Source organism: Coffea arabica, chromosome 1c (assembly GCF_036785885.1).
Source record: "Coffea arabica cultivar ET-39 chromosome 1c, Coffea Arabica ET-39 HiFi, whole genome shotgun sequence".
In the NCBI taxonomy this organism is placed as follows: domain Eukaryota; kingdom Viridiplantae; phylum Streptophyta; class Magnoliopsida; order Gentianales; family Rubiaceae; genus Coffea; species Coffea arabica.
This window is the reverse complement of record NC_092310.1, coordinates 3,508,710-3,562,581: the sequence shown is the minus strand read 5'-3', so window position 1 is coordinate 3,562,581 and position 53,872 is coordinate 3,508,710. Positions and strand designations below refer to the sequence as shown.

The 53,872-nt window shown below is 35.6% G+C and overlaps 3 protein-coding genes across 5 annotated transcripts; 1 reads left to right on the top strand and 2 right to left on the bottom strand.

Annotated features, from left to right (window-relative positions):
- The first annotated feature begins 2,060 nt into the window (after nucleotides 1-2,060).
- Nucleotides 2,061-8,350, top strand: LOC113700200 (SUMO-activating enzyme subunit 1B-1). Of its 3 annotated transcripts, none has more exons than XM_027220750.2 (11): nucleotides 2,061-2,178; nucleotides 2,276-2,414; nucleotides 2,511-2,562; nucleotides 2,960-3,155; nucleotides 3,547-3,626; nucleotides 3,758-3,874; nucleotides 4,194-4,244; nucleotides 6,748-6,814; nucleotides 7,371-7,474; nucleotides 7,565-7,669; nucleotides 7,758-8,350. In XM_027220750.2, the coding sequence occupies exons 2-11, from the start codon at nucleotides 2,332-2,334 to the stop codon at nucleotides 7,917-7,919; spliced, it is 1,017 nt and encodes a 338-aa protein (XP_027076551.1). In that variant the 5' UTR covers nucleotides 2,061-2,178; nucleotides 2,276-2,331; the 3' UTR covers nucleotides 7,920-8,350. The 3 variants fall into 3 exon arrangements, with proteins under 3 accessions (XP_027076551.1, XP_071902864.1, XP_027076560.1); XM_072046763.1 differs by having other exon boundaries at nucleotides 2,075-2,178; nucleotides 2,309-2,414; XM_027220759.2 differs by having other exon boundaries at nucleotides 2,116-2,414; nucleotides 7,371-7,468.
- Nucleotides 8,351-26,272: 17,922 nt separating this feature from the next.
- Nucleotides 26,273-32,308, bottom strand: LOC113700078 (F-box/LRR-repeat protein At5g63520-like). Its single transcript, XM_027220564.2, has 10 exons — nucleotides 31,912-32,308; nucleotides 31,721-31,828; nucleotides 31,240-31,332; nucleotides 31,005-31,142; nucleotides 30,459-30,554; nucleotides 30,023-30,062; nucleotides 29,357-29,509; nucleotides 28,566-28,747; nucleotides 27,467-27,585; nucleotides 26,273-26,940 (listed from the first exon to the last, which is right to left on the bottom strand). The coding sequence occupies exons 1-10, from the start codon at nucleotides 32,146-32,148 to the stop codon at nucleotides 26,487-26,489; spliced, it is 1,620 nt and encodes a 539-aa protein (XP_027076365.2). The 5' UTR covers nucleotides 32,149-32,308; the 3' UTR covers nucleotides 26,273-26,486.
- A 6,985-nt stretch (nucleotides 32,309-39,293) lies between these two features.
- LOC113736376 (putative disease resistance protein RGA3) lies at nucleotides 39,294-47,219 on the bottom strand. The gene is made up of 6 exons (XM_072046674.1): nucleotides 47,133-47,219; nucleotides 42,696-46,221; nucleotides 41,922-42,008; nucleotides 41,306-41,560; nucleotides 40,526-40,626; nucleotides 39,294-40,194 (listed from the first exon to the last, which is right to left on the bottom strand). The coding sequence occupies exons 2-3, from the start codon at nucleotides 46,179-46,181 to the stop codon at nucleotides 42,003-42,005; spliced, it is 3,492 nt and encodes a 1,163-aa protein (XP_071902775.1). The 5' UTR covers nucleotides 46,182-46,221; nucleotides 47,133-47,219; the 3' UTR covers nucleotides 39,294-40,194; nucleotides 40,526-40,626; nucleotides 41,306-41,560; nucleotides 41,922-42,002.
- Nucleotides 47,220-53,872: the final 6,653 nt, after the last annotated feature.

Here is a 53,872-nt window from a genome sequence, read left to right as displayed (position 1 = left end):
TAAATTTGGAGCAGGAATCCAACTGTTCAAAATATGAGCTATTATTCTTTTTACAAGTCATGCCTTACACAATCAAAGTTTAAGTAATTTATCTTGTTAGATGAATGGATTAAATATCTACATTGTCCAAAAGATTATGTTGTTGAATTTTTATGAGAATTGGTGTAAATAGCATTTTTAAATCTGAAAGATAAATATCTACAAAAAAAAAAAAAGCGACTACCATGCGTCAAAATATAACAATTGAAACTATAAGTTATGTAACTTTGTTCTTTACGTTGTTTGAGTAAATTTTATATATACTGACAGTGTATACACTATCCCCGTTTGATTCATAACATATGTGCAAAAGTTGAATTTCAAATTTAAATTTTGTATCGTTGTAATTCATCCAATACTGATAGTATATACACTGTCAGTGTAAGAAAGATTAATCCTATTTGTTATTATTTCAGGAATGCAACTAAGAATGACTCCAAACACGAGTCTCAAAATATTTGAAGCCTCAAAGAAGAAAAATTATGTTTGGATGGAGAATTGAGCTAGATTTTATAGTATTTATAAACAATTGGCATCTTAAATTGAAGGTGGCATAACATCTTGACAGCGTATTAGAGTGCTCAACCATTATGATAATATACTCTGCAAGTAGCCTTATACGCCAAAAGGTGTTTTTCGTAAAATTGCATTTGGAGAGCTATTTATTTATTTTTGGGAGTTTTGTTTAAGAAAGTATTACTACTACAGTATTGTTTTTTTTTTTTTCTTCATAAATCTGTTTCTACATAATAGGTGCTTGATGAAACATAATTATGATTTAAGCACAGGTGCTAACAGAGGTGGGGTAGGCCTGTCGACGAATTGGGTCGGGGTCGAAATTCATTATTTCGGACCCGGATGGGCACGGACCAACGGGTCTCGGATCCGGATCGGATCTACTTGAAAAAATCTATCAAAACTTATAATTTCTAATAAAAATGAGAAAAAAATATATTTGTAAACTAATTTCTAATTAATACAAAAAGAAAACCAAATAAGAAAAGAAATCAAATTGACTTTACTCAAATACATCACCCTAATCAAATTATATTGATAAATATATATTTTAAATTATTAATCTATTTATATCCGGATTCGGGTCTAATATGGGTCGGAATACTATATTCCGTATCCGACCCGTTTTTGTTTGACAAAATGGATTCGAATCCGGGTCCGGGTAACGGAATTAAATTCCTACCTGTACCCGCAACAATTTGATGGATTCAATGCGGGTTCGGATCAAGACCCGGACAGTTGACAGGCCTAAGGTGGGGCCATTGTAATTGTGCTTTAATCCGCTTCAATCCAGTTGTTTATACCTGTTATTACAGTACGATAACATAACATGGCAGTGTCAGAGAACAAAGTTAGTTTGTATAAACAAAATATTCTATACAATTCAATTTTAACGATATAGTGTAATCATCATTCAAAACATGGTCAATAGTGTAACGAGTGCAATACCCAAACGGTGCCACACGAAGCTCAGCAGTACTCGTCCAAGGTACAAATGCTAATGTTTATTATTATTATTATTTTTGGTAAGAAAAAAGTTTGAGTGAATTTGGCTTTGGTCACCATCGCGAGTCAGGACATGCCTCTAGGATCATAGATCATGTACAAGAGTTCTTACAAATTGTTCATCAATATAATTCTCACATTGACAATAAAATTCAAATACATGATCTTTTGGAAGTAAGTGATCAATTCTTGTCATGTTAAATGACGTTTATAAATGTCACTAGACTTGTAACATTCATAACTTATAAACGTCCAAGATATTGTAATACAAGGTAAGCACACTAAATATTGATGCCGAAACAGAATTCGAATACACAATCTTTTGTGAAGAAATGACTCCATCCTTTTCATGCCAAATGATGTTTATAAATATTATTAGACTTGTAGTAACATTTATAACCTATAAAAGTCCAAAGTAGTGTAATAGGGGTGCTACAGTGCAAGTACGCTAAATATTGGAGCCCAAATATGTGAAAACTAGAAACATAAGGGACTCAAGAGCTAAATATTGGTGCCCAACCGTGTGAAAACCAGAAACATAGGGAACTCAAGTCCATTGCAGTCCATTGCTTCGGATTAAACTATGATTCTCCCCAGAATGTCTTGACCAATTTTAGGGTTTTCTGATTTCTCCTCGCTCTCTTCAATTCTGTAAATTGATTGTTATACTGGAAAATTCGACTAAATAATTATAGTTCAGTGCTGACGCTTGCAGCGGCAGCGGGGTTTTGTTTCGTGATTATTTCAGGTTTGAAATAAAAGCTCAGGAAAATGAACGGTGAGGAGTTGACGGAGCAAGAAACCGCTCTTTATGACCGCCAAATTCGAGTTTGGGGCGTTGATGCTCAGCGAAGGTACCTTGCCAGTGGTTTTTTCTAATTTGTCTTTTATTTTTTTCGGAATTTGAAGAATTAATTCTGTTACTTTCATTCTTTTTTCATCTTTTTCAGGCTGAGTAAATCCCATATACTTGTCAGTGGACTTACAGGCACTGTTGTTGAGGTAAATTTTGTGTGTATTAGAGAGTATTTATTTGTGTTCTTGTATGTTTCTCAGACTAGAATGTTTGTGCACTGTGCTCTGATAGTTGTATTCTGTTTTTGCCTTTTGATGTCCTGGTTTTGAGTGACTGGTTAGTTTTAGGTTCTATTGTTAGTGCTTGCGTCTGTAATGTACATTTTTGTGCAATTTCTGTGTACTTTTGGGTTTTACATAAAATACCATCTTAAATTTGATTTTTTGGCCTAAAAGAAAATTTTGGTTTTTTGGTTGGTATTATTCAATGGTGTCATGCAATGTAGTTGTGAAATAAATGAGATTCTTTTTGCCCTTACATTTTGGTAGTGAAATGGTAGACTTGAAGAAGAAGAATGATTTAGTTATTGCTGTACTATTGCAGTTCTGCAAGAACATTGTCCTTGCTGGAGTTGGTAGTTTGACATTGAATGATGATCGTCCAGTTACCACTGAGCTGTTGTCAGCCAATTTCTTAATTCCTCCTGATGAGAGTGTGTACCGTGAGAAACCTCTGGCTGAGCTTTGTTGTGATTCTTTGAAAGATTTCAATCCTATGGTTCGTGTTTCAGTACAAAAAGGTGACAGTTTTTGCCCCTTGCTTAGTTTTTTGTACATTATTCTTTGAAGTCTCAGACATGATGCTCATTTAACACCTACGTATGCTTGGCAATTTTGACTAAAAGGACTAGAATAATTTGTATGTCATAGTGCTATTCTGATGCACTGAACAGCTTCCTAAAAATTATTGCTTTACTAGCCAACTATAAAATCTTATATTGATAGGGTCCTATGTCTCGCTACCTTTCTGATACCCTGAATAACTTCCTAAAATTTATTTCTTTACGAACAAATTAGGAAAATTTATATTGAGCTGAACTTTGATACGTATTATGTGTTGCCTTGACGTGATGGTTTATCTTATCTACAAAAGCTTGGCATTTTAAGAGTGCTTGTGTTTTATCCTTGCAGGTGATTTGTCAAGCTTTGATGTTCATTTCTTTGACAAGTTTGATGCTGTAGTTGTCAGTTCTTGCTCCCTAAACACAAAAGTATAAACCATTCTCTCTTGCTAGCATAGGATTAGTTTTAACATTTCTTACTACATATTGTTTTTTGCAATTGAAGTCATGTTTTATGGTATTACAACTTGTTGTTTCTTCTGTTTCTCTTTCTGCTGCAGAAGTCAGTTAATGAGAAGTGTCGCAAGTCATCAAAACGTGTGGCATTTTATTCAGTTGATTGCAGGGATTCCTGTGGTGAATTATTTGTTGATTTGCAAGACTACACTTATTCCAAGGTTCTGGTTTTCAGTTTGTGTTCCTTTCTTTGCTGTCTCGCTTATAGAATTTCCACTTCTACTGCAATATACTACTGTAACTGGTGTTTATTTAGCTGTTTAGTCATTGTATTTCTCGTAGATGTAAGATTTGATGTTTGCTTCATCATTATTGTGTTAAATTTCATGCTAAGTTTAATGAGATATTTTGGCCAAAGACATTTTTTTGCAGGTTTAATTCTCAAAGATTAATTATTGGATTGTTGATTTACTTGTAGAGTTAATTGTCCACTTAATGATTGGCCCATGAAATATTTCATCTTGCTTGTCGTTCTAACAGAAAAAGATCGATGAGATGACAGAATGCAGACTGCAGTTTCCTAGCTTTGAGGTACAACTCCATCAGACCTGAATATCTCTGGCACATTTTATATTTAAACATGATTTTGTTTCGAGCTAGGACTTTGCTAACTATGTGCATGGTTGTCTTCCTGTCCCATTCGTCCTGGGTGTTTGGCACAATTTTGCTTCTGTTTGCTGCTTATTCATAATTGAGAAAACTACCAAGCTGATGAAAACTATTAAACTAAGCTTAACAGTGGAATGCTGGCCATGACAAAAAATTTTCTTGCTGGCACCTAGTGACTTAGATATTCTATTTTGGTTGATACTTGATTTTCACATTACAATAGAAACTTTGTGCTTACTCATGCATCTTTTGAACATTTAATGTATTTGCCATGCAGATGATGAAAGTTAATTATGGATTAAAGTGAATAGGAGAACTTATGGGCAACATAGAATTACCTTAGTTTTCATTAAACTACAAACTCAAGTGGCTAGCAGCCTTAGCCCTTTCATAATTGACTAGTAACTTGATTTTATTGCCCTGGCTTAGTTCTGGGTTTTATTAACTAAGAAAACTTGATCGGCTTTGTTTTTTACTTTGATTAATGTTGCAAAACATAATTATTTTCCTCCTGCTCGAATGCCTAACACCTGTTTTACAAGCATTGTATTTTATTTTTTGAGATTCATTTACTGATCTAGGTGTTCTATTTTCTCATAGATTCTATAAAAGGGATGCAATTTCAATTGCAAAGCATATTTTTAATTTCAATTGCTAGGAGAGTTGTTCCCTTAGAGATTTTAATTTGGGCATTTACATGTCATGGAACGGATATATGAATCAACTGCATCTTATGTAAGATCTGCATACATGAGTTTGAGTAACAGACAATGTCTCAAGCCAAGGGAAGTTATATGCCGATGAAGCGACAGATGTAGCAAAAACTTCAGAAACTTTTGCTGAGCTCAGCAAAGTTACTCTGAAGCAGTGGTTCTTCTTGTATTTAATGGTTCAGGATGTAAAAGTCAAATCTGAATCTGACAATTGCGAGGGACAAGGAAATAGAGTTATGAAGACCCAGGAGTAATACGTAGGATTGCTAGGAAACATACGCATATAAAAGTCAAGAGATTACTCCTTAGAAACTGGTATTGCAGAAAATCTGCAATGGAAATGTTATTTCTGCCAATGTCTTTTTTACAGAGTTATATCTCTTTTTATGGAGGTGGTGTGATTATATATCACAATTAGTTAAATTGAGTTTATAGATTAGGTGGTTAATTTTAACATTAGTTAATTTTTCCAGGTCAAATCAGCTTGGCTGTTTAAATAAAAGTGCTTCACTCTATGCATATGAGAAGAGGTGTCTGAATGATTAGTCCTTTTCTTGTGACAAACCAATACAGGAAAAAACTTGAAGCATCCAATTTAAACAAGTAATTGAAAAGCTAGCCTAGGTTGAAGTTGCAAAATAAATAAAGTGGTTACTAGCTCTAAAATTAAAGAGCATTGGTTCAATTGAAATTCAAACAAGATCTCTAGATTCTGCATCAAATTCAGCTTCTTGAGATGTAGAGATGAGCTTGAGATTTATCAAAAATGTACCCTGGAAGTGTTGGTATTAGTTAGTCTTTGGGCCATATTGTGCCCTGCAAGTGTCAGATTTGGTTTTTCTGTTCATAAGTGGCACATGACATGTACAAGCGATCATTTCAGATTTGTATTCTGGCAACTTTATTCTTTGTGGAAGTTCAGGAGTTAAGCTCTAGATATTTTTAGGTGGATCTCCTGGTGTCTTGTCTTTTCTATGGTGTGTAGCACAATCTTCCTTAAATGAAATGTTTTGATTGCAAAGTATCTCTTTTCTTCAAAAGGCAGTCCAGTTCTTTAGTCTCTTGTCCTTGGACCTGCTCGGATGAAATTCTGTATTAACTTGTTTGGTACAGAGTGCAATATGGAAACTTTCATTTTGGTTTACCTAGAGAAAAGGTAAACTAGCATTTTGGATGAGCCTCCCTTTTGTGGTGGTTCGTTGAGCATGTCTACCGATTGCGGAAGAAGAACGTTTTACTAAAGATATTGCTTTGCAGAAACTGCAATTGGAGATATATGAAATTAGACATTGTGTTATGAAATTTGACCTTTTTATTGACTAAATATATGTGCAAAACTATTTAGCTGGGTCATAATGAAGCTGATAGATGCATAAAATTTGACAATGCTGGTAGATGTCATGAAATTTGACCATCTATCACATTACTGTATGTGCAAAACTATTTTAGCGGGTTCATAATAAAAGTGATACTGTCACAGTTGATGTAGGATGAGAACAGAATGATCTTGGTAGTTAACGGACTTAGCCAATTCTGCTTTTGTAGCTTTCTTCCTGTTGCTTGGAAGAATGAACCGGTGGGTTTTTTGTTTTTGGACTGTTTTGTACTGGTCATGAAACTATAATATGACCAAATGTGCACTGCTTTTGAAATTGATGAGTTAAAAGCTGAAGTTTGAGATATGCTGATGTACTCTGCACAACTTTTTGCAGGAGGCTATTGCTGTGCCATGGAGATCTCTCCCTGGGAGATTGTCAAAGTTATACTTTGCAATGAGAGGTATTAAAGCTTTATGTTGCTTTCTGCACTTTTTACTTGGCCATATTGCATCTGCTTGTCGATGGGAAAAAGCTATTCAATTAAGTTTTATGCTGCTTGAGGAAGTAAAATGTGCATGTTGTTTTCCACTGAAAATTCTTTGATGTAAATCCACAGTGAATACTAGTGATTATCTGTGGAATTAACACTTAATCTCATTACTATTCCTTATTTTGCCTTAAAAGTACAAGTTTGATGTAAAGTCCATGACCGAAAGTATAGGTGATTAGTTAGTATAATTAAACAAAAAATTTAATGGGCGTTCTTGTGATCTGCCTATTCAATTATTCTGGGATAGGCTATGAGGATAATGGTTAATATGTACATGTAAATGCGAAGCATGCTTTTTGTTTATTTGTTTATACTGAAGCTAACCACAGTGCTTACCTTGCCTCTTTTCATTTAATAAAGTTTGAATTTGGATGTCAAAAGTTATCTAATACTGGTTTGAAACATGTTCTAGCCAATAATGTTTGTCACAATACGTTTCTCTCACACATGAATCCGACAATTGCAGTGATAGAAAGGTTTGAAGAGCTTGAAGGCAGGAAGCCTGGCCAAACTTCAGCTGCTGACCTTCCTAATGTTCTGAACTTGAGGAAGGAACTTTGTGAGGCACATGTATTATATGGCTTTTCTATTGAGAGTTTACATTGAAACCTTATATATGTCCTTAAGCACATCTGAGGTTGACACTATTCCCATTTGCAGTCGCTGAGTGAATCTCAGATGCCGGATGCTCTCATTGGGAGATTGTTAGCTGGTACAAGAGAGTTTCCTCCAGTTTGTGCCATTGTTGGGGGAATCCTTGGACAGGTGATTACATAAAGAATCTCTCATATATTACATTTGCTTTTACATGTCTTTGGGTTCTGTAATCATGTGAAGGAGATTTTCTCCACAGGAAGTCATTAAAGCAATATGTGGCAAAGGCGATCCAATAAAGAATTTCTTCTTTTTCGACGCCATGGATGGTAAAGGCATAATAGAGGATATAGCAAAGAGAGATAATGAGGCCGAGCAGTTCCAAATTGGATGTTTAGAAGGTTGTCTAGAAGTGGACTAATTCTAGGGTAACCTGACCTTTTTAACCTATTTTTTTGGGGACCGGACTATACGCTGATCATTGAATGACAAGATTTCCGATCGAGGCATGGCGTTATCCCAGCTTTTACTTGTGATCATGTACGATGGTGTAAAAAATTTCAGATTTTCTAAAATGTGGCAGAAGACTGAGTAGTTGAACTTCGATTTCATGGAGGATTGTAAAGGACATAAAAAATGTCTGGGCTTTGTTGCCTGTTTATCTTGAAGGTTCCTTCTGGATGCAGCAAAGCATTGTGGTTTTTGAGAAATTACTGCAGTAAAGGTAATAGGCAGGGTTTGAGAAATCTCTGTCAAATGTTGTTCAGCCATGGTTAAAAGCCATGTTTGTTTTAACCTTAATGTGGATACCCTCATTTCAAAGTAATATTGAAAGATTATCTTGTGGTTTTACTTGTTCCTTTGTGCATTAGGCTTTCAAGCTAACAGAAACCAACTAAAGCTACTATTTCCTTTTCTTCCTAACGAAACAGTCAAATGCATGTGTACAAGGAAAAAACAATTAGCACCCTTCTACTGAAATCTGTTAGTCTATTCATATTGACAATATCTAATTCTTTTAATACTATGACCATAGGTACATAGGAACTTAAGAACTAGACGTGTCAAAATGGGTGATTCGGGTGAATTTGGATGGATTATAACTGATAATGAGTATAATTTGATCAATCCATTTCTATCTATTTAAATAAATGAGTATAAATGGGTACAAATTTATACCCATTTAATAAATGGGTATGGGTATATTCAATTACTCATTTATGAGTCATTCAAAATTTTACAGCAAATGGGTAGTTTATACAGCAAATGAAATGCCAAATCCATTAATTATTTAGTGGGTAATGTGTATAGATCAAGCAATATCATAGGTACAAAGCAAAGTAGTACCAGTACTATTTTTCTCCCAAAAAATTATATATGTATATATATCTATATTTCTCCCTAGCAAAGCTAGCCAAGTTATTCATTATTTGTCTCATAGCAAGTTCCCCAAAAGAGCTATCTAGCATAGCATGAAGAATTGTTCAAAACAACATTAAAACCTAACCAAAGTGTGGTCGTTTAATGTCTTTCAACAATCAAGATAAACTGCATTTTCTTTTTTTCTTCTTTTTTTTTTTTGCTAAATTATAAACTAATAATTATGCTGTAAATTAAGAAGCTCCATGATTCATGTTAATTGGCTTTTGTCGCGCCCCATTTTTTGATAAATAAATAAAATGGTTTAAAAATGTATTTTGATTTAATTTATGATTGAAAAATGAATTGTGATTTAAAAGAAAAATGGGTCTAAATGGGGGTTTGAAAATGCGACGATTTGACCCAAAATTATAGTTTAAAAAGGGTTTTTTAAAAAAAATGGGAGTCGCCACTTGGTAATGAGTTAAGGTGTACCAAGTCACCTAAAAATGAATTTTTTAGGAAAAAGTTGCAAGAAACCCCTTTTAAACGACTCCTAATCCACGTAAACCAAAAAAAAGGTTCGGGAGTCCATTTGACGAAGGGGAAGGCAAGGATAAAAATCCAAGGCACCCCTTCGACCTAGCCAAGGCTAGTTGCGTGATTTAATCAAAGTTTTTCTTATTTTAACCAAAGAATTTATTACATTTGGATGCACTACATGAATGCAAAAGGAAAGAAAAAATGCAAACCTAAATTCTAAAATGTCTCTTGTAAGGTTTTTGGTCCCAACCACATGAATTGTGACGGCCAATAAAGGAAAACCTTATAGAGGTCGATTAATGCAAATGATGGCTAAAGTGCAAGTGTGCAAGTGTATAAAAAGGTGCACGTGTGAAATTGTATGAAAAGTCCAAGTGTTTGTGTGCAAGTGTATGAAATATAGTGATAAGTGCATATAGGTGTAATTAAGTGCAATTTTGTGAAGTAGAAATCAAAATGAACAATAAGGAAAGGAAAAGTGATGAGGAAATGTGAATTGAAAAAAATGAGTAAGTGATAAATGAGAATGAATGAACCTAAAGGAATGCATCAGGTCGGGTGTGGGAATGACTCCTAACTTTTTCGACTTCGATTTTCCCTTTGATTAGAAGGCAAAACTAGCGTGCTAAGGCTATCGAGTAGCCACACTCGCTCGTTTCCCTTATCGGAAGGGGACACTAAAGCAAAATGAGCCCTATAGCTAGTATGGGATGCAAAACCTAAAATGAGAGGAAAAGGGGTTTGAGGATCATGACAAATGATAAAACTAAGGAAAATGCGTGATATGTGGTGAACAAGCAAATGATGTACTATCGAGGGAAAATCCCTAAGGGTCTAGCGTTGGACTAACCCATTCTATGAATTCCGACTAGCGTTGGACTAGTGGAAACGATAAAAGAAGCCACAACTAGCGTTGGACTAGTGTGATGACGTACATTCATCCATTCCATTCATCCACACTATAAAAAGCGAGTAGACATGCGAATCACTTATAAACACGTAGCACATAACACTTAGCATGCTTGACTAGATGCAAGGACCTAATAAAGCGATTAAACACTTAACACGTAGGCATGCAACCAAACTAATGAACCTATTACATTCACTAACTAAAACAAAAGGGGAAGGGGAAAATAGACCAAATTGCTCGCCACAGCCCTATCTATTACAAGCCAAGAGGTGTACACATACCCCATTAAAAGAATAACTTAATGAAAACAAAAAGTAAATGACATAAGTAAAAGGAATTAAAGAAAAACTAGAAAAGCAAAGTAGACATGCAATTCACTTAGCACGTTGAGTCACATGAGAGAAACAAAAAAAGATAAAAGAAGTTATACCTCCCTTAAGTTGATGCCTTAAATGGAGTGAAATCACTTATTCATCCTCCAAAATAAAAGAAATATCAAGGTACCACTTTAAATAAAAGATAATCACAAAAGATAAAAATAAACAGGAAATTGAATCAATTAAATCATATAATCAACCCACATTCAAGAAGTCAAAAGAAAAAGAGACTTGATTGCAAACATTACCAAAGTTTTGGGGTCAAAATTAAAGAAAAATAAAGTACAGGGGCCTATTCGCAATTAAATTAGGGACCCAATTGAAAAAGATTGAAAATGTCCAGGGCCACAGTACAGTTAAGGAGAAATTCAGGGACTGATTTGCAACTTTGGTTTCTGATTGCTAATGGGTCAGGCCAGTAGGCCAGTTTTGCATCTTATTTGGGCCAGAACCTTCCCTAGCCCAATCGAAATTCAGACCAAAAGGAATGGACCAATCTATCATTTAAGACCCCAAAATTAAGTAACAAGACCGGTGGGCTTTTACCCTTTAGCCCAAACCAAAACCCAAAATAATAAACTAAAACCATTTTTAAAGCCCAATCAAAAACAACTTCTTAGCCCAAATCCCCTATTTCACTAAAACCCAACATGATAAAATCTACAAAAAAATTATTAAGCCACCATTATGACCTAAAAATCAAGCATTAATCTATCCAAAAAGTCTCATAGAATTATGCAAACGCAAGATTAAACTTAAAAGGATGAAATCAGTCTAATTTTTCCAGATTTAGGCCATATCAGAATAAGGGGGAAATTTGGGGTTCAATCACAACAAAATAGGGACTTAATTGAATAAAATTTGGAAGTCATGCAGGCTTTAATGTGATTTCACCAAAGGTCCAGGGCCAATTGCAAAATTTTCAGAAACTTATTCATTCAGGCTTCACAGAAACATTTCTTCTTCTTATGCAAATGAACGTGAGAACGTTTCTGCAACTTCTGATGCTTCAAAATCCATTAATTTCACGCGGCAAAACACACTACATCATCCGACACCAAAAACATTGAAAATGACAAGAATTGATTCCAAAATTCCTTTATTTCTTTTCCTTTCCCCAATTAACAAACGGGCAGATTCTAGCTAACTTTGGACCGGCTGGCATTCCTCTCTCACGGATATAGAAGAACACCCAAAATCTTTCCTTTTTTGATTCAAGACTTTGGTTTGGGCATTTTAGCAAACAATACATGAGCATAAAAATTTTTAGCAAATCTGTGAGCAATCAAGATAGCAACCAACCCCAAAATTATTTAAGAACAAAGAACTTCAACTCCAATCATCATACGCAGTATGTATATTCAAAAAATTGAGGCCAAGTAGCAGAAAAATTACACTAGAGCAAGCCACGGCGGTTACATTTAAAAAAACTGGACAAGAACTTGAGAAATTTGGAGAGAAACGAAACTTACAGTGCCTCTATTCAGTGAAAATTCGCGGATGGAGATGGGAAATTCTGGAGCTAATGGCCAGTGGCGATTCCTTTCCTCCTCCCCTGCTTTTCCTTCAGCCGTAGCCATCACTCTCGCTCCCTCATTTTGCCTGCAGCTTCCGTCCGAGGCTCCCTCTTTTCCTTCTAACTCAGCTTTTTTTCAGTTTTTCCGTAGCTATCTCATGCCGCCGCCCCTCTATTTCTCTTTCCCTCTTGCTCTTGGTTGGTTTGCCGAATGCAGCTCACTCTCTCCTATCTCAGTCGATGATCACGAGGTAAAAGATTTGGTTGTGGTTAGGAATCTGATAGTGGAATCAATGAAGTAGGTGCCGTGGTTATGGAGATGTTTGAATGTAGAGGTCGGTTGAGTGTTGAGTTGGTATTGAATTTTGATTGGCTGCATTGTGCGGTGCTGAAGCTGCTGTCCCGGGAGTTATTTGTGCAGAGCAGAAAGGAAGTTTCGGTTTATGGTTTGTGCAGAGCAGAAAGGAAGTTGCGGTTTTTTTTTTTTTTTTAAAAAAAAAATTTAATTAATTAGTTAATTAAACAACAAAAATGATAATAATAAAACAATAATAATTAATGATGAAAATAACTTAATTAACATTAGATAAAAATAAATTAAAAACAACAACAAAAAAAAAACAAATTTCCATTTTTCATTTTCATTTTTTCCTTTTCTTTTGTTTTTCGAAATAACCTAACCAAAAAAATAAATAAAGTCAAAAGATTGAATTTAAAAAGAAATAAACATATTTTGTGAACAATTTTCTTCCCTTTCCTTTTTTTTTCCAAGACAAAAATTGAATTTTAAAACAACTAAAACATATTTTCTTTTTTTCTTTTTTTTTTTTTTTGAAATTCTACATTAAAAAGACTAAAAAAAATAAAACAAGTAAACGACTAAAGAAAATAAAAAGAATAACTAAGATAAACTAGCATGAACAAAAATAAATAAATCGTACCAAAATTTGGTGTCTACAGTTTGCCCCTCTTTGTCTGAGTTTTGGAAAAACTTGAGACAAAGAAGTAGACACCAAACACTTACCTGTGTCATTCGGTCACGAACGACTCGAACGACTGCCATTTTTTGAAAATGAGGACTGACCTCTTTTGAAAGAAAAATTTAACAAGGAATTGACTGAGACAAAAAATTTAAAGCGGGACTGACCCGAACAAGAATTTAAACGGGACTGACCCGAACAGAAATTTAAACGGGACTGACCCGGACAGGAAATTAAAATTGGGACTGACTAGAGAAGGAAATTTAAATCATGGGACTGGCCCGAACAAGCTTTAATCGCGGGACTGACCCGAATAAGTTTTGAATCGCGGGACTGACCCGAACAGGCTTTGAATTGTGGGACTGACCCGCATAAGCTTTGAATCGTGGGACTGACCCGAATAAGCTTTTGATCATGGGACTGACCCGTATAAGCTTTTGATCGTGGGACTGACCCGAAAATGCTTTTGATCATGGGACTGACCCGAATAAGCTCTTGATCGTGGGACTGACCCGAATAAGATTTTGATCATGGGACTGACCCGAAAATGCTTTTGATCATGGGACTGACCCGAAAATGCTTTTGATCGTGGGACTGACCCGAAAATGCTTTTGATCGGGACTGACCCGAAAATGCTTTTGATCGTGGGACTGACCCGAATAAGATTTTGATCATGGGACTGACCCGAATAAGTTTTTGATCATGGGACTGACCCGAAAATGCTTTTGATCATGGGACTGACCCGAAAATGCTCTTGATCGTGGGACTGACCCGAATAAGATTTTGATCATGGGACTGACCCGAAAATGCTTTTGATCGTGGGACTGACCCGAAAATGCTTTTGATCATGGGACTGACCCGAAAATGCTTTTGATCGCGGGACTGACCCGAATAAGCTTTTGATCGTGGGACTGACCCGAAAATGCTTTTGATCGTGGGACTGACCCGAATAAGCTTTTGATCATGGGACTGACCCGAATAAGCTTTTTGATCCCGAAAATGGGACTGACCCGAAAATGCTTTTGACAATCGGTCAGTGGGATTAAACTCGAGCCTGCCGTGATAAAATTTGTGTTGATTTTTGATTGATGATTTTTTCCTTTGCTCTTCTTTTGACTTTTGAAAATCTTTCCAAAAAATTAATTTGCCCCAGTATGATGAATTTTTTGCAATGTGAGTCCAGAGTTGATTCTGTATCGCCATGCTGTTGCATTTTTTGATGAAATTTGCTTGCGACATTTTCAATCTGCCTTTGTTCACCGGAGGACTCTTTCCGACACCGATTCCAGTGCGAGGTGTGCTTACTTTCATCTGTGTATGCAATTTCCTGCAAAAGAGAGAAAAAACAAAGAAATTGCCACCATCATTTGATCCGTTTTCCTTTGAGAATCGTGTAAACATGAGTCTTTCAAGGCCTTTATCAACTTTTGCTGCGGCAGTCGATTGAGTTGGATTTTTCACCCTAAGGCCTTTCCAATTTACAAACTGATCAGGTATATGCTTTGCCATATTGTGAAGTCTGCGTAACTGACTTTGTTGAACCTTAACCCTTTTCAAGAGATGACTGAACCCAAGTATGCTTCGAATAAACCACGGAGATTGTTATTCACCAAAATTCAAAGATAAAGAATGAAGTATGCAAGAAAATTCACATGTCATGTAAGAATAAATATGCACAAGAATGCACACATAACCATTTGTGCTTAAATTCTACAAAAATGCCATGAATGCAAGTAATTTGGAAAAATGAGCTTCCTAAGAATGTATTTGCAAAAGAATGTTTTACAAAATGACACAGTTTTGGCCAACAAATGTCATATTCAATTCTCTGGATATCTTTGTTCTGGAATTAAAAATTGACAGAAGTATGACAAAATGAGAAGAAATCCAAATGAACCAAATCACCAGCTGTTCTTCCTCGTGCTCGCTTGCTGCAAAATCCTACCTTGGTGCCCTTTCGGGTTTTTACCAAGGTTGCCCCCCCTTTTTTGTTTCGTTTTGTCTTTTCTCTTTTCTTTTTTCTTCTTTTCTTTCTTTTTTTCTTTTTTTTTTTTTCTCTTTTTTTCTTTTGAGGTGCCCTTTCGGGTTTTTTCCTAAGGAAGCAATGGAAGAGCTCAACCATAATCGCCTCAGGAGTATGAGTTAAAGATTTCTGGCATCAGTAGAATGTACTTCCCTTGTGAGATTAGGCGAAGACATTATAGACATCACCTGCCAGTTGATTAACAAATTTCCTAATAGAAATGCAGCAAGTGACGAAAACCAGGACTTTGGGCTTTTATAATGAGGTCCGGTGGGGTGTTTTTCAAGAAAGGTTGAGGCTTGAAAGCAGATTTGATACGAGGGGTGCAATAACGTGAGATTGCACCCTTTTGAAAACAACTCCGAAACTGAGGAAAATTTGCCCCAGTTTGATCAGATTTTCTCTCTTTGCATTTTTCATTGTATTTTCCTCACTTTTTGCATTTTTCTTTGAAAACTAAATTTGCCCCAGTGTAGGGTTTTCTTTTTTTCTTTTTTCTTTTTTTTTTTTTCGAAACAAATTTGCCCCAGTGTGGGGTTTGCAATTCTCAAGGGTTATCAAACGAAATTTGTCAATTCTAATGGCTCAAAGGGATGACTAGGGATGAAATGTTTTGATTGGAAAAGAAGATGGCCTGACTTTTGTTTCGCCCCTTGCATAATTTCCAAAAGAAATTTGCATAACCAAGATAAAGAATTTCTTACACATGTCTGAGTTGATAGGTTGAGAGAATATCTGTCTATCCATGAATGCCCCGCCAGGTAATACCTTTTGAACACCCAATGAGCTTTGCTAATTTGAAGCAATTTTTGCCTTTGGCTTCATCTTTCGTTAGCAAAATCACTTTAGCACTTTGTTCCCTCCTTCAAAGGATCGGTGGCGGACCTTTTTGTTATGAACACAGGCCATGGGTCTTGGCAACATTTGGCCATGGCACATAGCATTCAACTATTTCTCATCAAATCAATCGTTGATGACGCTGCTTTAACTCATCAGCTTCCAACCTGGCAGGAAAGGGATTTTTCAATGAAGAATTTCTCAATGAAGGGTTTTCTCAATGAAGGCTTTCTCAATGAAGGTTTTCTCAATGAAGGTTTTCTCTCAAAGAAGAGGTTTTTCAATGAAGGGCTTCATCAGATTCCAGAACAGTGATATTCAAAGGATCAAATAATTTCATCTTTGGCCATCTAAAAGAATTAAAAAAACTTCATGACAATGATCAAATAAACAAATAAAACCAATTGTGCATTTCATGAAACTCCAAATCAAAGCGAAAACAAGACAAAACTCAATTTGCAAAAGGCGCTTTCATTAAGCTATTCACACATGCAAGAAAAAGTCTTTGTAAACTTTAGCAAATGACAACCCCTAGATTTATCGAAATTATCTTCGAGGGGGAAGATAGTCAGCCATCCAACTTGTGCAAAGCTCCTTTAGGATTTTCAAATTTCGTCATTGGAAGTGGATGCCTCAAAGGTGTCCTTGTGTTTAGGAAAGGGATTTGTACTTATACTTGGTCCTTGTCCACCCTTTCCCTTTAGCACTATTTCCTCAGCCTCGATCATGTCTTGGACTTTGTGCTTAAGTGCCCTGCAATCGGCGGTTGAGTGGCCAGGTACTCCCGAATGATAGGCACAAATAGCATGTGGATTGTACCCAGCAGGCATGCCATGAAGGTAAGTTGGAGGGGGAATCACGCCTATTTTGTTGGCAGCCTTCAATTGCTCATACAATTGGTCCAAATGCCTGCCTAGGTTGGCGAAGGTTCGGGTACGGCTTTGATTGTAGGTTTCAGTGGGTCGGGGATAGTTGTAGGTGGGTCTATTTGGTAGGGAAAATCTTTGGTGGTAAGGAGGCCGAGGACGAGCTTGTTGAAAGCTTGGTTGAGATATTTGGAAAAGGGTTGTAGGTGGGTTGGCATAATTTGGGCGAGGTCGAGGATGAGTGATATTGGTGTGGTAAACAGGACGAGGATTTGAGTAGTAGGGGTAAGGGTTTGAGTAGGTAGGGTATTGTCGAGATCTGGGTCTTGGGACAGGGTTTTGACTCCAGGTGAAGGTAGTTTCCCCCTCTTGCCTTTTGAATTGTTGCTTCTTCCCATTACCTCCTTGGCTTTGCAAAGCTTCCACTTGAGTTTTTAGGGCAGACACATTAACAATTTTTCCAGTCTTCACGAAATCATCAAATTCCTCAAGCTTATTAACAATTGCGGCAAATGAGCATCCAGTCATGCGAAAAATTTCTTCAAAGTACGGCGGATCATGTGCCTTAATGAAAGTACGTATGATTTCGTCTTCCGTCATTGGTGGCTCGACTTTTGCAGCTATTTTCCTCCACCTCTTGGCATAAGTCTTGTGATCTTCAGATGGCTTCCTCTTTGTCCCTTCCAACGTGGTTCGTGTTGGAGCCAGCTCACAATTATACTCGTACTGCCTTACAAAAGCGTTGGACAAGTCCAGCCAGGTCTTTGCTTCTTCGGGTTTCAGCTTGGAATACCAGTCGAGTGCATCCCCCTCCAGACTTTCTGGGAATAGCCTCAAAGGCAGATTTTCATCATCTGTTGGCCTACCCAACTTGTTGGCGAACAGTCGGAGGTGTGTCTTGGGATTGCCCGTCCCATCATACTTGTTAAACTTCGGAGTTTTGAACCCCTCAGGCAATTGCACATTCGGGAAAAGGCAAATCTCATCGTAATCCAGGACTCCTTGCTTGTTCAGCCCCTGACTCTTCTTTATAAATTCATCAAAACGATCAAGGCGCTTAAGCAACTTCATATCAACGGGAGCGGAAGATTCCCCCATTTCTGGCTTGGTTTGAAAAGTATGGTCCGGCAGGAATGGCTCAGCAGCAGGGTAATAAAAGGTATGTGGCTCAGGTGGTATATTTGAAGTGATTTGGGGTTGTGGACCTCGCATGTAAGTAAGAAAAGATGAAGGATGAGAAGGGTAAGTGTATGACAAATTTGTGGTGGGATAGGTGAAAGTTTCTTCGGGTGCAATAGGAAATGATGGAATAACAGTGACATGGGCCGAAGGTAGGACAAATGGCTCTTGCTCAGGCTGTCTGGCGGGTACAGGTTCGGGTTGAACTCCGCTGCTAATTAGTTCATCATTCAACTTCCTTTGGGCGGCCATCTCAGACGCCATCTCTCCAAACTTGGTAAGCATCTCAGTCAACTGAATCCCCAAACTTGCAGTCTCGGGTTGAGCGGTAGTAGCAGACCTATCTGACTGTTCTGGTTGTGAACTCATGTTTACACGATTCCTTTGGACTTGACTACGGGATCGCGTTATGATGGGGTTTCGACGAGAAGTTATGTTTAAATATTACCTGAGAATTTTGAAAAGATTGCTTTTAGATTTAACCCTCGCTTAGTTATTACAAAAGAAATAAAGAAAAAGAAAAGAAAAAGGCAAGAGTTAGTAAATATCCAGAAAATTCGGATGCATGTCCTATGGGGGAACCCTTTTTGCGCCAAGGGTAGGCCTAGAATGAGGATGCAACCCTCTAGAGTAGGCACTATACCATACCTGATGGATCCAATCAGCTTATGGAGTGAAAAATAATTTGAAAATTTTGGCCAATTGGAGTGACGAGAGACACTTTGTCAAAATGAGGTCAACGTCCGAATGGATTGATCACTTTTGATCGATACAAGAATTTGTAAAAACGCACAGGTTTGACCTTGACAAACTTCCTATCGAAGAGACCGGAATTCGTTTGACAAAATTTCCTCAGTAAAGCGCGGGTCAAAACCCCAACTGATCAAATGGCTGGATGCAGTGGACGGTTTTCTTAAAACCGACTAGGTTTCCCAATTTGAAATTGAAACCCTGATTAGTCAAATGGGTTGAATGAAATTGACCATTTATTTAAAATCGATCGGATTACCCTAAAAAGGGAAACGGGTCAAATGAATTGAATGAAATTTAACTTATCCAAAATTAATCAGATCACCCTAAAAAGGGTAAATTGGTCAAATGAATTGACAATTTATTCAAAATCGACCAAGTGACCCTAAAAAGGGTAAATTGGTCAAATGACTCTAAAAAAGGTAAATTGGTCAAATGAATTGACGATTTATTCAAAATCGACCAAGTGACCCTAAAAAGGGTAAATTGGTCAAATGACTCTAAAAAAGGTAAATTGGTCAAATGAATTGACGATTTATTCAAAATCGATCAGGTGACCCTAAAAAGGGTAAATTGGTCAAATGACCCTAAAAAAGGGCAAATTGGTCAAATTGATAATTTATCGAATGAATCGGTAAAATGGATTGGTTGAATTGTCCGGCCATTGGTTATTTCAAAATTATTGAAGTGCATTAGTCTATGACCTTCTAAAAATCAAATTTTGGCCTCAATTTATTTATCGTCTCAATAGGAGAAATCATTTGTGAATTTCTTCAAATTAATGTCCTTCACGCAAGGGATTTTTACCAATTTTTGATAAAATGGCCAAAAAGTGATTATTAGATGCTCATATTCCAAAGATCACTCTATGAAAAATGATCGGATCCTACCTTACCTTGTGCACTACCCCTTTGGATGGTACAAAATGTAAACGTGCAAGTCTCACTGGATTAAGTATCCGAGACACAAGGTGGCTTATTCCTAACACGGGATCCCCTAAGTGGCATTCCCTTTCTAGGGTTTATGCATGATGCCATTTATTAAAGCGGTAAAATGTGCAATTCGAAATGAAACGTGACCTAAGGAACCCTTTATCTGCCAGGGTAGGCTTATAATGCTATGCAATTATTAATCTATGAATGCAATATACAAAAATCTTTAAATGTGCAATAATCTATCTACAAGGGTAGGTTCTAAAAGAAGGTCATGCCAGACCTCTTATTTGCTAGGGTTTGTGAATGCAATGGGGACACAAAACCAAGAAAAAGTTAGTTCAGTCGAATAAATACACATAACACATTGTAACAACGAAATCAATACAAAGAAATAAAACAATAAAAGGGAGAAAGGGGTTGGACCCCTCCCCTCGTGAACAGTGTCCCTAGCTCAGGATAAGGCCGACTTCTACCCTAGGCAATTTTAATATGGATGCATGAGGTTGGGATTCGCTAATGCATCTAGACTCGATAGGTCATAGGTCCCCGAGCCTTCAGACTTAGAAACCAAGGGTCATCAATCCCAAGGTTCTTCGTCGGTGGCTCGAGCGATTCCCCAAACACCGCTACGCACACATCGTGTCACGGCTACGTGTTTGAGTGAATCTATCAAAATCCCCAACCTTCGACTAAAAGCTAAAGGCTATCAACCAATAGCTTTAAGCGGAAGATTGAGTGACCCATTGGAACATGCTACACACACATCGTGTCGTGATCACATGTCCAAGTGAGTCACCTAAAATCCTAATAGGGTGGAGTGGCGTGACGAGCCACTAAAATAAAAATAAACGAGGGGTGAAAAGTTAAAGCGTATGCACGTATGCTAGTGCTCGTTTGGAGGGGAGGGATCAAGAACCAACGCGAGACTCTAGGGTATGTCCCCCACCCAAATGCAATGCAAAGCGCGAGATAAATAAGTAAACATATATCCAATCAACCAATCATACATACGTGAGTGAGGGAGTAGTTTGATACACGCGAAATGCAAAAATCCTAAGAAAAGGAAAAATGCAACCCTAAAACACCCAAATGTAATATATGAAAAAGTTAAAAGAAGAAAAAGATTGATTAAATCAAATTTGCTCGGACTCTCGAATGTCCCCAGTGGAGTCGCCAACTGTCGCGCCCCATTTTTTGATAAATAAATAAAATGGTTTAAAAATGTATTTTGATTTTATTTATTTATCAAAAAATGGGGCGCGACAGCTTTTATTTTGACAAGATCAAGCGTTTCTTTCCTTCAGGAGTATGTCCGAAAAAATTGTCCATGTACTCTTGAAATATAACTTCTCGGTAGAGAGCTCCACCACCGAGCTCTGCCAAATGAGGCAGCGGACCTAACTTCTCGGTCGGCCTTGGAGCAGTGAAAACTGGAATAGAAACTCTTGATTGTTTGCTTGAGGTACGCACTCTGTGCTCAGCACTTTTGTACCTTCTATTGCTTAGGATCTAAGGTGCAGCAAAAAATAAGAAGGTAAAAAGGAGGAAATAAACAACTAAGGCAAATTAAGCAAATAAATAAATTATGGGTCTGGTTTTGATCAAGCAAATAAATAAATAACTAAGGCGCCGTTTCGATTGAAGGAAAAGGAAGGAAAGAAAAGGACGGGACTCTAGTGAAAAAGAAAAAAAAGAAAAGAAGAAGAAATTTAAATTCATCCATCTTTTTTGCATTACAAAAGTAAATTGTCAATGGGATTAGATCAATCCAAACTCAGCCCATTTGGCCGTTGGTCTGGCACAAAAAAAGCTCATTGAGCCTAATCTTTAATTGTGTCAGGCAAAGGTTGGGCCTAAATATTAGGCTCAAAATAAATGTGCGTCGAGTTTGGACCATATTAGGTTCAGACCCGATTAAAATTTGGCCTATATACGCATAAGTATATATAATATAATAATATATATAATTTATAATTATACATATTACGATATAAAATGTTAATGATTTATATATATTTGTGTTAATTCATAACTATAAAATATATATTATATATAATTATTATTTATTTAATTATGAGTTTGGGGCTAATATAGTAGTATGAATTGATATTGAATCTTTTCAATATAAGCTTGAAACTCAAAAACCCGAATCTTAAAAAGCCATATAATTTGTGAGTCGAGTTTGAATGTGTTAAAATCAATGTATTGAAACTTGAACCGTTAATTGAACCAGTATGGTGTTTGGGTCGTGGTTCAACTGGTCAGATCGGTTCAACCCTGGTTCAATGAATTTTTTAAAAATAATTTATATAAATATATATGCACAAAATAAGACATACAATGGAATAATTTAAGACTATATATGATGAAAAGTTTAATATTTTCAAAGAATTTGGATTTTCACAAATAAAAATTATAAATTATAAATTGAAACAAATAAATTTCATCTCATTCTCAATTGTATCTACCAAAAAAAATCTTAAATCCAACACAAAAATACCATACAAAATTCACGTCCATGGGAATTAGATATTGTGAGTTTAAATTTTTAATTCATATTTTTGGGATTTAAAGATTGCACCTTAAAAAAAAAAGAAGTTTGAAGTTTGGAGAAAGTCAAGAAAATAGAAAATATAGATGCAAACTTGATAAGAGGCAAAAAATAAGAAGAAAGTAAGTGGATGTGGCATTTAATAATTAGTCTTTAGGGTTAAAAAAAACCTATTCTTTTTTTTTTCAATTTAATAGACAAACAAAAAAAAAACCCCTAGTTCAACGATTCATCTGGTTCGTATGGTTCACGGTTTTTAAGTCCAATCAACTCGAGATATGAATCGGACCGAAACTATGACCGGTTCAAGGTCTGACCGATCGAACTGACCGGTCCGGTTCAATTTTAAAAAATATTGGCTAAAATCTGATTCGAAAAACCCACTTTACACCTCTATTTAAAAAGTCTAATTTGTAAACACATAATAGGTTTTTTAGGAATATTTAAAATTTTCATAAATCTTGGTATCATTTCCCTCCGTTTCCACCCACTTTTGAATGAAAAGCAGAATGACAAAAAATAACTAAACTTTATCCCTCATTTTCCTCTCAATCCTTTCCTTTCCCTCCTCAAAAATCAATCCAAACATCAAAGACCTTATTCCTCCATTTTCTTTCCCTTCCCTTCCCTCCCCTCCAACTCCCTAAAAACAAGCAGTGCCTAAATAAAAATTTCAGTTTTTTACATTTTAATGAAATTTATATCATAATAACAAGCAAACATAAGAGTAATACTAAAATAGTTAATTGTGCAAACATACGTGTTCAGTTGATCCAGGCAAACAGCCAACTTAACCTAATGCAAACATATGAGTAATAAAATAGTTCATTGTGATAGCATATCTGATCAGTTGATCCAGACAAACAGCCAACTTAACCTAATTAGGTAATTGGGCAACAGAACTTTTTGTGAATTGTATTAACTTCACTCGCTCAAAGAAACAATAAATATGGTCATTGAGTACGAACTAACCTCTAATGAATCCCCAACATTAATAACTAAAGCACTTGGGATTGGTGGAATCTCTATCCACTCTTCTTTTCTGCTATCAAGTTTATATTCTTCAACCTTTATATATAAATCCCCAGCATTATCTTGCAAAAGCACAGTCAAGGTGCCCATATCAGAGTGGCGCTGGATTTCCGCTGGATTTCCGAGTCTTGAGTCATCAAGGGTCACTCTAAGATTTGCAATTAAGATTTCCAACAGCCTTCTCACCATCTTAGAGGATAGCTTCAAGTAAGCAAGTGCCTCTTCCCTGAGGAAATAATGCTAAGGCAAAAAGACAAGCATCCTTAACGGGTGATAGGGAATTAAAGATTGAGTATGGATAAAAAATGTGTATGGTTAATCATTTTTTTGGACCTCTTTTAGTAACTAAAATCACTCTGATATTACTAAAATTGGTAGCATGTAAAATCCATGATTATATTGACTATACACAGATCTGATTAGTACGTGAGTCCTAGCATTTTAATTTATCTAAGATCAATTCAAAGTGGATCTATCATTGACACGCGACTTCTTAACAATAGTGTTTCGACTGGTAGTTTACAGCAAGGTTTTCAGTATCGATTAAAATCGCACCCAAGACTATTTTGAGGTTTATGAGAGTGGAGCATAATATCATAAGCTCCTACCATAAATACAAAAAATTAGCCATATAAACAAGTGCATTCAAAATAATTGAGCCAACTAAGGCCAATAATGTGATATATGAAGTGTGAAACTTAAAATTGAAGTGGCAGTATAATGAACTTGTGAATTGGCAACCATTTCAGCCTTTCTCATCCCAGATTCCTTGGCATCCTTCTTCCTTTAGGCAACGTTTTCATAGATACTTCCACCAAAAAGGGTTAGCTCTTGGCTGACCAGTGCAGTATGTGTCCTCAAGGTCCCCAAATTGAAGTCTTTTTTAAGTTCAGCAATATTTTGTGTGTTTGGTAATTAGTATTTTGATTTGGTTCCTTTTGAATTTTCCAAGGCAACTTTTCTTAGATCAATGCTCGAGCCGTTTGATCATATTGAATAATTCTAAAAGGACAGCCACATCTACATTGTATCTTTTATTTTGTGAAATTCAAAACTAAAAGTGTTTTTTGCGCTCAACCAAATGTGTTGATGAAATTGAAGAAAAATGATTAATGGCAGGTAGGACTTCTCTTCCAAATTCTCAACTCTCAAGGAATAAAATTATAGTCATTGCGAGTGTGCTTATTCACTTATCATGTGATCACACATTGGACTTTGATACTTATTGGCTTCTTCCTTGGAAATTAATGTATCTTGACTAAGGCATTAATTAATTATCACTTTACCCCCTTAAACCGTATTACTGCTATAAAATAAAAGGATATGTTTGTCCAAATTTGTTGACATGTTGAGTTGAATTATCGATGGGAGTGAAGTGACTAAAAGATAATGTTAAGGGTACAATTGATAATAGTGATATTAAGAATCTTCTCCTGTAATTAAGAAATAAAAAAAATGAAAGCAATTGATCATATCTTCATCTCATATAGAAATATAGAAATTAATGTACCTCGATGACTCTTCGCTTGGCTAATTTTTTTTTTTCTTTTTGGTGCCTAATAAAATTTCTATTAGACTTTCCAATAAATTAGCCTGGGATTCTGAAGTGAGTTTGAATTTGATTGAGAAGATGCCTGCTGATAGTCCACATTATAAACTTATGATTGATCACAGGACTCATGCGAACTTCGATGGAACTACAGACTGAAATGTCTGTGTTTTCCTAACACTGTATAAACACAGATGCATATTGCTTTTGGAAGACTTTTTCCTCCTTAAGAGGACAATATTTCACCATATCAACAAGTTATAAGCACAGATTCGTACAATTTGGCTCAAGAATCTATTGTTTCCTGCAGTTTCCAACATAGAGTATGAGGCTCTCCTTGTCTACAATGTTGATACAGACATTTCAATAAATATTTGACAATGAGCAAAAAAAAATTCATAACAATAGAAAAAAAAGGTGATTCTCTCTCCATAATCACCACCAACGTGCGTGTTCTTACCTTTGCTAAACTACTGCTTCCTCCCATATTCTCTGATACAGAACATGAGTCGTTTGTATCTCGAGAAATTATTTAGGGTTCTGATTTAGGATAAATTTTATAGTTTTATCCATAGTTTTATTCATAGTTTTAATTGATAATTTTATTATTGTTGTTGGTTGTAATTGAAACACGCGACCTGGTGGCAAAAGAAAAATGTTCGAAGGCCTGTTTACCGGGGATCTGGAGACGGATCCTTCGGTAAAGCCTCACGGATCTGCCTGCAGGTCTAGTCCTGAGGTTGGTTCCAATGAAATCTGATGCCAGACTTTAAGCTGGACTTTAGGCCGGACTTCTGTCTGATCTTTTGCGATTGCTTGGCGCAAGTTTAGTTTATCTAGGATTTTTTTCTTGTGTTTTTATTTCCTTTCCAGTGTAGGACTGTTTAGCCTATAAATATGAATATCAAGGGTTTTTTTTTTTTTTTTATAATTAGTCTTTATCAATTATTATACCAAACTTGGTTGGTTTTTATCAATTGTTGAGAGTTTTTTTTCTCATTTTTTTGAATCTTTAATTTGTGCCTTAGGGTTTGATCATGAATCAACCCTTATTATTTTGTATGGTATGAACTTAGCTCTTAAATAAATCCTATTTTCACGCTTCCGCTACAGCATCATTCTCTGATCCCTCATCATCATCATTCCTTCCCCTCCATAAACTTGAAGCTATGGGAATTGTCAGTGATCTCAATCCAAGTGACGCTTTGCATAACCTGATTTTTAGACGCAAGTGGATCGTGCTTTAGCTCTGCTGATTTGAGCTGTCCATGTCCGTGTGTGCCATCTTGAGAATTTCTATTTTCTACTCCATTCGTGTCCTTCATGCTGCTGCATTTGTATTCTTCGTAGGTTGCAATTGAGAAGAATTTCAATGATAACCCATAAACCTATATATTTTGTTCACCACATCGAAACATGTCCAATGTACAACAGATAAGTTCTTTTAGCACTCCTCCTCATCCAAACATTTCCTCGACAGCTCTTTTAAGCATCAATGGAAGATAGTGAGAAAGGAACTGGTCAAGGCAGCCGAGCGTATTTGCCCTATCTCAGGCTTACACAATAATACCAATCCTGAAGCTATGCAGGAATGTAGGACAAAACTAGGTATGTAGTACTGAAAAAATGGAGTGTGCAGCGCACATAACCCTGATCTTCAGATTCTTGTTCTTGTCCATATATGCTCTTATTCGCAAGTTTGATCTCCCCAGAGCAAAAAGTTCCTCCAAGAGTAGCCCCAGGAAAATTCTCCAAGAAAGGTGCGCTATCCACATTACAACGTCCAAAAAATGATGTACCACGACCACAGCAAGCAAATATCAAACCACCAAAGACTGACTTCTTATTGGTATTAGCAACACTTCCACTGTCTTGTTGATTGGACATGTGGTCGTATTCATGCTTCAGACGTCTGAAGTACTCAGTAACATTGGTATTTGAACTCAAGGTAGCATCAGAATCTGAAACATAGAAGCGGAAGGAGTCTCCGGTTCTGATACCCAAGTCATTGACATACAGGTACTCTTCATCCCCACTGCAAAAAGAGAGCCATTGTTCATACCTCCAATAAACCATAAAAAGGGAGAGAGTGCAAATGACAAAGTGAGCTTAAACACAAGTCATTAGCATTCCTAACAAGACGAGAAACACAAAATGAACAAGCACAAGTAGCCTATATCCCAAGAAATCCATACTATTAATACCACAAGGCACTCATTAGAAATAATTTGTACCACTAGATGCATAATTAATAAAATATCCCATTCCCGGCTCATCCCACCCAACCTTTCTCTACACTGACAGCCCAGCCTAACCCAATAAACTACCCACTACCCAAATTTCACACAGCCATTCAACATACAACTAGACAAATAAATAACACAAATAAAATATTAAAATGGAGTTCAAGCATCTAACTCTCATAACATTGCAAAGTTAAACAGATTAAATTTCAAAGCATCGTAATCCAACAGTATTCAACACTACTGTCAACATTCTCTGAGGCAATCAATGCATCCACGGGAAATGAGCAAAATCAACCAACAAGAAGCATAACTCACCCTATTACTTCATGAAACTCAAGAAACATCATCCATCTTGCTTTCTTCAATCCAATGGAGCATTTTCGTCTTTTGTTAACCCCAATGTAGAGAGCTAGATGTTGGATACGATCTCCAATCTGCTAGAAAGGATTTGGTTTAGGGAAAGCAGATTCCATATTTCAACTCCTACCAAGCTATATCCTGTTAGGCTGAACAAAGTAAATTAAGATGCAGGAAAAGTCTTCTGCTGACTCCTGAGTCAAGAGAAAACCAGAATCATAGCATCCACCTAGATGCTATGTTAAGCATTAAAAGAATGATCAATAAAGATTGCAAACTTAGCTTTTCAACAATAGAGTAACTATTGAATCAGAACTTCAAAGATTTCAACAATAAAGAATATTATCTGAGAAGTGAAACCAATACAGTCATTGCTTCAGCCAAACATATTTAGGAAGTATCGAATGCGAAGAGTTAGGATCCTGCTTATGGACCCAAAAGCCAAAAATTATATCAATGAACACTATGAAGAAATCCAAAAACTTGAAACCATCTTCATGCTGCTTCTACCAAGAAATAACCAGCAAAGTTAAACTTGATAAAGGCATCTTTTGAAACTAAAAGGACTTGGCGATCACCACCCATCTTTCTCTCCAATGTAGAATGATGCCCTTACTTAAACAGAACTGACCACATCTTTCGTAATTATGTGGTATGCTACCTCATCATCCTTACCCTAAGTACAATCACTAATTCTGTCAAATAGATTAAATCCCACTATGGATTGTAAAACAAATAAACATGCCAAAGAGACATCAGTTTAGCATGGTAATCTTCTTTCTAGGTTCTGTTTCAAAGGCCAAAACATTGCTCAATAGCTTAGAAACAAATTCAAAACAATGCAATGGCAGCATCATTACAGGTCTAAGGATTTTGGAGCATCAACAATATTTGTCACTGAAATATATGTACAACGTTAACAATCTGATATAACTGGGAGCACCAATATGTCCATTACTAAACCCTACAACCTTCAAAAATTTAAAACATCTGTATCTTAAACGACTACTGAAAAAAACCTGAGTGATCATCAGTAATGTGAGGTAGGCTAGCATACCTCATTGTACACGTTATCTAAAATAGATTGGCCATCAAGATGCACGCTAGTTGCTTCTCTTCTTGCAGTCAACCACGTCGAACGCTCATTCTTTTCTTCTCTAACCGAAGCCGCCTTGTAAACTGCGCCAACAGGATGTAAGCCGGTTGATAATGTAGCATGAAACTTAGTTTCCCCAATGCCTGCTCACACAATTCAAATCAAAAGCGATTTTAATAGCAACAATCTTGACTCATAATGAACTGATAGGCTTTTAAACAATCAATATCATGTAAGAATGAAGTAAACCATCACAAACAGAAAAGGCAATGGTATCCCTACTAACACAGATATTAAATTTCCACAAGGACACTCCTAGATCTAACAGACAAAGAAATGCACAAACAATAAAAAGAAATGACTAAGAAATAGCTTAAAGCCCACTGGAAACAGATGAACACAGGACAAAAAATATTGGAAAAAGCATGCAATACTGCAAACTGTCATGCTTACAAGCTTCCTTCAAAAGTCAACCAGCATAACTTGATAGACATCTACTATCATTTTGCCATACCACAGAGCCACCTTCTCAAATGTTTCGTAATCATATTCTGTCAGACCTATAGTACATGGATCAATGTCTAATTAACTGCAGCTTTTATATCCAGATAAGTATTCAGCAGACATATTTGCATTTTCATTTTCTAATGGATACTCTGAGAAACTTTATCTGTTGCACAGAAGAGTGTAATCCATGTCAAATATAGATTAGAAAACATTCCATACGAGGATCAGATGAAAAAATTAAGTACCAGGGGGCTTATGTCTATCCTTGACGAACAGAAGAGCCACGACAGCAGGATTACCATCTTGCTTCATGGTGGTGTTTTTATCCCAATCACTCCTGTAGAAGTATCGGCCGCCCCCTTCCCCAACAACTACAGTCTCAAAGGAAAATGTATAATCTACAAATAGAAGACCAAAATTAGACACAAAATGTAGAAAGCAAATTTGAATTTCTGAAGCAAAATAAGAACATGCAGCAAGTTAGGAACTAATATATTAAGAATGCATCTTCCTTAAGCTCCATAACATAAAGAGGTTGAAGAAAGTAAAACCCACTAGCTTAGTTAGTTGCAATTTCAAGAGAACCTCAATTAGTGAAGCCACTTGTTCTCTTTTTCTTTTTCTTCATTTTTCCCCCATTTTAAGAAAATAAAATCTCAAGAGAGGACATGGAGAGGGCCGGGGGGTCAGTCATGGTGGTGGTGGTTATCTAGTGTATGGAACATCAGTAGCATTTCCAATCTATTTTGTCATTTCAGGAAAGTAGAAACTTCATTGGTATGTCCTCTCAACCAAGCAATTTTTTGAATATGAATAATAACCTTCCTCAAACATTTTTTTACTAAAGCAAAGGAGAACATGTTAGATTGTACGAAAGTCATGATTTACAGTTCAGTGCATTCAGTACTCACCAAACTTTTGAAGAACAGGTCTCATGTCAGTTTTGAGATCCTAGCAAACCATGCATTTTCCCATGTTAGATATACAGTCAAGAGGAAAAAACAATTCAATAAAGCACAAAATAGCCAAATGGCCCAATATACTTTTCCAGAAATTTCCTAAATGCCCTTGACCACCATACGTTTCACTCACTCCTTAAACTACACTAGGATGTATAACATTACCTAGATGTACAAATCCATCTATATCTCATGTTCCATGTCCCCAAATAGAATATGTCAAAGAAGAATGTCAGTGATGCAATAGATAAAGGACTTTATTGACAAATAATATGTCCCAAGTGGCCAGTTGGAAACCTGAGAAAGCTCTAAGAAACACATTTAATTTCTCAAAGTGATTGCAATGAATCAAAATTGAACACAATAATGCAACATCAAAATGACTTACAGAAAACAATATGATTGCAGCAGGGGATGTAGATCCAGAAACAAGAGATGCATACTCCCTTATATCCATCACAAATTCATCAATCATGAGGGGTTCCTAATTCATCATCAGAAAAAAAATTAATATCACTTCATGCAAAGGACACTAAATTAGCAGAAGAGTCCCAGTCTACTGCCCAACTAATCATAACTTAACATAAATAAAGGAATTAATGCAAGATCTTTATCAATTATGTCACCAGGAAACACTTAATCAAGCTTTATATACTATCAAATTGTGATCATGGTATTAAAACGACCCATATGTGCTATTACTATGCCAAAATACACCATACACTTCTAGAAAACTATTACCATCTGCAGTTCCTAATTCTATTGATTGTGCAGTCTAGAGAAGCTTACTCCCCAGCATACCGCATTTTACAAGGTAAAAAATCAAAAGACAATGTCTAGCTCATAGAATTTATTTGTGTTTAACATAAATAAATGTGGTTCAATGTCCCAAGAAACTTATTAACCCCATCATGCACCAAGCTTTACATTTTACCTCATCTTGGGATAATAATGGAATCATAGTGGCTCTCATATCCGGTAAATGACCAACAGTTAGCACAATTCCTTGATTTGGTAAAAGATTTCCATGACCATCAAGATCTTCATCATCCTCCATTAGTTCCCATTGAACCTGCTCCAACATTTTTAACACCACAAATATGAGAAAACCTCAGCCATAGCATCATCTGTCAAGCATAAAAAAAGCAGAAAATAGTTCATATACTTACCTCTTTAAACTCACTGGTGAGTGCATCTCTCCCAATAATTCCATCAGAAAGGGATGTAATTACAGGAACTCCTGAACCAAACCTCGCAGTGATCTGCAAAACAATACAACCTTAGTTTGCCATACCGAGTACATTTGTACTTCCAGCAAGAAAACAATAGACAAACCGAACAACAAGGCTTTTAAACAAATTTACCATTAGCCATAGACAATAATCCCAGCCAAATAGGTGGCGAAGTACTAAAGCACATTTTTTCTTTTATCCATTCAATTTTTGCTTCGGCCCTTTTCACTAATGAAATCCGAGCATCGTTCAGATACATCCACTTGATACCAAGTAACAAGAAATCATCGTTCAAATGTGCATGAAATGGTGCAAGGAAATGAAGTACCGCAAGCAAACATGCTTGTACATTGCCTTAATCAATAACAATAAAAAAAAATCCCCAAATCATAGAAGGAGAAACAGTTACTCCACATACGAGTTGGTGGGCACGAGGCAAGGTAAACGAAGGGCCAATTGATGCAATCACAAATTGCGGCCGAATCGGCACCGACAACACTTTCTCCACCACCTCATTCACAGCCTCCTGCAAAACTTAAACCAACTTAAATACGAACAAATTAACCCATAACAGTAAATACAAAATTGAAAATTTTCTCTGTAAATTACCTCAAGAGAAGGATTGAGAGAGATGGCGGAGGAGAGTTTAGGGTAAGAGAGAATTCTTGAGCAGATAGAATTCCAGGAGCGATTAACGCAGGCGGCGGAGGCGAAGGACGTAGCCGGAAGCCGGGAGATGATGTTGTGGAGAAGGTCTATTCCGATAGCATCGTCGATATTGCTTCCGCCGGCGCCAGCGGCGGTGCTGCTGCCTCCACGGTGGTGTTGTAGATGTTGAGTGGCCATTTAGGATCTTGGAAATGGCTGTAAAGTTTTGAATTTTAGTTTATATATATATTTATAGTGGTAGTGAACTGAAATTAACTTCAAAATAATTGATCTCCTCTGCTAACGACTTTTGAATTATTCATTATTAATAGCGCTGCAAATGGGCAGACTCGTGACTCCCGTTTGGACCTCCATTTGTGCTTGACTTAAATTTGTCCAAATCCAATTGGCGGATGAACTTAGTCCACCACTTATATACATACATACATATATGAATTAATTTTGTATACACTAAAAGTGTATATATTTTTATTTTTGAATATATGAAATATAATCTAAATTTTAATTTAAAAATCAAATTTTACATATGTCTCGTGTATCCAACCGTAATAATGTATACACTATTAGTACATAAAAAAAACTTACTCTACAAATATATACATATATATGTGTATAATACATGTATGCATGTATAATGTTCTTATAAAAGTTCTATTATAGATAGGGCTGCAAACGAGTCGAGTCGAGTCGAGTCGAGTTTTGGGTTAATCGAGTCGAGTCTCGACTAAATTTTATCAAGTTCGAACTCGAGCTTAAACTCGACGAGTCGGCAATTTAAAGCTCGAGCTCAAAAAAAAAAATAATTATTTTATTTTTTAAAAATAAATAAAATAATATTTTTTTCTTAATAAATAATAAAATATTAAGGATATATATATAATTTTACTATTAAAATAAGAAAATAAAAATATATATATACTTAAAATAAAAAATATATACTTAAAATTAAAAAATAAAAAATATTATATATATATACTCGAACTCGCGAGTTGGGAGTTTAATATTTTGGGTTCGAGTTCAAACTCGATTTCGACTCGAGCTTGACTCGAGCCACTTGCGAGCGCGACTCGATTCGTTTGCAGTCCTAATTATGGACCGTGGTTGTCAGCGTAACAATTTAAACTCAATTGTCTATATAATGATGTAAAGTAATACCCAGTCTACACGAGAAGGTTTTTGGGGTTAATTCCATTTTATCCCATGTACACTGAAATTCCACTTCAGTTCTTAAGTTTCGAAATGGAACATTTAAACTCCTAAATTATAAAATTCGTCCCACTTTACTCTGGTTTTTGACTGAATGCACAATACCTAACAGAATGGTTGCCAATTCCGTTAGCTTATTACTGCAATTAATGTAAACCAAATCTAATAGGGATATAAATGAAATTTCATGAGATCCAAAAGAAAAACCTTAAAAATTTGTACTTAAGCAAAATATTTCTTTTCTTCTCCTTTTTTTTTTTTTCCCTTTTATTTCTTCTGTCCTCTTCCTCCTTCGTTTCCTTCTTCCCCCAGAAGCACGTCATCAAAAGTTAAAGAAACTCGTGTTCTTCTTTCCTCTTTCCTAGGAGCACAACACTAGATTCTTCTTCAGATTTTTCTCAACGGTCATAGCGTAGATGGTGCTATTCCCTTCTCCGCGATCTTCCCAAACCATGAAAGCCATTAGATGCTGCCATCACTATTGCTAACCATGGTTGTGTCCAACTAGATTCCATCACTATTGCTAACTATGGTTAGCGGGTGGAGCCATGGACGGAATTTCACAAAAAATAGTCGCAATTCTCAGTTGGAATTAAGTTCTTGCTCGTCTGCTACTTCCACTTCTAGTTCCAAATCTCTCTCATAATCTAGACTACTCCCATCTTAAGATCTTTGGGTAATAATAATATACTACTCCTAGTTGTTTAGCAATATAGTACACGAAATAACTATTAATACTAGTATGATATTGATGGCCGTAGTGGCGGCGCTGTTGGAGGAGTGCACGGTATTGGTGGAAAAGTTGAGGACGGAGATATTGGCCGGAAAAGTTGAGGGAGGAGATATTAGGGAAGAAGAAGAATTAGAAAAGAAAGGAGAAAGGAGAAAGGATGAAGGAGAGGGGAATAAAATGGTGAAATTACCTTTATGTCCCTTTTTAAATTTATAATAATTACACAACCACACTAATGGAGCGTGGTGTCCACGCTCCCAAAACATTTTTGTTACTTTTCAAGATTCCGTCACCAACGGAACTTAAGTTGGACGTATTTTATAGTTTAAAAATTTAAGTGTTTAATTTTAAAGAGATTGAAGTGAGATTTCGTGTATAGTTTAAAGAGATAAAATGGAATTAATCCTATATAACAAGTTCAACACAATTTTATTGATTTTGAGTAGACTATTATTATTCTTGAGTTTCATTTGAAAATTCATAAAGCTACTCGAATTCAGCTCGAGTTAAGCAACTGCGGAATTGAATCCGTTGTAAATAAGTCGGTCTTGGTCATCAAGGGAAAAGGGTATTTGCAATTTCAGTCCACGAAGGATTTCATACGTTTGAATCTAGTGTTATTGCTGTTTCTTTCATATGGTCATTTCTTTTACTAGTATAATTTTTGTTTTCTTTGTCAAAGAAATGGGTCGAACACGGACTATACATACTTCACGAAAACTAGAAGTTAACTGATTATATGTAATATTGTGATTTTTGTAGGCTTGGAAAGGTATGATTTTCAAAATGCAATATAGCCTGGATGATGAATCTCTTGGTAGGATATTGTTGCGAAAGTTTCTTTGATAATTACTTTGAGGTTCAACAACATAGGAATCAATATGTCTGACCTTTAAATATTTTATGATCCAAATTCAAGAGAACAATAGTTTTCTATAATTATTTAAATGCTTTAGTGAAATTTATTTTACCTGAAAGAAGTGCTTCACTAAAAGCCTAAAACGTATAAGTTCAACAGAAGAATGAAGACTAAAGTCTCATGTCTCATTTCTCTCAGCAAACATGAGAAAAGAATTTCGTAGTCCAAATAATCAATAAAGAATTATAGCATTGTAGCACTTTTAATGGTATGATACATGTAAGATAAAAAGATGGTTAAAAATTCTATATGAAATTAAACAATATTTATTTTTTTTCGCAAATATCGTAGCCTAACAGACTCATTGGATTTAAGTTGAAACCTGTCCTTTTTTTTTGTTGACCAGATAATTTCTATTCTATATCTATTTCTACTTTATTTTAGGGCGAAAGCGTGGATCCAAAATGATTAGTGGGGTAGTCAAAGGGGACTGAATTGCCACCAGACTAGACGGGTGCCTCTATACCCATGGATGAAAATTTTGAGAAATCTTGGAGAAGAATACCAATCAAAGAATTTGATCTCTTGACCTACAATCAAGGAGAAATTAAATTCTATCTCTGGTGGCCAACTAGTCTAGTAGTAGTTGGTTGAGTTGAAACCCTGTCCAACTCAAAGAAAAGTCTATTGTTCTCCTATATCGAAGAAGAATGCTGTGGGTAAGTCATCTCTCCCCACTTTGCTTGAAAGAAAGAAAAAGAAAGAGCCTAATAAAAGTCCCAAAAATAAAAAAGAAAAAAACTATGATACCTTTTCTAAAGAACAAAATATACATACATACATATATACATACATATACACACATATATATGTACATACATCCATATATATATGCATGTATGTATGTGTGTATGGATGTGGGGGTGTGTGTATGTATATATATGTATATATATATGTATTTATGTATGTATGTATAACATTCTTATAAAGGTTGTATTATGGACCACAATTGCCAGCATCACAATCCAGACTCAATTGTTAGTGTAACGATGTACAAGTTATATACGGTCTCCAAGAGGAGGTCCTATATATTATAAAAAGTTCAACATAGCTTTAATGATTTTGAGAAAGGTTTTGAACGTTAATTGACCTAGAAAAATGAATGGGTCAAACAAATATTTGTAGAATCTTAAGTGATATTGTTAAGTGTAATCACTTCAATTCTCATTCTATTATTCTAAGTAGCATTATTTGTTTGAGACTCAAATATTGCTTTTATTAGTTAAGGATTTTAAATAGTATTATTTCATGTATTTTTAATTTTCCTAAATTATATGAGTACTAGTTTATTTCATAAAAATTGAAACACTTAAAAGGCATTAACAAATAAATGAAATGTATTCAAGATTTTAAAAAACTAATATAGTCAATTTATGTTATAAATGTTAAATAAGAGTTAATATGTAATTATGGAGGAGAGAGAGAAATGAGTAGAATAAGGCAATAATTGTTATTGTGTAATTAATTGGAGATAATTACGCATGGTTAATTGGTAAATTATTAAATTTGGAATGTTATTAATGAGATTAGTTGACCAAATTCAAAATTGTTGACTTAATTAAGATTGGATATTGAACCGGGTGGTTCTCACAAAACTGGATGGTTCAACTGGTTTAACTACATATATAACAGTTGAAGTTGGCCAAAAAAAAAAAAAAAAAACTGGTTTAACTATAAATTGATACTAATTGGTTTTTTAACCAAAACAATACCAAAAAGAAGGCAGACCGGCCAATTTGGATTGGGTTTTATAATATTGATTTTGAGTAGACCATTATTATTCTTGAGTTTGATTTGAAAATTCATAAAGCTACTCAAATTCAGCTTGAGTTAAGTAATTGCGGAATTGAATCCTTTGTAAATAAGGAAGTATTTGTCTGTCAAGGGAAATGGGTATTTGCAATTTAGTCCACGAAGGATTTCATACGTTTGAATCTAGCATTATTACTGTTTTGACCATATGGTCATTTCTTTTACTAGTAACATTTTTGTTTTTTTTTATTTTTGTCAAAGAAATGGGTCGAACACAGACTATATGTACTTCATGAAGACTAGATATTAACTGATTATATGTACTATAGTATTGTGATTTTGGTAGGATTGGGAAGGTATGATTTCCAAAATGCAATATAGCATGGATTATGAATCTTTTGGTATGATATTATTGCAAAAAGGTTCTTTGATAATCACTTTGAGGTTCAACAACATAGGAATCAATATATTTGACCTTTAAATATTTTATGATCCAAATTCAAGAGAACAATAATCAATTTTCTCTGGAGGAGTTGGCCACCACATGAATTGTACGTTGGAAGGTCAAGAATTCAAATCTTACCTTCCATCAATGTGCAACTATATGTGATTTCTTCTAAATTCATACAAATGCATGGTGCACCCATCTGATTGGATGGTGGTTCAGTCCTCGTCGGTTCTTTCGGTTCAGTTGGGCCACTCCTGCCCCCTCGTAGAGTAGGACTAGAAGGAGGACTAGATTAGGTAAGGTTAAAAAAAAAAAATTCAAGAGAACAATAGTTTTCTATAATTAATTAAATGCTTTAGTGAAATTTATTTTACCTGAAAGAAATGCTTCACTAAAAGTCTAAAACGTCTAAGTTCAACTGAAGAATGAAGACTAAAGGCTCATGTCTCATATTGACCTTTAAATATTTTATGATCCAAATTCAAGTGAACAATAGTTTTCTATAATTATTTAAATGCTTTAGTGAAATTTATTTTACCTAAAAGAAATGCTTCACTAAAAGTCTAAAACGTTGAAGTTCATATGACTAAAGTCTCATGTCCCATATTGACCTTTAAATATTTTATGATCCAAATTAAAGAGAACAGTAGTTTTCTATAATTATTTAAATGCTTTAGTGAAATTTATTTTACCTGAAAGAAATGCTTCACTGAAAGTCTAAAACGTCTAAGTTCAACTGAAGAATGAAGACTAAAGTCTCATGTCTCATTTCTGAGCAAACATGAGAAAAGAATTTCGTAGTCCAAAGAATCAATAACGAATTATAGCATTGTGTCACTTTTAATAGTATGATATACGTAAGATCAAAAAATGATTAAAAGTTATATTTATGAAGTTAAATAATATCTTTTTTGCAAATATTGTAGCCTAATGGAATTATAGCATTGTAGCACTTTTAATGGTATGATATACATAAGATAAAAAGATGGTTAAAAGTTATATTTATGAAATTAAACAATATTTATTTATTTATTTTTGCAAATATTGTAGCCTAATGAACTCATTGGTATTTAGTTGAAACTTGTCCATTTTTTTTTGTTGACTGGACAATTCTTATTCTATACTTATTCCTACTTCACATTAGAGCGATGAGGTGGACTCAAAACGATCAATGGAGCACCAGAGGGGACTGAACTGTCACGGAACTAGACAGGTGCTTATGTATCGGTTGATGAAATTTTCAAGAAATCCTGGAGAAGACAATTCTTATTCTATACCTATTCCTACTTTACATTAGGGCGATTGGATGGACCCAAAACGATCAATGGAGCAGTCAGAGAGGACTGAACTATCGGTTGATGAATTTTTCAAGAAATCTTGGAGAAGAATGTAAATCAAGAAATTTGATCTCTTGACCAACAACCAAGGAGAGTTTTAAGCCTATCTTTGGTGGCCAAATATTCTAGTAGTAGTTGATTCAGTTGAAATCCTGTCCAACTTAAAAATAAACTGAGGGATAATTCATTCCTCGCTTAAAAAAAAATGTCTAAAACACATGAACTAATTATCACACTGCTGTCTTCTTTAACCAAGCAAAAGCAAAAGAGTACAATCGAAACAATTCACTTTAAGCTTAATGTCTCGTGTTCTCCTGTATCGAAGAAGAATGGTATGGATTGGTCATCTCTCCCTACTTTGCTTGAAAGAAAGTGACGAAAATAAAAGCTTTTGTTCAAATACTTAATTTAACAGCTTTAGTAAGTTTTACCAAGTCAATAGTCAGTACCAAGTTCAATTGTTGACAGCTCTAGTTGTTAGAATTGTATGACATTTTTGTTAAAAACTTCAATGGCAGCGCAGGAGAATTAGAGAGGAGAAAATTTATAATACGACCTAATATTGGATATTGCATTTTAATTAAAAAATTTGGAAAGAGGATGACTAATTTACTCAACACTGATGAAAATTTCACAAAATATACTCCTATGAATTGGGCAAATTGCCTTGTACTTGGCTGGCTCCTTCCATGCCCAAAACTTTCTTGATTCCTTGTTATATAAATATTTGATGGCCATGCACATCTCACGAATCTAGAATTAGTACAAATAATGTTAGATGTTGTTTCATTTGTATTAAGTATCTATTTTTATATAAAAGCCTTTAACAATAAGATCATCATTTAGATTTTACTGTTATGATTTGTTTATGACCCAAAGCATGGGTGGCTAATTAACAAACAACTGGATTAAGCAATTTCGCAGAGATACCAAAAAATGATTACTTGAAGAGGAAAAGTAACAAGAGTTCTAGGTTCTCTCTATCAAATGTCTAACTAAAAAAGGGTAGGAAATCTTACAAATATGGTCTCTAGACATACTTTTACTCCCTGTAAAAGATGACGAAAACGTACTATCTTTTAAAGTATGAAATGCCAAAATTATGAAATGCCATCTTTTAAAGAGTGTTAATTCTTCACAAAATATGCACACATCTACTGAAAAGAACGTTTTCCCTCCTCTTCCTTGGACCTTTGTGCAATTCAAGACTTCTTGCATCTGCATTTCTCGACTTCTTGCATCTGCATTTCTCTCACTGCTCCAAATTGATTGTTTATACTGTCACAAACATCCAACTCTTTTACCAAGAAGTCCATCGGTCCAGTCTGACCAAAATCAGCTGCGCACCTCGGATGATACAGGTCTCCAGTATCAGCTTCCATGCTAGGATGATGCTCCCCCCTCTTTCTTCTTCATCCATATCACACTCTACAAGCCTGCTACTAGCCATTTTCAGTTCAGAAATCAACAAAAAGAAAAAAGTTTTGGTAATTGATTTACTAAATACATATCAAGAAAGTAGATCAGAAACTATTAAAACTGCCCTGAAGACATACATGCTAAATCATTACCTTCCTTTCTGCAATCTGACCAGGAGAAACCGAAAAACTTATGTTTGAGAAACCTGGGGAGAACCAACTATTTGTGAAACATCCATCAAAGCTAATGCTATCTAATGAGCTAAATTAACGTCATTGATAACTGCCTTCATCTTCAAAGCCTGTTTGGTTAATGAAAATAACTTCTGTCCCTTGGCATTCTAGTCAGAAATGCAACGGCAAACGGTGGTCTCCTCTGTCCAATAACATGAGGTCTGCCTCCTAAGACTCTGGAATAAACATCATAATATTACATTTCAGAATAGATTCAATCATGACAAACTATGAAAGCAAAAAAAAGGTATTGACAGGTAACTAGTGCAAGAAAATTAAAAACCAGATTCTTTCACAATCACAACACATGTTAAGCACCAAATAAACATAAAAATCTTCAAGAGCAAAAGATAAGTTATGTGGCACAGGGTAAACATTCAACAACAAATAAAAGTGCAGAAAAACACCCTGTTTTCTTGCCAATTACATGACTTAAGCATATCAGAATGCAAACTTATAGTTCTTGGGGAGAGAAGTGCTGCATTATCACTTTTGTGCACGACATACCTCCTGAGCTCTTCTTCTTCAACAGCAATGGGAAACAACATGAAGCTGATGTTTTCCTTGCGTTGTTCATCTGCAAGGTTACAATACAGTAATCCAGCTCACTGAACAGAAAATCAAGGCAATTGTGACTTATAAACTTTCCAAACATGTGAAAGATGATAAACAATTATCCAACATTATTGTCATTGAAAAGAAAAAAACATTATTGTCATTGATATGAAGCATGCAGCGTCAATTATAAGGGGTGAATGTTCACAGCACTCTAGTTCCTCCACATACATATTTGAAGTTCAATTAGACTGATCTAATTTTATGGCAATAAGTACACAGAGTTCCAAAGAACAGCAAATTGTATCATGAATTTTCTTTGAAAATCATTTCTCAACTAGCTTTAATGTTATCCATTGAGACTGGCAATATCAGTGACAGAAAAATGAAGAATGTGTCCATGTACATCTAGCATTGCAAATCAAATGAAACATTTTGTACCACATTCAAACGAAGAGGCTAATTGGGTGTGAACCATTGCTAATAAATTTGTGCTTGGCCAAATAGAAGGTAACAAGTTGAAGTTAAAGAGATTTAAGATGTTCCAATCTTTCAGTAGTTCAGAGAGGTAGAGAAAACACAGAATTTTGGTCTCTTTCAATTTGTTCAGCAATCAGCATGTTACACCAAAGGGAAAAAAAAAGTTTTGGTAATTGATTTACGAAATACATATCAAGAATGCAGATAAAAACTATCAAAACTGCCTTGAAGATGAACAAGCTAAATTATTACCTTTCTTTCTGCAGCCCGAGCAGGAGATGAGCAAAAAATTATGTTTGGGAAATGTGGGGAGAACCACCTATTGGCGAAGCCTCCATCAAAGCTAGCGCTCTCTGATGTGCAAAATTCTCGTCATTGATTACTAACTTCATCTTCAAACCTGTCTAGTGAGGGAAAATAACTTCCGCCCCCTGGCAATCTTGTAAGAAATGCAACAGCAAAGGGTGGTGTCTTTGTCCAACAACATGAGGTCTGCTTTCTAAGACTCTGGAAAATACCATCGTAATGTTACATTTCAGTATGAATTCAGTTATGACAGCTAAGGAACGCAAAGAAAAGGTATGGTCTAGTAACCAGTACAAGAAAATGGAATAAACCAGCTTCTTTCACAATCAAATGACATGTTAAGCACCTAGTAAATGTACAATCTTAAAGATTAAAAACTAAGCTATATAGCACAGGACAAATGTTCAAAAGTACAAAAAAAACACCCTGTTTTCTGGCAAATTGCATGACTCAAGCATACTTTGATAAAAACTTGCACTAGTTTCCTTGTATTTTTAATAAATTGGGCGGAGGTTAAAAAGAGTTCTTGGGGAGAGAAGCTGATGTTTGAGAACCATCATACCTTCTGGTTTCTCCTTCTTCAGCAAGGATGGGAATCAACATGAAACTAATGTTTGAGCACCATTATTGCCTTCTTGTTCGGTCACTGCTAGACAAGGTAACAATATAGTAATTCAGCTCACAGAACAAAAAAACCATCCCATATTATTGTCATTCTTATGAAGCATGATCACCAATTGTGAGGGGTGAAGGTTTGCAGCACTCCAGTTCATCAACAAACATATTTGAACTTCAAGGAAATAAGAACACAGAGTCCCAAAGCATAGCAAATTGCTTCTTGAATTTTCTTCACAACTGTTTCTTGATTAGCTTTAATGTTGTCCATTCAGACTGGCAATATCAATGACAAAAAAATGACGAATGCTTCCATGTACATCTAGCATTGCACATCCAATGAAACATTTGCTAACACATTCAAACAGAGAGGCTCTAGTTGTGTATGCACCGTTGCTAATAATTTCATGCTTGGCCAAATAGAAGGTGACAGGTTGAGTTTTTAAGATGTTCAAAATCTTTCAGTGGGGAGATGCAGAGAAAATCCAGAATTTTGGTCTCTTCCAATTTGCTCAAAACCAGGCTTTGTTAAAACTAATCTTTGAAAAGAAACCAAGGTCTGCCCAAAAGAAGAGAATTAATTACAGAGAATAACTTTGCAGAAAAGAGATGGAGAAAAACAGTACAAGAGACTGAAGAGCAAATATACGTCAATGAGATGCAGATACAAAAAATTTATATACATATATATGAGTGTGAACTTTAGACAGGAAAATCTCACCGAATCACTTGAAATCTCCTCCTCCAAGTAGATGCCTCTTTGGGGAGTGTATCGTTGTCTTAACAGAGGACACTCATCAACTTCAACACTTGTTAACTTTGTGAGTCGTCTCATGGCAGCCTCGGGTGGTAAAGACTGAAGCTTGACGCAATCCCATAGCGATAGGGTTTCAAGGGACACAAGGTTTCCAATCCAATCCGGTAGCACTTTTATTCCTCCAAAGTTGGCCAGACTTAGTGAAGTGAGGGTAGTCAAGTATTGAAGCTGGTGTGGCAGGGACTCCGTGTGAGGCAGCCCTTCTAATTGAAGCTCACGGAGTGTTGATGCTGATCTTAAACCAGACCAATCAAAATCATCAACTGAGGAGAAGGGACTGTTGATGCTCAATTCTCTTAAGCTGGTGGCAAAAGCAAATCCTTTGAAACTATGAGGGATCAATTTGGGACAGTTCTCTAAGACGAATTTCTCGAGAGAAGGCGTCTCCTGCAAATTAAGCGAAAATGATACCAGATTGGGGCAACGCTTCACCGTCAGGGACCGCAGAGACTGGAACATTTTGTCGGATATAGTGGTCAACCCTTCGCAATTATGAATACTCAATTCCTCAAGGCATGGTAGGGGGCATTTCTGTCCATTTACTCCCAGACTAATTAATCTTGGGCAAAATGAGATGGTCAATCGCTGCAAACTCGATCCAAACAGATCCAGATCTGGCAGCTCCCTAAGATTGTCGCAAGATTCGATCCGTAACTTCTCAACAGAAGCAGTGCCGTAACCCCTTTTTATACTTGTTAGATTATGGCACTTCTCCACGTATAGACTTTTACCCGAGCATGCAAGAGCGGTCAGCTGTGGGCAATCTCGAATGTAAAAATTCCTCAGCACGGGAAAGACATCTGCTTCTGCTTCACCTACTGTTGACCTCACTTGGTCTGCACCTTTCCACTCTGCCAAATTCCCCATACCGTAGACCCAGAGGCTTTCAAGGGCAGGAAAGAATTTTCGCCTTCTACTGCCGCTCCCTGATGCTCGTGATCTGCCCTCCTCCTCCTCCTCCTCATTAGCAGTAATACCGTAGAATTCATCTCCAATAAATCGAATGTTGTCCAATCCTATCAAATAGAGACGTTTGAGGGATGGCAGTTGTCCTAATGAGGGGAGTTCACTGCATCTCTTGCAGTCTCCTATCCGCAATGCCTCCAATTTTGACAAATTGATAAGCCATTGTGGAAATTTATTACCCATAAAAGAATCAATTTCCAACCCTTGCAACTTTGGGTGAGGTTGGAGACCTTCCAACACATCCTCCTCACGGTTATCGCTTTCCCGATCCCCACTCTCCCATTCAAACACCAAGTCGGACAGATCTGGCTTTTCAAACAATTTTGCTTGTTTAGCTGCTTCTTTGCCCTTCACTAGTCCAAGATTTCTTATCTCCAACGATCCTTTCAGATATTTCAAGGTCCCAAGCTCTTCGATGCCACAACCCTTCTCTTGACTTACATTAAAAAACTCCAGAGTTTGAAGACAAGTCAATAGTCCCATCTGCACCGGCATTTTCAATTCTGCACGATGATAACAGTAGTTTAGATGCCGCAAGCTAATCAAATCGCTCATCCGTTTTGGAAAACCTCCTTTAAGTGCACCATTTCTCATCGTTAGTGTCTGCAGATTATATAGCTTGCAAAGAGATTCTGGCAAACTTGTGATTCTAGAAGATGAAATGTCGAGCAACCGCAAATGTAGTAGTTTGCCAATGGAGCTCGGTAGAAACTTGACATCATCTCCAGACAATTTGAGAACATTCAAGCACTTGAATCTTAAAAGCATGTCAGTAGATATGCCACCCCCTAAATGGAGAAATAACGAGCGGATTGATGCCGCTTTATTCCTTCTGACATTTTCTGCCATTTCTTCATATGAGTGTAATGCAAGGTAGCGATCCTGGCTGCTGCTTTTAGGATTGAGAACTGATTTTGCAAAATCATGCACGAGATCATGCATTTTATAATATGTTCCCCACGACTCTTCTACTTTTTCCAATAAGGAATTTTGTAACAAAATCCTCAAATAATCACCCACTATTTCCTCCATCAATCTTTGGTTTTGGCGATCTGGTTGAACAAAACCTTCTGCAACCCAGTGCTGAATTAGTTCATCTTCTCCTAATTTAGTGTCCTGGGGAAAAATCGAGCAATATGCAAAACATTTCTTAACTGATGGAGATGACAAATGATCAAAGCTCACCTTAAGTATTTGATTAATTTGGCTTTGATATTCATTCAAAAGACTCTCCTGCACAATGGAGTGCCACTTCTCTCTTCTGTTGGTAAGCAACAAGCCACCAATCAAACTTGCCGCCAAGGGTAGGCCATCGCATCTCCCTAAAATTTGCTTCTTCAATGCTTCCAATTCTTTTGGTACTTCTTCCCCTGCACTCATCACCTTTCCTTTTATGATGGACCAGCACTCATCACCTGATAGCTTTCCTAAGAAATAAGGACCACCGTTCATCTTCAGAGGTCTAGACACAGCATTTGCCACTGGTACCAGACGAGTGGTGACAAGACACCAGCTTCCTTTGGTTTCGTTGAGTCCCATCAAAGTGTTGAAATAATCATTCCACAAGCCTTGTTCATGATCCCACACATCATCAAGAACAAGGAAATATTTTTGTCCCTTGAGCTTTTCTCCGATTCTTTTAACAATAACATCCCTGTCATCCACTTTAACTTCTTCTCCTGTCAATTGTACTAAAATGAGCTTGAACAGGTCCATTATCTTAATGTGTTCTTTAGCCACACAAACCCAAATTTTTTGGCCAAAGTGCCCATCTATTTTTGGATTATTGTAGACTGATTTCGCCAGAGTTGTCTTTCCCAAACCTCCCGGGCCTGTTATGGGAATAACAGAAAGAACATTTTCAGATGGGCTCGATAACATGTCCACAATCTTTGACTCGTCGCCGGATCTTCCTACAACGTTCGGAACGACAATAGAGTCGGTCTGTCTGGCACCAGCGGCATCAGCAGGGGGTGCAGCTTCAATTTGGTACTTAATGTCCAATCCCAAGTCACGGGCTCGTTGGTTGATCCTTTCTAGGCTGGTGTTGATGTGCCGGATCTTTGAAGCCAAGCTGGAACTAAAACCAATTGCATTAAAGGAGGAGAAGATGAAGTATACCTTCTTCTTCATTGGTTGATTTCGGTACTTCACCTCCCGACGAAGATTGTCGTAGTAGAGCTCGTCCAGCACGGTATCAGCTTTAAAAACCTCATCCTCTAGCTGTTTGAGCCACTCTCGCACCCCTTGGGTATGCATTTTCTCGTCAGCATCAGCCAAGAAACCTTGGATCATTGCAGCAGTTTTGCTTAGTCTCTCCAATTCCGCTTCGACTCCCCGAACCATACCAATGCGGTCCGCAGCAATGGAAATAAGTGTCCCCAAGACGACCTTAACAGCAGCACTGATAGCAGCGTTAGCCATTGTTTCTTGCTTGGAATTGGAACTAGGATCGAAAGGTTTTCTGATATCAGAGATGGAAGGAATGTTTCAGCAACAAATGGTAGAAATCAGAATAGAAGCCAGTCAGAATAAGAGAGAGATGAGTTAACGATTCCAGTGGGTTGATGTGTGAGATTCAGATTAGTATAATTGTGATTAATCAAATTGTGTGGGGTCACTTCAAAATAATTTTAGCGCAATCTGATTTAGTCACTGGTGGGGGCCTTAATTGTGTAATAACACCAACTAATTGTCATGGTTTTTGTTGAATGTGAAACTGATTTGAATCTTCGTGTGATTTCTTATCCATCTAAAAGTATTAATGTTAGTGTATTTGTTTTTATGAGTCAGTAGGTAACTAAAATAATAAATTTGTTGCAAATCAGATCATAGTTTGCCACCCAATACTTGTTGGAAAAAAATCAATTATTTCATGTCGTATGCTGCCTTACGAGTGATTATGCCAAGCCATTAATTGGTGATAATCTGATCATAGTTGTAAGTGATTAAGATCAGTACTGAGTGCAGCATAAATTGATTCAACAGGAATAAATTATCAGTTATCCAATTTGTTTAAACATTGATCTAAATGCAAATTAACGAACTTTCCTAGAAATACATACATCATAATCTCTCATCCTACTTGTCGTCCAGGATTGTTAGATATTATTGAAGAGGGATAATTTTGAAAAATTATTGAAGCCCTATAATGATTCAAATAATCAGGTAGAAGACCAAGAATAAGCTATCAAGTATTTAAGAAAAAGCACAATCAAATATCCAAGAAACAACTAAAACATGTGAAATTTTAAATTTAATTCATTAAGGAATTTTGAAAATTCATGTGACAAAAATAGAATTCCATCATACACCCCATGCCAATGTATCCATAATAGTGTCTATGAAGAAATTATGAATAGAAGAGGAGGTTACCTGATCTTGAAGCAAGAAGAGGGCACCAATAGCTTCTTTATTTTCTCCAAATATTTGTTACAAGTTTGGTTTACAAATAAATATATGTTGCATGATGATTTGATAAAGAATAGCTGTATGAAAGCTTAGACCAAATTTTGTCGGCCGTGACAATACTAAGATGGGTCAATGGAGGCGGCCATCAGCTGTTCACATCAGGGGGCCTCCATCAGTGTAGTGCCCTGTTTACATTTATCCCGGTAAGTTATGCCCTGTTTGTCACTTTACTCCCTAATTTTTATTTTGTGACACTTGACTTCCTAAAAGACAGATATAACTCTCTCTACTATGTTGATATATTTTTTCCCCTGTCTTCTCTCTTTTATTCCAAATTATATTTTTCAAAATTTTTATTCTTAAGAAAATAAAAAAAATTTTGTACCAAAAATTTATAAAGCTGAAGAAACAACATATATATATATATTTGTATAATAAGTCAACTACGAGTTACCGGCTTTTTTTATTCTCCAATTTAAGAAATTAAGAGAAAATTTTTATTCTATGTCCTTATAATTAGACAATTCATAATCAATTACCCATTTTTTAGGATTACACATTGACCTTTGTGTTCGTATATTAACTGTAACATAAACCCATGCTTAAATTGTACCACCACCGTTATCACATGAGACATTTATGCTCACATTAACAACCCTGCTTTGGTCCAAGAAATAAATAATGACAATTATGTGACAAATGCTTCAATTCAGTAGGAAATTGGATGATTCAATGCCGGGGCCTGTTACTGAAAATATCTGAATTACTGTATGAATTATTGCCAATGTTGAATTATCCGAATTTGGATGCTTTTGCAATGGGAGTTGCTTGGCATTTTCACATCACTGTTGTTGCCGGGCCCTTCATCTTTTTCTTATTGAAAAATTGTGTGTCAGTTCCACCAGAGAGGGACAAGAAACTTTAATCGCAATCACACTGGAGAAAAGCATATAGCAATTCACGTCATTTGTTAGTAAAAAAACTGAAAGGATTCAAATGCGCCTTTTGCAACTTCAAAAGTTGCAGTTTTTTTTTAATCCTCCCACTCATACCCACATACTTCCTACTCTCAATTATTCGGCACAGGATTCAAATCCTAAATTTGACAGCGAGAAAAACTTTAAGAGTCCTCTCTTAACCATTGAACCAATCCTAATTATTAAAAAGTTGCATTTGTTGAATGCCACTTTTCATTCTTTGTAGGCATAAATATTCCATATTTGAAGAAAATGTAGTTTTAATTCTTAATGTTTAGTCCATATGCAGTTTTAGTCCTTAAAGTTTTAACAAAAACAGTCATGATCCTCAATATTTAGTACATGTGTAGTTTTAGTCCATAAAAGTTTTAGTAAGAACAAATCTGGTCCACCTTATATTCAATTTAAAGTTGATTTAGGACATTTGAAGAATTTTATCTCAATTACTAATAAAATTTACTCATGCATGTGCCTATTAAATTAAATTTCAAAATAAAGAAGAAAAATAGTAGCTAACTTTAAACAATAAAATTAAGAACTAATAACTCATCTGTTAACTATTTAACCAATAAAAAGAAGGAAAATTTCTAAACTCAAACTTCAATATACCAAGTTCATTGATCTAGAATTCATGTTCACTAACTATCTCTAGTGTCTCCAAGTAAAAAAATGTAATTCCTAATTTTTAGTATAGATTAACAAATTTTCTTTCTTTTTTTCTTAAGTAATTTGTTACTAATGTGTTAGCATGCAAGTTATTCTTATTGTTAAAGATTGCTCATTATTTTGATTCTCTTTTAAGAAGTTTTTTTTAACAAACATGTGATTGCACGTGTCTGATTTGATTAATATTTAGAAAAATTTACCAATGGTCCTTAAAATGCTTCAAATTGGTGACATTGAAAATCGGATTGCTCTTGCCAAAACTTTAAAGTCTAAAACTGTACATATACTATACTTTTTTTGTTTTAGGGGTGTCCCGCAGGGAGTGAACTCCACAGACTATTCCCTACCCTCCACAACTTGCTGGCAGCAAGATTCGAACCAGGGACCTAAGTCTCCATCTTCAGCAACCTCAACCGCCAAACCAATCCTCGGAGAGCTAAAACTGTACATATACTATACATTAACGACTAGATTTACTTTTGCCGAAACTTTAAGATCTAAAACTATACAGAGACTAAACAATAAGGACTAAAACTATATTTTTTTTTCTAAATTTTTAAACATTGGATATAGTAAATGCGTTCTTTGTTTAAAAACTTTTACGTTTTGCGAACTAGCTTCAAAAGGCAGCCGAATTTGAAAATTTACTCGTAGACAATGACTTCCGTATCTCGTTCATGAGGCTTAATTGGCCCAACAATAGAACGCGTTACAATGCAATTTTTCAAGCAAGAAAGGAAGTTTTTTTTTCTTTTAAGATTTTTTGGGGGATGTATAACATATTCTTAATTTGAAAAACATGTAAAACACTTATACTTGCCTTTATGTCTCAGTAATCGGGCTTGTGATTAGGGATGGCAACGGGGCGGGGATGGGGCGGGGGACCCCTCCCCCGTCCCCCGCCCCGTCGCCTATTAATTCCCCCCGACCCCCGCCCCGTCCCCCGCCTCCCGCCCCGCCCCCGCCCCGCCTTGCCCCGCTTCCCCCGTGGGGGCACCCGCGGGATTAATAAAATTTTATTATAGTTAAATTTTAATAAATAATTAAGTACTAAAATATCAACACATCACCAAATTATTATTCATTGTAATTTTACAATTGAAACTCATAAAAACAATCAAACAGAAGTTATTTGAATACAATCCAATATGATGAAATAAATATAATTAAAATAGTCAAGTTTTCACTTTTAGTACAAATACAATCACTAATTCATTATTGTGTTTGTGCTTTTTTTTGAGAAAAAAGTGTTATTCTATTAAGTGTAATTAGAAATTTAGTATAAATGTATTAGTAAATTTAGTATAACTAATTAATAAATTCTATTAGTAGACATGTATAATTATATAATTGATAATATCCATTATATTACATAAACTAATATACATTATATAATACATCTAACTAGTAATATCATTATCATAAGTTTATAACTAATTAACTTACATATTATATATAATTATATATATATTTTTGCGGGTGGCGGGGCGGGGGATGGGGCGGGGGTATACTCCCCCGCCCCCCGCCCCGTTTCTAAGCGGGGGGAAAGCGGGGGGAAAAAATTCCCCCCCGCCCCGAGAGCCCCCCGCGGGGTGGGTACCCGTGGGTGCATTGCCATCCCTACTTGTGATGTCAAATTACTTGAACTTTTATTTTTGAAAAGAGAAAATAAGAATCAATGGTATCTTGAGATATGAAGTACTTTTAAACTTACACACAACCAACAATGTTGAGCTCACTTTCATGAAGCCTTTTGAAAATGATGAATGAATTTTGGCCAAGAATAACTTGAATGATGCATTTGCTTCCATCTTATCAAGAACGGGGCATGAACACTTACTCCTCCTTTGTTTTTTTGCGAAAGTGCTTGACTAACGACTTTTGACAAAGAATAACTTGAACGATGCATTGTTTCAATCTCATTGAATAGGTAAAAAGTGCCTTAACAATTATTAGGACTGATTGCTTGAGATACTATATGGCAAAGATTAGCCATAATGTAACTCTTACTTACATATTCATTACAACATAAACTAATGTTTAAATCGTACATTCGTTGCATTAAAGGTGTACAAATGCCATAATAAGCGAAATATTTCATATGCATATTTCTAGTATTATGTTCTAATGACAAGAAAGGATAATGGTGTGACCAATTGTGAGCCCTCAATCCGTGTAGAAGCGCAATGCTTCGTTGGCATAGTTGAATGCTTTTGCACTGGAAGTTGCTTGGCATTTTCACTTGCCTTATCTCGAATAAGCAAACTCTAACGCAGTTTTCATGGAACTTCACTTGCAAATGTTTCAAATAGCCAGGCTACTAAAGCTAAAAAGTTTATTTTGAGAAAAGAGAGGAATAAAAATCTTATTAAGGGAAAATTAGGAAAAGCTCCTTACCACCTCACCAACTATTCTAAGGTCTTCTCCATCTATAGGTTTGCCTCATCTCTTAATGCTTAACTAAAGGATACGGTGACTTTATCTAGAAAATCAATTAGTAATTTATCATCGAATTTGATTTTTAGTAAGGGGATTACCAAGCATTTGCTAAAACATTGTAAGCCTCAAATACAGACATATACTTATCACGCTACTTTTATCCTTTACTTAAAATATTAACTTGAAGTCCAAACAAATTAACTTACAAAGTAGAGAGTCATATTGACTTTGTCCCTCTTATGAGCAATACTGCAAGAATAACTCCATGTTTGTATTGTGTAAATAGCCCAAAGAGTTATTAGAAGTCTATTCATGAATGGGATTATAAGAAAATCATTGAAAATCATTGTCAGTGCATTCTAATGAAAGAAATCTAAATCGCTATATTACTAAAAAAAACTCACATGTCTATATATGGCTAGAATTTATATTTCAAAAAAAAAGAAAAAAAGGGACATTTTACTCTTAAAAAAACTAACTTTTACAAATTATCCCTCAAAGCATAAAAAAAATTAGAAAACTATTTACATAATCAAGAAGGTGCTGTTAAAGCATCACAATTGGTAGATTTGAATGCATAAATGTAACATATGTGGTTCCTCAACTGAAAATAGATTTGGATGGTATATTATTCTAATCATGTTCGATCAACTACATTTATCTCTCCTAAGGTTTGCCAAAACAAAGTCCATTGATACTTTTAAGCTAAGTCTTTTCTTAATTTTAGTTTACTCTAATTCAACGTCACCGACTGACTCCTTATTAATACCATATTCTATGTTTAACGTAGTTCATCCTCTATCTGGATTCAATCTTACTAAACAAATTCAAGTAGACCACTTGAAAAGAAGAAAAGGTCATCTACTAATCTAACCATAACCTTTGCCCTCTATATTACGATAGTTGATTCAAATCTATATAAAAAACCACAACCTTAACCCGATCAAGACATATTTGCTCGAAACCTACAATCTATGTTTTCAGAATCGGACCGGGAATCGACTCGGTCGAGCTCAGGGGTCAATGGATTCAACCGGGTTCGATCGGGGTTGAACCGGATGACGTCATAAATAAAAATTATTTAAAAATTAAAATATTATATGTAAAATACCTAATAGCATATTAATATTAATAAAGATGTATTCATATATATTTGATGTTTCAAATATATTTAACAAGAAAATATAAAGAAATTAGAACAATTAATTAGCAATTTATATTATTTAATGAGCAATAACAAGTTTAGAATTAAAATTATAGACTTAATTGAAAAATAACACCAAACTTTAAGATAATGTTTATAAAATATGAAATATTTGAGATATATTAATAATTTTTAACAACTTAGGGATCAAAATATAATATTAAAGTATAATATTAAAGATATTTTGACCTTTCAAAAAAATATAAAAAAAAAAGATTCTTTCATCATGGCTCAAAATCTCCGAATATGTTTCCCTCCCGTTATCTCCGGAAAAAAGTCAAAAAAGGCTGCCCACGAAAACCATGGTGATGACAAGTCCGGTTCTTTATTTTTTCGGTCAAATCAGGTTGACCCGGTTCTGACCAGATTTGATTGATTTTTTTAATCTTTCAATTTTTAAAGTTAACTCGAATCGAACAATCAATTTTTTATTTGATCGGTCAGACCGATCGATCCGGTCCGAATTTGAAAATAGAGCCTACAATACGAAAGATATACAATTGTCCTTGCACTTTTTATTTTATTTTCTTGATCTATGTATATGAATGCACATTGAATTTTCTAATCTAATAATTCTTTGAATTATTAAATATATAGGATTAATATTGTATACACTATTAATGTTAAAATTTTTTACACTAATAAGTGCAAATGTATGATGTGGCATCAGAGACTATCCTCATACATTAGTGGGTAATTTTTCGTCGTGCAACTGATCAACCTTTCCATACATAAATAATGATTGCATATGGGTCACGTGATAGATTTAGGATAAAATATGGTAAAAAATCTAGATTGGAATCAAATTTTACTGATTTGATTTTGTATGAAACATAAAGTTATCATTTTAAAAGTAAAGGATGAAATAATTTATTCAACAAAATGTGAAGGATAATTTAGAAACCAAGTATGTCTTATGAAAATTCTATTATGGACCACAGTTGCCACCCTCACAAGTCAGACTCAATTATTAGTGTAATAGTGTGCAGTGATATATAATCTATAAGAGAAGGCCTCTCTATGTATTGTAATAAGTTTGCCATGGACCAAGGATTCAAACGATTGTCAGAAAAATCATTTGGGCCGATTTTGTTTCATTTGCACAAGATGTAATTCACTTTATTTAGAATGTAACTTATTTTCAGCAACTTATAAATATAGAATAAAATTTTGTGGACCTCATATATGGTGTTAAAATTTATTTACAAGATGTCATTTGATCCTAATATTTTTTTTAACCAAATAATGACGGTCAACCTTTTTGGAGAGTTGCCACCTGCAATAGTCCTCGTGTCAAACTCCGTTCAACATAGTTTTAATGGTTTGGCGTAGGCGGCATCGTTCTCCGGTTTGATTTGAAAGTTCATGGTGCAACACGATTTCAGCTGGAGTTAAGCAATTGCGGAATTGAATCCTTT

Excerpts from the sequence above, each read along its gene's own strand:
- LOC113700200 (XM_027220750.2), top strand. The coding sequence starts at position 2,332 with ATGAACGGTGAGGAGTTGACGGAGCAAGAAACCGCTCTTTATGACCGC. Across the intron at positions 2,563-2,959 it reads TTACAGGCACTGTTGTTGAG|TTCTGCAAGAACATTGTCCT; the intron begins GTAAATTTTGTG and ends GTACTATTGCAG. Across the intron at positions 4,245-6,747 it reads TGCAGTTTCCTAGCTTTGAG|GAGGCTATTGCTGTGCCATG; the intron begins GTACAACTCCAT and ends AACTTTTTGCAG.
- LOC113700078 (XM_027220564.2), bottom strand. The coding sequence starts at position 32,148 with ATGGCCACTCAACATCTACAACACCACCGTGGAGGCAGCAGCACCGCC. Across the intron at positions 31,143-31,239 it reads TCACCAGTGAGTTTAAAGAG|GTTCAATGGGAACTAATGGA; the intron begins GTAAGTATATGA and ends ATGTTGGAGCAG. Across the intron at positions 30,063-30,458 it reads CTGCAATCATATTGTTTTCT|GATCTCAAAACTGACATGAG; the intron begins GTAAGTCATTTT and ends ATGGTTTGCTAG.
- LOC113736376 (XM_072046674.1), bottom strand. The coding sequence starts at position 46,181 with ATGGCTAACGCTGCTATCAGTGCTGCTGTTAAGGTCGTCTTGGGGACA.